This window comes from Rhinatrema bivittatum, chromosome 5 (assembly GCF_901001135.1).
Source record: "Rhinatrema bivittatum chromosome 5, aRhiBiv1.1, whole genome shotgun sequence".
Classification (NCBI taxonomy): Eukaryota; Metazoa; Chordata; class Amphibia; order Gymnophiona; family Rhinatrematidae; genus Rhinatrema; species Rhinatrema bivittatum.
Genome location: NC_042619.1, coordinates 321251440 through 321323528, shown reverse-complemented (window position 1 = coordinate 321323528; position 72089 = coordinate 321251440).

Below are 72089 nucleotides of genomic sequence, written 5' to 3'. Positions count from 1 at the left end.
CACTTGTACTGGTCACTGGTGTGGCACCAAACACTATTCACAGGCACTGTTCTTAGCTTCTCCAGTGCTTGTCTGGCAGACAGCATGCCAGAAACAAATGCAACTGTCTATTTTATAGGTAGTGATAGGGATTGTTTTTGCTCTTTAAAGTTTAACACTGTTTTGAGTCTTTGTGGGAAAAAGCGGTATATAAGAATAAATTATTCTTATTATATTTACTATTGCATGCACCTTGTGGAATGACTATAGTGTGGTTACTAGAGATGTGAATCGTGTGATCGATCGTCTTAACGATCGATTTCGGCTGGGAGGGGGAGGGAATCGGATCGTCGCAGTTTGGGTATTTTAAATATCGTGAATATCGTGTAAATCGTGTAAATCGAAAACCGGCACACTAAAACATCCCTAAAACCCACCCCGACCCTTTAAAATAAATCCCCCACCCTCCCGAACCCCCCCCAAAATGCCTTAAATTACCTGGGGTCCAGTGGGGGGGGAGGGGAAGGGGGAGGGCGGGAAAACCGGCACACTAAAACAACCCTAAAACCCTCCCCGACCCTTTAAAATAAATCCCCCACCCTCCCGAACCCCCCCCCACCCTCCCGAACCCCCCCCCCAATGCCTTAAATTACCTGGGGTCCAGAGGAAGGGTCCCGGTGTGATCTTTTACTCTCGGACCTCCGGTGCGTTGTAGAAATGGTGCCGGCGCTACCTTTGCCTTGTCATATGACAGGTCAAAGGTAGCGCCAGCGCCATTTTGTTTTTTGTCCCCCGACGTCAGGAGCCTAGGAGATCGCTCCTGGACCCCCGCTGGACCCCCAGGGACTTTTGGCCAGCTTGGGGGGGCCTCCTGACCCCCACAAGACTTGCCAAAAGTCCAGCGGGGGTCCGGGAACGACTTCCTGCACACAAATCGTTTTTCCGTACGGAAAATCGATTCATGGTAGGAGATCGCCCCCGGACCCCCGCTGGACCTCCAGGGACTTTTGGCCAGCTTGGGGGGGCCTCCTGACCCCCACAAGACTTGCCAAAAGTCCAGCGGGGGTCCGGAACGACCTCCTGCAGTCAAATCGTGTTGCCGTACGGCCGGCGCCATTTTGCGTACGGAAAAACGATTCGCGGTAGGAGATCGCTCCCGGACCCCCGCTGGACCCCCAGGGACTTTTGGCCAGCTTGGGGGGGCCTCCTGACCCCCACAAGACTTGCCAAAAGTCCAGCGGGGGTCCGGAACGACCTCCTGCAGTCGAATCGTGTTGCCTTACGGCCGGCGCCATTTTTCCCGGACCCCCGTTGGACTTTTGGCAAGTCTTGTGGGGGTCAGGAGGCCCCCCAAAGCTGGCCAAAAGTCCCTGGGAGTCCAGCGGGGGTCCGGGAGCGATCTCCTAGGCTCCTGACGTCGGGGGACAAAAAACAAAATGGCGCCGGCGCTACCTTTGACCTGTCTTATGACAAGGCAAAGGTAGCGCCGGCGCCATTTCTACAACGCACCGGAGGTCCGAGAGTAAAAGATCACACCGGGACCCTTCCTCTGGACCCCAGGTAATTTAAGGCATTTGGGGGAGGGTTCGGGAGGGTGGAGGATTTATTTTAAAGGGTCAGGGTGGTTTTTAGGGTTGTTTTAGTGTGCCGGTTTTCCCGCCCTCCCCCTTCCCCTCCCCCTTCCCCCGATTTATGATTTTTTGACGATAAATCGGGGGAATTGTTATTGTATCGCGGCTCTAACGATTTTTGACAATTTAAAATATATCGGATGATATTTTAAATCGTCAAAAAACGATTCACATCCCTAGTGGTTACCATTGTCCTTTATTTCTACTATAATGACTAGAAGACTAGAAGAAACATATAGAAACATAGAAATGACGGCAGAAGAAGACCAAACGGTCCATTCAGTCTGCCCAGCAAGCTTTCACTTTTTTTTTTTATTCTTTTTTTTCCCCATACTTATCTGTTATTCTTGTCCCTTGTAAGTGACTTTTTGTTCTATTTCCCTTCCACCCACGCTATTGAACTATTTCCCTTCTACCCCCACCATCGATCTATTTCCCTTCCACCCCTGCCATTGATCTATTTCCCTTCCAACCCTGCCATCGATCTATTTCCCTTCTACCCCCTCCATCGATGTAGTTAGCAGTGCTGGAGCTGCATCTAAGTGAAGTATCTAGCTAATTGGTTAAGGATATCAGTGCTGGAGGTGCATCTAAGTGAAGTATCTAGCTAATTGTTTGGGGTAGTAACCGCCGACAAAGCAAGTTACTCCCACGCATGTTTATCCAGCCTGTGCAACTCAGTCCTTGTTGGTTGTTGTCCGAATATAAATCATCTTTTCATCATTCCCCGTGCCATTGAAGCAGAGATCTTTTCATCATTTCCCCTGCCGTTGAAGCAGAGAGCTATGCTGGATATCATTGAAAGTGAAGTATCAGGCTTATTTGGTTTGGGGTAGTAACCGCCGTATCAAGCAAGCTACTCCCCTGCTTTTTTGTGGATGCAAATCCTTTTTTTTCATATTTCCTCTTGCCGTTGAAGAATAGAGCAATGTTGAAGTCGCATTAATCGTGTATATGTTTATTGAATTAGGATATTAATCTCCAGGTAGTAGCCATCATTCCCTAAAGCCGCCCCCATGCCTCTTCACTTCATTCACATCCTCTAGAATTTATGGATCCACAGTGTTTATCCCATGCCTCTTTGAACTCCTTCACAGTTTTGGCGCCTCATTTTCCAAGCTAACAGCCGTTAACGCGATTTGCGAATGCAAATTAGTAATTTGGTATTCAGGGGGCGGAGTATATGTAAAATGGGAACCAGTTTTTCGTGTGCGGCGAAACAGCCGCAGTGGTAGCACGGCTGATTTGCGTTACGGGCCAATAAAGGGTTATCGTGGTGAGAGAGAGAGAGAGAGAGAGAAACCTTACTATAGTGCCTATGCCCTAGACAGGTATTTGAATCCCTATGGGAGGGCCACCTACTACTAACTCGGGGTGGGGATTAGGTAAGAGCGTCGGGGGTTGGGGGCCACTTTTGCATTCCACATGAGACGTACGGAAAGAACAGTGGTCCCTAGTGAAGATTTGCTGGCCGTCGGAGTGAGGACGCTCACTCCAAGAAGAGGTTTGGGCAATGTTTCACTCATTGCCCATCTATGTTTCACTCATTGCCCAAACCTCTTCTTGGAGTGAGCGTCCTCACTCCGACGCTCTTACCTAATCCCCACCCCGAGTTAGTAGGTGGCCCTCCCATAGGGATTCAAATACCTGTCTAGGGCATAGGCACTATAGTAAGGTTCTCTCTCTCTCTCTCTCTCTCTCTCTCTCTCTCTCTCTCTCTCTCCTGCACTGCAATAACCCTCTCTCAGCTACTGACAACTATCGTGTGCTGCAATGATTCTTCGGGTGTTTCCTCACGCACCAGGAAAACATCGTGAATGGTGCTAATGTTTTCGCAAACGGCGAAAACATCACCGCACGCGATGTTTCCCCGCTGCACGAAAGAAGCCTCATTTGCATTGGAAACGCCCCTTAATGCGATATTGGAAAATGAGGCCCTTGGTCTTCACCACTTCCTCCGGAAGGGCGTTCCAGGCATCCACCACCCTCTCCGTGAAGAAATACTTCCTGACATTGGCTCTGAGTCTTCCTCCCTGGTTTTAAATCGTGACCCCTGGTTCTGCTGATTTTTTTGCAATGGAAAAGGTTTGTTGTTGTTTTTAATTACTTTAAATTGTTTTTAATTACTCTGCTCTGTATCTTCTCCCATCCTCCATCTCCCAATCTAACCAACTCTTCTCCTTTCCTTTATAGGTCAATCTTCCTCCTCTTTCACTTTGCTACTGGCTTTTGTCCTTTTCTACTTCCACCCTCTGCAGTTTTTCCCCCTCCCTTCAGTCTGTTTCTTTATTCCTTCACTTTGCCTAGCTTCCCTATTTCTCTCTTCCTTATCTCTATCCTGTGGTATTTTCTCTTTCCCTCCTCCCTGCAGGTTCTTCTTCCTTCTTCCCTTCCTCCCTCCCTCTAATCGCTCCTCCTTGCTTCCTTTCCACAATCTTTTCCTCCAAATAATCTATAGTTTTCTTCTTTATTGCACTTTTTCTACCTCACTTTTATTTATTTATATATATATATATATATATATATATATATATATATATATATATATATTTCTTTATTAAATTTTAGAGTTTTCAAAACACAATTAAAAAAGAAATTGGAACATTGTTATGACAGGTAGACCAAAACTTTCATTTAGCCAATAGCGTAAATATAACCTGCCCAACTCAACCAACCTACCCTCCCTCCCACCCACCCCCAGTTCAAGCAGAAGCTGTTTGTCATGATGTCTGGTTTCATATCATAGTGGTCGGGATGCGTGAATGTACTTGGTCTCCACTAATCTCTTGATGGAGTCTCTGGTGGCAGGGGGTAGCTGCTGCCAATATTGCTGCCAAAGCATCTTACAGTAATTTTGTGCCTGTTCCGATTTGCCAGCCGCCGTCATAAATTCAAAATGAAGTAACATAGTCAATCGGTTCTTCCAATGTGCAACTTGCGGCTTATCAGCCGAAATCCACCCGGCCATTATGGTCTGTATGCCGGTCAGCAACGCCTTGTCCAGGAACTGTTGTTGTTGTTCCGGCGTGGAAGCCAGCTCCTTACCTCACTTTTACTAATAATATGTCCTAAACTGCCCCTTTAGGATGTCTTTCAGTTTTGCAATAGCTGGTACTTCTATACCTGTATCTTTAGAAAAGAAGTTTGCAAGGGTAAAAAATTTGTTTTATTTTTCGGTATGTTTTGGGGAGGTTCCTGTACAAATTTCATTTTGTTTAATGTTTAACTAATTTCTTTTCTTTAAAAAAACAAATCAAACATTAAAAAAAAAAGAGATACAGTAAAGAAAGGAAATGGGCCCTCTCAAGGCCTCCATCCCCACAAGAATCTTCCCCCCGCCCCCACTTAACTGGTCTGTTGGGGATCTGCTGGTGAAGCCTAGGCCCAGGCCAAAATCTCAGTCTTGCGTAGGCATAAGCTGTGGTAGGTTACTGCGACCTCAGCCTAGAATCTACACAAGGCCGAAGCTTGAAAGTCTGGTCCCAACACCTTGGCCTAGCTCCAATACCTGGGCCTAGGTAAGACCTCGAGGCCTCGGCCTCAGCCAGATACCAACTCCTGGGACTCAGCCTAGGCCAGAACCTGGGCCCCAGCCCGACGCCAGATCTTTAGCCCAGTGTCAAGACCATGCCCAGAAGTCAGAGCCCAGGCCTTATAGAAGACATCTTTTTTTGCTTCCTTCTTCAAATGATGCATCTACTGGGGACACACTGTAGTAAATCAACTCCGGCGCATGCTCCTCAGTGAAGGGCACCATTTTGCAGTATGGCAATAAATTGAAATTGAAAGAAGATGTCTTCTACAAGGCCTGGGCTCTGATGTCTGGGCATGAGCCTGACCCTGGACTAAGGCCCCAGCATCAGGTCCTGGCTTCTAGGCATAGCCCCAATATTGGGCCGGGGCTGAGGCTCAATAGTCAGGACCTGATGCTGGGCCAGGTCGCAGCATTGAGCCCAGGTCGCAGCATTGAGCCCAGGCTTCAGGATCCTGGTATGGCCGAGGTTCAGGTGTCGGGACCCAGTCTCCAGGCCAGGCTCTGGCATCGGGCCTGGGTTCCGGCATCAGGCCTGGGCCCAGGTTCTATTCTAGGCTAAGGTCCAGGTGCGGGACCCAGCCTATGGGCCAGGGCTCAGCATCAGGCCTAGGCTGAGGCTCAGGAGTCGGGACCTGGTCCTGGTGTGAGGCCTGGGCCTGGGCCTTCATCTGGGCTGACGCCCAGGCGTTGGGACCTGGCCTGGCCTCGGGGTCAGATCCCCAATGGATCAGATAAGTAAAAGAGTTGTGAAAATTTTTCAGGAAGGCTTGGGTCTTTGCTCAGCTCTCAGCTGAGACCCTGGTGTTGAGCCTGGGCCAAGACCCTGGCATCATGCTTGGGCATAGGCCACAGCCCAATGCAGCCATGGCCTATGCCTAGGCAAAGCGCCAGCCTAGATGAGATGCTGGCATCTAGCCTAGGCCTAGGCTGAGGCCGAGGCACCAGCCTCGTGCTCAAGCCTAGGGCGCGGTCCCTGCTTTGGGTCTTGGCCTATTCCCTAGGTGAGGCCCTGTCTTTGGACTTATGCATAGGCCTGAGGGGAGATTCTTTTTAACTAAATGCAATGAATAAGATTCTTTTAATTTGGTAGGGCCTCTCAATTTTTTTTCAGTGCCCCCTGAAAAAATCAGATTGGCCTTTATTTGTTGCATATTTCAAATTTAGTTAAAATGAATGCACATCCCTAGCTTTAGACACCCTCAAGGCATGTAGGAAAATGCAAATTAGAGGAGGTGAGTTTATTCCGGTTTGTGCAGGAAGAAAAAGCGCCGATGTTTGAGGGTGCAATTGCCTAGCAGTGAGTCTTTTGTATAATGTATATCGATAGTATGGTGCAGAGATCGTTATTATCAATATCTCTAGCATTTACTGAAGGGCTAAGATATACCAGCTAACACATTTCCACAGTGTAACCATATTTGGCAGAAGTGTCCAAGAACAAGAATTATGTGTCTACAAACCTTATGAAAATTACCGATTAAGCACCTCAGTAGCCCCTGAGGCAGCTCTATGTACAGAGTGAAACTCGGCCAGAGACGGGCGGATTACATTCAGGCACTAGGTATTATCCTATCCTCAGAGGCTTTATAACTAGATTATAAATATGAAGCACAAGTACCTGAAGAGCCACAGTATTATGATTCTTCTTAAATTATGTTTAAAAGTTTTTATTACAAATGTGTGCACAAACTACACAAAACATTGGACGTGATTCTTCTTTAAATTAGATGTTGTACTTTTATTCTCATAGGTCCTTTCCATTTTGTGTCTATGGGAAGAATGCTTAGTACCAAGGTCCCATATTATTTCTGCTTACTTACCTACATACAGATGCAAAAATTATCTGTTTTCTCTACAAAACAATATTAAATCTAAGCAAGCAAACCACCAAAATGGAATGCATTGTGTCTTACTTCTGCATCAGCAGATTTGCTCCTCGGGGTAGGGAGGAAAGGTCTACAGTTCATTAGTGATGTTATAATATTTTGGAAATTTAAAACATGATTTGATAACCAAGCTGGGGTAGGCATGGAAAAGGAGATAATACGTGGGAAGTCTTCATTGTAATGCTTGGTGATTACATTTTTCAAGGTTTGGTGAATCTGAACTGCTGTTGAGAGTTTTGGGGTTTTTTTGCTCATGTACTTTCTGTCTGCCAGTTTCTCCAGGTACTCTCCAAGCTCTGTAACCATTTAAAGTGCTGCACTGGCCCATTTTAACCAGATGATGGCACTATAGCACCAGTCAGCATTTAAGTACACAATGTTCCAGGTGCCTGAGAACAACCATTATTAGAAATTTACTTTTTTACTTTCAAACTCCTGCAGTATGACTACAATCAACTCCATTCATTGAGGTAACATAAATATTTAAAAAATAGCAATATTCAGAGTTTTACATTAAGAAAGTCACACTTTTGATGTTATTTAAAAAAAAAAAGATATTCCTTTTGAGGCCGATATTCAACACCATTTAGCCAGATAAGTTCTAAATTATTCAGCTAAATGGCACAGTTTAAATATTCTCCCATAGTCAGCAACCATCATAGCTGGATAAATACTTATAAATACTTATCCATTTATCCGGCTAAATGGTACAAGGAGAATGGGCATAATGGGGAGGATTTCAGTTAGTTGGATAAGCTTTTGCAAAAGCTAAGTGCAAGGATTCTGCAAAAGCATTATCAAGAGATTTATACTGTCACTACTCATATTTTTTAGTTAGTTGGGACTTTATACTTTGAGTACAGCTTAAAAAATGATCTTCTGTGGCATGCTATATGATTAAATAATATTATGACTGTTTTAATAGTCATCAAAGCACTTTGACTATGATACTTTGCCTTAACCATCAAAACGTTTTGAGGTTGTTTCTGGATGGACTCTTATAAAATAGGATCTTCATGCATTATGGTGTTTTAGATCTCATATAAAGTGAAGTTGGCTCCTTTATTCATTTTTCAAAAAATATATAGATGACAGCAAAATTGGGACATAAACAGGGACTGATGGTAATATACTCAAGAAAAAGAGGCTTGTACAAAAAAGTTCAAAGAAAAAATATGGTGCAAAGCAAAATATTTTGCAGTGTTCATTTAGAGGAAAACTTTAAAACATGTGTGAGCAAACCTATTTATGCAACTATATGGACACGCACGCACATGTATTTTATATTGTGTGCACAAATGCACACACACACTACATAAAATATGCGTAAACATATCCAGCATGTTAGCATATCTAAAGATATAGGGGCAGATTTGAAATGTTAGGCGCTTGGGGTACATTTGTGCACCTTGCACGCGCCGAGCCCAAGGGGAGCCCGATGGCTTTCCCTGTTCCATCCAAGGCCGCTCCAAAATCAGAGCGGCCTTGGAGGGAACTTTTTTTTTCGATTCCCCCCCACCTTTCCCTCCCTTCCCCTATCTAACCCAACCCCAGCCCTAAATAAATCCCCCCCTTACATTTTTTTTCAGGAGTTACGCCTGCCTGAGGCCAGCTGCTGGCGCACCATGCCCCGGCATAGGCTGCTGTGCCGGAGCACTCGGGACCGCCCCCGGACCACCCCCGGACCATTGCCCCGCCCCCAGCCCCACCTCCGGATTGCCCCCAGACCGCTGCCACGCCCCGGCCCCGCACCCGAACCGCCCATTTCGGAAAGTCCCAGAACATACGCGCATCCCAGGGCTTGCGCGCACTGCTGAGCCTATGCAAAATAGGCTCAGCATGCGCAGAGGTAGGTTTTCGGGGGTTACGCGCGTAACCCTTTGAAAATGTACCCCTCAGTGCATATATTTTCAACATAGCCGGATATATTTCAACTTATCTGGCTAAGGGTGGCAAAAGAAAAAAATGTCTCAAAAAACACTACTTATCTGGCTAGGTCATGCTGTTTTAAGACTTATCCAGTTAAGTAAGATAGCTGGATAACTAGCATTTGAAGACTTATTCAGCTACCTTATTTATCCAGCTAAGTCTAAATTTATCCGCATAAGTGGCGCACATCTGACTATGCGTGCGTATTTCTGCTCTTAATTTTAATCATCTACATAAGGAAATTTAACACGCCTATTTTCCTTAGCACTTGCTGGCTTTATGTGTGTAAATTATCACATTTTATAACATGCGTGCATGAAGGAAATTATCAGTTTTACCAATTAGTCCAGCAGTTTGCCCAGTCTAGCTCTAGGTCATCAAAACTCCCCTGGTTTTTCACCCAGAACGCTGCCCAGTTTACCCATTCCCCTCATTCAGTCAGCATTTGGCTATAAAGAATTTTATTCTGACTTATGATAAATAGCAGGTGTAAATATGTGCAGGTCACAACGTGTCGTTTTCGCAAGTTATAAAATAGCACATGTAAATGTTGTTCCCGCCCTGGAACGTCCCTGGCCCACCCCTTTTTTTCTATGAGCAAATCTTTTTGCGCACCATTACGTGCACGTGTATGTTTGAGGTTTGTAAAATAGCACTTGTTCGAATATGCACTATCGGGCGGATTTTAAAAGCCCTGCTCGCGTAAATCTGCCCGGATTTACGTGAGCAGGGCCTTGCGCGCCGGCGCGCCTATTTTGCATAGGCCGCCAGCGCGCGCAGAGCCCCGAGACGCGCGTAGGTCCCGGGGGTTTTTTGAAGGGGGCGTGTCCGGGGCGTGTCGGGGGCGGGATCGGATGACGCGGCGTTTCTGGGGTGGGACGCGGCGTTTCGGGGGCAGAACCGGGGGCGTGGCGCCGGCCCGGGGGCGTGGTCCAGGCCTCCGGACCAGCCCCCAGGTCGGAAGACAGTGCGCCAGCAGTCCGCTTCTCGCAGGCGTAAATCTAGGGACAAAGGTAAGGGGGGGGGGTTTAGATAGGGCCGGGGGGGGGTGGGTTAGGTAGGGGAAGGGAGGGGAAGGGAGGGGAAGGTGAGGGGAGGGCGAAAGAAAGTTCCCTCCGAGGCTGCTCTGATTTCGGAGCGACCTCGGAGGGAACAAAGGCAGGCTGCACGGCTCGGCGTGTGCAGGCTGCCCAAAATCGGCAGCCTTGCGCGCGCCGATCCAGGATTTTAGAGGATACACGCGGCTATGCACGTATCTTATAAAATCCAGCGTACTTTTGTTTGCGCCTGCTGCGCAAACAAAAGTACGTGATCGCGCTTTTTAAAAAAAATCTACCCCTATTTGTGCACACGTGCTCATTTTTATGCTTACAACTCTTAAAATTCACCTTTAAGAAAGTGAATTATAAAATAATCAATGCACACAAAGAATGATAAGTTCTCCAGTTCTAAATAGTAATTCTTTAATAAAGCAGCATCCTTAATTCACAGAATATGGATTTTAGGGATGTAAAATTAGTTTTCTAACACAACGAAAAATGTAATGAAAAAAATTGTTTCATTTCGTTAAAAGAAAAATGAAAAACAAAAACTTGAAATTCGAAGTTTTTTCCATTTCTGTTCATTTCTGAAATGAAAAAAATCTATGCCACTTGTATTTAAATATTGTCCTTCACCTCTACCTCAGCATTCCCCGGCTACTCTGGATATCTTTTACCCTATCCATAGGGTTCCAGTAATCCAAATCATGCAAAAGCAATCCCTGTTTTCAGAGTGACACCAAATGCCCCTGTGACAGATGCCATTTTGTCTTATGTCCGTATAGCATATAAAGGGTGCTCAAACCGGTCAGGGTTTCAGGATATCCCTAATGAATATGCATGAGGTTTATTTGCATACTTTCTGTGTATGCAAAATATTTCTCATGCATATTCATTAGGGATGAGCACCCCTGAGCTATACAACAAAATGGTGCTGGCCTCAGAGCCAGCTGGTGCCATTTTGAAAAACAGACAATACAGGAGTGACTGGGCATTATTTTTGCCCGATTTGATCTACTGCAACCCTGTGGATGGGGTAGGGACCTGTTCCAATCTAAAATCTTTGGAGGGGCAGGCAGTTCCATCCGGAAAAAAATGAAATTTAAAGATGATGCATCTCCACCACCTGTTTCTGACCCTGGAATTTTGGAGGTGAGGGAAGGGGAGGCTGAGTCATGCAAGACAAAATGGCAACATCCAAAAGCAGCAGTGTGAGAGCAGACTCGACTTAGCATTGAAAATGTAGCGCAGGCACAGTTTGCTTCTGATTCCAATGAAGACTCATCTTGTGTGGGATTCTCATCATCAGAAATGGAAGAAGTAATAGCTGAAGAAGGTTTAGGAGGATTAGTTATTCCTGTCTTAGTCTCCACGTCAGTGCTGCAGGGGAGAGATGAAACTGATGATGAGGAGGAGGAAGAGCAGTCAGCGCAGGCACAGTGTGACTGATGCCCCTGGCATTGCTTCTCAGGGTGCACCCACTACTTCAGCTCCAGTGCCAGCATCCACCCCGAAGGCTATAGAGAAGGGATCCTGAAAGAAATCTGCGATCTGGAGCCACTTTAAAGTGACGCAGGACCCTCGTTTTGCTCAGTGTAATTACTGTGCCAAGGCTATTAGCAGAAGCAAGCAAATGGGACATCTAACTAATTTTGGCATGATGCATCATATGCAGATGCAACACCCACAGTACTGACATCTGGGGATGGTGGCAGTACCAGTCAGGGGACCCCTTTTTCCAGGCAGCGTAAAGTGGTTGAAAAGGAGCAGAGTCAACCCACGCCCTCAGCCCCTTCTAGAAGTCAGGTGGCAGGCCAGCAGCCCCCTACCATGTGGCAGAAGTGACAACCTGCCATGGAGGAAATGAGGTGGTGTTCAGTAACGCTATCCCAGGGTAGGAGGCAGGCAGCCTCAAAAGTTGTATCCAGGAGCATTGGGGTAATGATTGCCCTTGAAGACCAGCCCTTGCAGATAGTGGAGAATGTGGGTTTCAAGCATTTGCTGAAGGTCTTAGTTCCAGATTACAAAGTCCCCTCCAGAACCACATTTAGCAGAAAGGTCATCCCCAGCCTGTACAACCAGTTTCGCAGTCGCATTCAAGCGCTGCTAGCTAAGGCAGAGGGGAGTGTGAATTTTACCTGCGATATTTGGACTGCCATGAATACTGCACACTCTTACCTTTCCCTGACAGCACACTGGTGGGACCTGGCTGAGGCAGGAGCAGGCAGCAGCTCTATTAATGAACAAGTATCAGGGTGGAGGTGGGCTTTACTGCACACCCACCTGACGGACAAGGCCCATACCTCAGCCAATATTCTAGCATGCATCAGACAGATGCTGGCGGGCTGGCAGCTATACCAATGAGTCAGAAATCTTCAGGCCCCTAGAGTAGTCAGGTGCTCTACCTGGGTGTAGTCAACCCGGGTGTAGTCAACCTTTCTCTTAGCACCCTCTGACCCATGTTGCACCGCTGTTCACATGGAAACCTCCTCCACGTTGACTCGCCATGCTTTGAATGCTTGTGCTCCACTCTAGGGGCCAACAACCCATTCTAGGGAGCCCTTTCCTGCGCAAAGGAAAGGGAACTCTCCCCTGGTATAGCCAGCCCATCTCTTAACACCCGCTGACCCATGTTGAACCGCTTCACATGGAAACTTCCTCCGCTTCGGCCTTGAAAATTCTTGTTTGTATATCTATTATGTCCACCAGATTTTACAAGACCAGCGAGAGCTCACTAGACACCAACGGAAACACCCCACTCTAGGGGAGAACCCTTTCTAGGGAGCCCTTTCCTGCACAAAGGAAAGGGAACTCTCCCTGGGGCCAGCCAGTCTTGCCCCTATCAAAACCACAGAGACCTGACTTCCTCCGCTCTGTCAGCCTGTCTTGCCCCTATCAACTTTCTGCCACTCTGCCTTGCTGCCATACACCAGATGACTGAAACTACTCCTTGTGGTGTTCTTGCCACTATCATGGTTCCTCAGTATGTTGGTGCTAGTCTATCTTTGTCCCTTTATCGGCACCTTGTGGTTTTTTCTGACACTCTTTCTGCTTGCTATGTTCCCCCTTCATTGTGCTGTAGGATGTTGATGCCACTTGTCTTGCCACTTTGCCTGTCATGCTACCTTCGAGGGTTCATGCAACTGTTATTGGTGCTTTCTTTTGAAGCTGTGGTGTGTTTTTGACACTCTCGCTGCTGCTTTGCACCTCCTATAAAGCACCCTTGCCACTCCTGGTACCCCTTTGCCCCTTTACAGTGCATTAGGCTATTCATGCCACTTGGTGCCACTTTGCCACAGTCTAAGTACCTTGGAGCTCTTTTCTCATTCTGATGATTGCTCCCCAGAAGTTTCATCAGAATTGATAAGAAAACCCCAATTCTGCAGCCAAAAATAGGCTGTAAATACTTCCCCCTTGACTTTAATGGGAAAATGGACAACGAATAAAACTAATCAACAAATTGGTTCCCCCCCCCCCCCCCCCTATGAAACTAATGCAATGAATTTGGGTCCCGGTGAAACGAAAACCGAATCAAAACGAATGATTTCCTTCTACACATCCCCACTGTGTATAAATAGTCAATGAGTTTCTTAGCTCTTGAGAAACCCTTGTGCATTTCATCCAAGGCTGCACTGGCTTTGGTGGTTACTGATGTATGGGGAAAGGAAAAGAACTGTCAAAAGAGCTGTAAGCAAAAGTAGCCGAGTAAGAGGAAACTGGACATGACTTATAACACTCACCAAACTAAATTTTTTTATGAAACTTAGTTACAGTAAATTAACGGCTCCTGTTTAAGAGTTTAGAATTCCAGATACTATATTCAACACAGTTTTTGTGCCCTATTGTAAACCGTTGTGATGGCATCCGCTTAACGACGGTATAGAAAAGACTTTAAATAAATAAATAAAATAAACTTTATAAATCAGGAAAAAGATGTAAAAAGATATCCAAAAATTTGAAAATGCCAATCAGTACTGTTCAAACTCTGATCAAGAAGTGGAAAATTATGGGTTTGGTTAATACCAAGCCAGATGAAGCCAGATTTCAGACACAACTGCCAGAAAAATTTGTTGGGATGCAAATAAAAACCCACAAGCAGCTTCTACTGAAATATAGGCTTCTCTGAAACAAAGTGGTGTATGTTTTTCAGCATGCAGAACAAGGAGATACTTGAACAAAAATGGGCTGCAGGTAGAGTTGCCAGGAAAAAAAATGCCAGTGCCACAAAAAATGCACCAATACTACCAAACAGCACCTAGAGAAGCCTCAAAACTTCTGCAACAAAATAATGAGCTTTATGGTCACCGCTATAAACGCTATGAAGAGAAGCACACCATCCCTACCGTGAAGCATGGAGGTGGATCTCTGATGTTTTGGGGTGTGAGCTACAGCAGCACAGGGAATTTAGTCAAAATTAATAACAGGGTTGATGCAGCATCTTATCAGAAAATATTGGAGAAGAATTTGCATTCATCAGCCAAGAACCTGCACATGGAGCGCACTTGCTTTCCAACATGACAATGATCTGAAACATAAGGCCAAGTCGACCCTTCAGTGGCTGCAGCAGAGAAGGTGAAAGTTCTGGAGTGGCCATCACAGGCTCCTGACCTCAACATCAATGAGCCACTTTGGTAAGAAAAACATGCAGTTCATTATAGACAACCATAGAATTTACAGAATCTGGAGGCTTTTTGCCAAAAGGAATGGGCAGTTTTACCACATGAGAAAATAAAGGACCTCATTCACAACTATCACAAAAGACTGCAAAAGGGGGCCATAAACAATATTAAGAAATAAGGGTATGCAAACTTTTGAACAGGATAATTTTATTTCCCTTATTACTATGATTTGTTTAATGATTGTGCTGTACTGTGATGCATAATAGTTTAATCTGAAACATTAAAAATAACAGACGTGTTTTGTCTGATCACTCATGCTTTCTTAAAATGCTACACATCTTACAAATTCTGACAGAGGTATGTAAACGTATGAGCACAACTGCATATAACTGCATAAATATAAAAAACTACATAATAATATGAAACAGTTTATATAGAAATTTGTACATGCTGGAAATATAACAAAAATAAAACTTTAATTTACATAAAATAATTAAACATTATTTATATTCTGCAAAAAGACGTGCAATGTAATCTCAAAAGTTATTTGTCTTTGCCATATAACACTAACTTTTAAACACCCATTTGGGCGCATATGTACGTACATATGCCAGCTCACATGAATGGACATGGCCATTTTAGAACATACGCACGTATATGCGTGCGATGTATAAAATCAACTGTATGGCATACATGCGTTTTTAATTTTAATATTTACATGTCGTCCATAGCAGAAATAAAGTTACATGGTAGGAAACCCCAGTGCACACTTGTGTGCGTAAATAAATGCTCATTTCAAGGCAACTTTCCAGCATGCCCTTGACTTGCCTAGGCCATGCCCACGCCTCGCCCCATTTAAAACGTTTTGATTTGTATGCATACTGGGAGATACATGCATACTTGCGTGCTTTTCTAAATCCGTGCAGCGCACGCCAGCCCGAGACACACGCATATCTCCCGACTTTGACATGCATAAGGCTTTTCAAATTCGTCTTTAATTGTATATACATTCCTCCAAATTCCATAAAATCACGGTCTACATGCCTTTAGAGTTTATTTCTTTAAAGTTACTCTTCCTAAACTCTTCATGCTATCAGATTTGCCACAAGCAGATATTTAGTTCAAACTATTGGTTTTCTTGGCCTTTTCCTAAAACCTATGGATACATTGCAATTGATCTAGGGAAAAGGAGTTAATTATTCAACATGATTTATTAGGTTTCTGGATGCTTTATCTCAGTACAATATCTTTAGTATAAAATTTTACCTAGCTAGTATGTGACTTCTCAGAAACATAAATATTTTAATTTAATCATTTCAACTCAGTTTTGGCAGTCAGTTTTGACTATTATCTATGACTTTTATCTGTTCAATGTCAATATTGTTCTGCATGAAATGATGGTTCCTTTTGCACATGTTGCAGTCACCTGAACTGTTGATTCCTGTATCTCATTGGCCTAGGATAATCCTGTTCAAGGCCCACAGATTGGTTCTGCATGAATGACACATGAAGGGTTCTCCAGTATTTATGGACTGGATATATACTTTCTTACAGCAAATTTTGAAAGACTTAATACAGACAATAAGATGTCATTGTAAGTTTGTTTATTTCTGGTTGATACATCTTGATCAGCTCATTCTCCTGGGAAGTGATTCATTGTTCATTTGATTTTCCACATTAACTTCATTTAATCTTCCCCTGATTATTGTTTCTTCTTAATCCCTAGATGATCTGTCGTATTGGAAATTAGATGTTCATAAAGAAATGTTTTCCAATCAACACAAAGTTAATAAAAAAGGAATCAGATGTTATGTTTATGTGGCCTGAACCTGACTCCTTATATTTGTTTTTTTCTTTCTTGCTGTGTAGCTATTTTCCAATTGATGAATTTAACATTCATATCAATTAGAAAACAGAACATTAATGTCAACCAATGTCCAAATTCAATGGGCATTTACTGAGAGCAGAAGCTCTGTTATACAGTGGGTTGTAAAAAAACTAATTACAATATGCAAACTATTTATTTTACAATTTTTTAAAATTCCATTTTCTAACAATAATAGCACTCTTGGCGGTAGGCATTATCATTGCATAATTGCCCTTACCATATCCTTCCACTCAGGATGTCTAACTACTGACATTATCAATTATTTCATGATAATCTCTGCTGTTGTGTTTTTTTGTTCCCTATCTTTTTATACATATATTCCTTTGTATCAGTTCTACAGCTGATACAAACTCTAGCCCTCTATTTCTTCTATTATCTTTGAATTGCTTTAATCAACTCTAAATGAATAAAAAACCAATGTCAAAATGGTTAATTGGCAAGTCACACAAAAAGTACACCTTTGTTTAGACAATTAGAGCTCTTTGTAGACTGGAACAGGGCCATGACGATATGTGGAGCTTAAGAGACTCAACATGAAAATGACAATAGAACCTTTGGAGGTCATAACACAGGGAAGCGAGACATGGACCTTCCCCCTCCAATAAAACAGTAAACATTATTTGGAGTATGTAAACAGGCCACAGTTTATTGTATTAACCCGAGCCCTATAACATATCACAACTGTTAACTTTAACAATTCAACAAAATAAGCCCCCCCCCCCATAGTTCCTCCCCCCCATCGCCCCTTCCCTGTACCTCTACCACCTCGATCCAGAGGTAAAGCAATCCTTCCCCCTCCCTATTTGCTCACCTGCCTAACCCAGGCGAGGGCAAGATTTGGCCTAGAGCATTAGTCCCCCCCCAGCTCTTTGACCCTCTCGTGCAGCAGCCCCCCAACTACACAAGACCCCCCCCCCCCACTCCAAGTAACTTTACATCTTCCCCCATCACAGCTTGGGCTCAGGTTTCCACTACAAACAAGAATGTTTATCCCATCCTTGTTCTCCCACTGCAGTCTTTTACAAACGAACAATTTCCCTCTCAAGGCCTTCCTGCAGTGCATTATTGAAGAGGTCCATGCCGACCTCCGATAAATGAACCCCGTCACCGCTAAACAACCCAGCCTCCACCCCCCAGGACCATTCATGCTTTACACTAAAACCCCCTTCCCACCGCATCCACTTCCCCATCTGCTTGTTTAAATTTTTTGACCCCTCTTTTCCACAAGGCAAGGTCTTTGCATTGCAACTGGACTATGATATCTCACCAGCCTATATGCTCGGCCACTTAATCATTAATTGTGCCAAGTCTTTTTTCATGCAAGTCAGTAAATCCCTCCATGACTTGTGCCCGAATATCGTTACCGCCTAGATGAATTAATAAAATCCTTGGCACCCTCCACAACGCTATCCACTCCTGCAGGAAGGGTAACAATTTGTCCCACCCCATGCCCCTTCTGCTAAACCAGGTGAGCATCCAGTGCCATTTCTCCAAGTCCAAATGTTCTCAGTATGGCCTCCACATCGCCCGGCGTTGCGCTCGATGTATGAACAAGTGGCCCACAATCCAGGAGCGGGAATGACCCCATCGCTCTGCAAAATAAGAAACTGTCGTTAATGCCCCGATCCCCTGCCCTCCTCCTCTAGTGCCGTCCCTTCCTACATCATCTATGCTATACTTACTTCCGCACATAAGACCGGAATGCCGGAGACTTCCATCTCCCAATCCCTTGTATCCCCTCCGCCACTATGCCCCATTCAGCAGCCAAAGTGGCTGCTCCTATCCTAAAGGAATGCAAACTGTAATCCTTTTCCTCCCACCCGATCCTTTGAACCACCATGCATAAAACACGGCTAAATTGAAATCTGGTTAACTGAGTCCCATCTTCGTGCACTAAGAAAGATCCAGGTACCGCCGGTCTCCTGAGCCAATACTCGTGCAATGTCCTTACCGGGCATACCCACAGACTCGTGGCCGGGAGGAGCGTAATGTACTGTCCCCTCCCTTTCTGATCCATCTTAGACTTATGCAAAAATATAGTGACCGTTCCCATATTCACCCGAATGTGCTTCACCTGCAACCCCCGCTCCCCCTCCAAAGTCCTAAATTTGGCCACTGACCCTCATAGCCCCAAAAAACGCTAAAAAAAATGCCACCCGAAATAACACAACCTCATAACTGGACCAACATACTTTCTCCAATTGAGCAGTCATAGCAAGCAAATGCTCATATCAGATTGGCCTTCGAGTAACCCCCAAATTTCTCGTTCGCCTCTGCCACCCTTCCCCCCCACCAAATCCCTCTTCACCAAAAAGCTAGTTAAAGGGTTCCCCCATCCCCGTAACTTCTGAAAAAAGGAAAACCTCGCCACCTGAGCCCTAACCCCCGTCACAGAACACCCCTTATGTTTTGCCCACAAAATAAACTGTACTACCAGCTGATCTGCCTCATACCCTCCCCGCCATCCCGCCTCAAGCAGGAACCTGACTACAGCTTTATGTCCCGTAGTGTTAGCTGCCTACGTGGCCAGCGCCACCGACTGCCGGATCAATCGCCATTCTTCCTCCTCCCTAGGTTCCATAAGTACTCCAGGAAAACTTCTGCTGCAGGCTTCATATGTGGTGCCACCTCGCGGAAAACCTTCCATTGAAAATGAGAGAGAGTGTCAGCTATCACGTTTTGTACATGCTTTGCCCGTATGCTCACATTCCTTCCTAAGCACAAAACTACCAATTCCCGTAACAACCCCGAGACCTTTGGACAGTGGGCAGACAACCGATTAATTTCCTGCACTACACCCAAATTGTTGCACCAAAAATCTACTCTCTTATTCTGCAGCTGCCTCCCCAAAATTGTCATGGCCACCACCATGGGGAATAACTCCAAGAAGGTAATATTTCGCATTAAACCACTCTCTACCCAGTCCACCAGCCAAGGCTCTGCACACCATTGCCCGCTGAAATATACACCGAAACCAAAGGAACCCTCTGCATCCAAGAAGAGCTCGAGATCATGGTTCGAAGTCTCCTCTTCCGGTATCATCACTATCCCGTTAAAAGATTCCAAGAATACCTTCCACACCCTTAATCCTTCGGGTTCCCTGAATACGATGATGGCCTGCCCAAACCCCCCCATTGGGATCATCCTGCAAGCGAAATTTAGAGATCCAATGAGCGACTACATCTTGCGCAGGGTCACTTTGCTCGCCTGTCCTACCTCCTGTACTAACGCCCTCAATTTGCTAACTTTATTCTGTGGTAACCGCAATACCATATCCACCGAATCCAGTTCTATGCCTAAAAATGTTAGCTGGGTGGAAGGGCCTTCCGTCTTACCCACCACAATAAGTACCCCCAACTGTCTGGGTACCTCCAAAAACCATCCAACCGCACCTGACACCGGTTGGTGTCTTGTGCGCCCACAAATAAAAAATCATCTAAGTTATGCAGCATCAGACTGCAACCAGTGTACCGCTTGGTCACCCATTGCAAGAAAGAACTAAACGCTAGGGGTGTGCATTTGTTTTTGACGGATTGGCAATCGACAACATATATGTCCCTATTCGTTGTATTTGTAGGGTCACGAAACATATGGCAAACCCCCACAAATACAACATATCTAACGAATAAACCCCCACCCTCCTGACCCCCCCCCCAAGACTTGCCAAAAGTCCCTGGTGGTCCAGCAGGGGTCTTGGAGTGATCTCCTGCACTTGGGCTGTCAGCTGCCGGTATTCAAAATGGCACCGATAGCCTTTGCCCTTACTATGTCACAGGGGCTACCGGTGCCATTGGTCAGCCCCTGTCACATGGTAGGAGCAATGGACGGCTGGCACAATCTTGTGCTCCTACCATGTGACAGGGGCCGACCAATGGCACCAGTAGCCCCTGTGACATAGTAAGGGCAAAGGCTATCGGTGCCATTTTGTATACTGGCAGCCAATGGCTCGAGTGCAGGATATTGCTCCACAACCCCCACTGGACAACCAGAGACTTTTGGCAAGTCTTGGGGGGGGGGGGGTCAGGAGTCCCCCCTTGACTCCCCTTCCGGGTGGGGGTTCACCATATGTTTTGTGACCCCCACGAATACAACGAATAGGGTCATATACGTTGCGGATTACCAATACGTCGAAAACGAATGCACACCTCTAGGGACTTTTGGCAAGTCTTGGGGGCGGGGGGGGAGGGGGGTCAGGAGTTTATTTTCTTTTTCATTTTTAAACAGAATTCTGATTTTTGTTTTACACTGGATCGATCCAAATATTTTCCAAACATTTTTCAAACATTTTCCACACTTTTTGCCAAACATTTCCAAACACTTTTTGGTTTAATTTTTTAGCTCAAAAATATGTGTTCATTGTTTGTCTTCTGTCTTTTGTCTTTTGTGTTATGTGTATGTCCTGACACCTGAAGAATGCTGTGAGTGAAATATATGTTTTTATGTAAATGTCTGGACACTTAAGTTGTTTGTAGTTCTTACTATCTAATAGGGATGTGAATCGTTTTTTGATGATTTAAAAAAATTGTCAGATATTTTTTAAATCGTCAAAAATCATTAAGAGTTGCGATACAATAGAAATTCCCACGATTTATCGTGAAAAATCGTAAATCGAGGGGGGGGGAGGGCGGGAAAACAGACACACCAAAACAACCCCTAAACCCACCCCGACCCTATAAAACTAATCCCTTACCTTCCCCCACCCTCCCGAACCCCCCCCCAAAACTTTTTACGAGTACCTGGTGGTCCAGTGGGGGCGTAGGGACTGATCTCCCGCTCTTGGGCCATCGGCGCCATTTTGGCTGCCAATCGAAAATGGCGCCGATGGCCCGATAAAAAAAAACAACCCACCCGACCCTTTAAAAATGACCCCTTAGCTTCCCCCACCCTCCCGAGCCCCCCAAAACATTTTAAAATTACCTGGTGGTCTAGTGGTGGTCCAGGGAGCAATCTCCCATTCTCAGGCCGTTGGCTGCCACTCATAAAGATGGCACTGATGGCCCTTTGCCCTTACCATGTGACAGGGTATCCGTGCCATTGGCTGGCCCCTGTCACATGGTAGGAGCACTGGCTGGCTGGCGCCATCTTTAAAGATGGCCGGCGCCATCGTAAAGATGGGTGCCGCCATCTTTAAAGATGGCCACCGCCGAAGAAGAATATTTGGTAGAACTGAGGGAGACGAAGAAATTAATCAAGATGGCAAAAAGTCAAGCGGAAGAGAGGATTGCCAAGGAGATAAAGAATGGTGACAAAACATTTTTCAGATACATCAGTGAAAAGAGAAAAGTTCAAAGTGGTATAGTGAAATTGAAAGGTGGAAAGGATCAATTTGTGGAGAAAGACGAGGAAATGGCAGAAATATTAAACGATTACTTCAGTTCTGTGTTCACTAAAGAAGACCCTGGAGAAGGACCATCTCTACTTAACAAGAAACTGGAGGGGAGTGGAGTAGATGAAACTCCATTTACAGTAGAAAAGGTATGGGAAGAGCTGAAGAATCTGAAAGTGGACAAAGCCAATGGGCCTGATGAGGTTCATCCCAGGATACTTGGGATGTGAATCGTTTTTTGACGATTTAAAAAAATTGTCAGATATTTATTAAATTGTCAAAAATCATTAGAGTCGCGATACAATAGAAATTCCCCCGATTTATCGTGAAAAATCGTAAATCGGGGGAGGGGGGAGGGCGGGAAAACCGGCACAACAAAACAACCCCTAAACCCACCCGACCCTTTAAAATGAATCCCCAACCCTCCTGAACCCCCCCCCCAAAATGTTTTAAATTACCTGGTGGTCCAGTGGGGGGGTCCCGGCGTGATCTCCCACTCTCGGGCCATCGGCGCCATTTTGGCTGCCACTAAAAAAATGGCGCCGATGGCCCGATAAAAAAAAACCCCACCCGACCCTTTAAATTGACCCCCTTACCCTCCCCCACCCTCCCGACCCCCCCCCCCAAAAACCTTTTAAAATTACCTGGTGGTCCAGTGGGGGTGCAGGGAGCAATCTCCCACTCTCGGGCCATCGGCTGCCACTAATAAAAATGGCGCTGATGGCCCTTTGCCCTTACATTTGACAGGGTATCCGTGCCATTGGCCGGCCCCTGTCACATGGTAGGAACACTGGATGGCCGGCGCCATCTTTTGGGGGTTCGGGAGGGTGGGGGAGGGTTTTTTTTGTTATCGGATCGGGCACAGCCGATAACAAAAAAAAAATTGAGCTGGACGATAAAAATTTTAAGATTTTGAATCGGAACTGGAACCAATCAGATTCCAGTTCCGATTCACATCTCTACAGGATACTGAGGGAACTCAGAGATGTGCTGGTGGGTCCGCTGTGTGACCTGTTCAATACATCCCTAGAAATGGGAGTGGTGTCGAGTGATAGGAGAAGAGCGGTGGTGGTCCCGCTTCACAAGAGTGGGAACAGAGAAGAGGCTGGTAACTACAGACCAGTTAGCCTCACTTCGGTGGTGGGAAAAGTAATGGAGTCACTGTTGAAAGAGAGAATAGTGAACTATCTACAGTCGGGAGAATTAATGGACCAGAGGCAGCATGGATTCACCAGGGGAAGATCCTGTCAGACAAATCTGATTGACTTTTTTGACTGGGTAACCAAGGAATTGGATCAAGGAAGAGTGCTCGATGTCATCTACTTGGATTTCAGCAAAGCTTTTGATACATTTCCGCACAGGAGACTGGTGAATAAAATGAGTAGCTTAGGAGTGAGTGCCGAGGTGGTGGCCTGGATTGCAAACTGGTTGACGGACAGAAGACAATGTGTAAATGGAACTCTCTCTGAAGAGAGAGCGGTTTTAAGCGGTGTACCGCCAGGATCGGTGTTGGGACTGATCGTGTTCAATATCTTTGTGAGCGACATTGCAGATGGGATAGAAGGTAAAATTTGTCTTTTTGTGGACGACACTAAGATCTGCAATAGAGTGGACACGCCGGAAGGAGTGGAGAGAATGAGACGGGATTTAAGGAAGCTGGAAGAGTGGTCGAAGATATGGCAGCTGAGATTCAATGCCAAGAAGTGCAAAGTCATGCATATGGGAAGAGGAAATCCGAATGAACTGTATTCGATGGGGAAGGGGGGAAAGGCTGATGTGCACGGAGCAGAAGAGAGACTTTGGGGTGATGGTGTCTAATGATCTGAAGTCAGCGAAACAATGTGACAAGGCGATAGCAAAAGCCAGAAGAATGCTGGGCAGCATTGAGAGAGGAATATCAAGAAAGAAAAGGGAAGTGATTATCCTCTTGTACAGATCCTTGGTGAGGCCTCACCTGGAGTACTGTGTTCAGTTCTGGAGACCATATCTCCAAAGAGACAGAGACGAGATGGAAGCGGTCCAGAGAAGGGCGATCAGAAAGGTGGAGGGTCTTCATCGAATGACTTATGAGGAGAGATTGAAGTATCTAAATATGTTCACCCTGGAAGAAAGGAGGAGCAGGGGGTGATATGATTCAAACTTTCAGATTTGAAAGGTTTTAACGATCCAAAGACTATGACAAACCTTTTCCGTCGGAAAAAAATCAGCAGAACCAGGGGTCACAAGTTGAAGCTCCAAGGAGGAAGACTCAGAACCAATGTCAGGAAGTATTTCTTCACGGAGAGGGTGGTGGATGCCTAGAATGCCCTTCCGGAGGAAGTGGTGAAGACCAGAACTGTGAAGAACTGTGAAGGGGCGTCGGATAAACACTGTGGATCCATCAAGTCTAGAGGATGTGAATGAAGAGTGGGTGGCTCACGGGAATGACGGCTACTGCCTGGAGATTATACTCTTATTCAATAAACATACACACAGTTAATGCGACTCCAACATTGCTCTAGGCTTCAACAGCAAGAGGAAGTGTGGAAAAAAAGGATTTGCATTCACAAAAAGCGGGGAGTAGCTTGCTTGTTACGGTGGTTACTACCCCAAACTAAATAAGCCAGATACTTTACTTTCAATGCATATCCAGCATAGCTCTCTGCTTCAACGGCAGGGGAGAAGTCTGATACTTCAAGCAAATCCAACATAGCTCTCTGCTTCTATGGCAGGGAAGAAAGTCTGATACTTCACTTTCAAAGCATATCCAACACAGCTCTCTGCTTCTATTGCAGGGGAGGAAGTCTTATATTTCACGCACGCATATCCAACATAGCTCTCTGCTTCTATGGCAGGGGAGAAAGTCTGATACTTCACTTTCAACACACATCCAGCATAGCTCTCTGCTTCAACGGCAAGGGGAACGTAGAAAGGTGGATCTATATACAGACAATAACCAACAAGGACTGAGTTACATAGTCTGGGTAAACAAAGGCATGGATGTAGCTTGCTTATTGCGGTGGTTACTACCCTAACTGTGGTAGATATTCATTTGGATGCAGTTCCAACACTGCTCTGTACAGTAATGGTGTGGGTGGAAGGGAAATAGAACCAAAAGGTTACTAAGAGCCAAGAGTAACAGAAGTATGAGAGAAATTAAAAAAAAAAAAAGTGCATAGCTTGCTGGGCAGACTGGATGGGCCGTTTGGACTTCTTCTACCATCATTTCTATGTTTCTATGTTTCATTATTCCCCATTATTTAGATGACAATTCCAATTCTCTAAGAGTTCTAAATGCCAAGATAGAGCCGCTCTATCTTTTATGGTGGCAATATCCGCCACTGACTTTGCAATGGTAGTCTGAACTTGAATCAGTGCATTTTCTTGAGCTTGTATTTTTTAGTTCATTTGTAGAGAAAATGTGTCCAATTTAGCATTGCACTCCTGTACAGCCATTGTTAAACCTGCTGTTAGTTCCCACAGGGATTCAAAGGTAATGACTGCCGGTCTTACCAGTGCTTCAGGTCGAGCACCCGATGTTGAGGGGGGTCATTTCAGAGGTTGCTGGACTCGTTGAATCAGTGTGGGTTGAAACTTCTTCCCCCGCTGAATCTCCTCTGCTTCCTGGTAACTCTAGACACGTTAACGATCCTCCCTGCAGTCCCATGTCTCTGACCTCATCGATCTGCATCGTCTGCTGGGCGTTCAGAGTCTAGCGGCTGGCGGTCGAACGTCTGGGGGGCTGAGAGAAACCTTGGTCCCTGGCGAAATTGCCTCTCCTCCAGGTATTTCTGCAACAGGATTCACATCCCCGATATTAACAGCTCCCTGGGCTAGGAAGGTTGTAATAAGAGCCTGCTCTGAAAGCTGGGTAGGTATAGAGGGAAATACCCTCACCTTCCCCTTTCGTTTCGGCAGCATAATAGTGTATTAGGAAAAATTCTAGGTGAGGTAAGGAGCAGCTCTAGTCCATAAACCCAGTCAGGATACCATCTTGCCCCGACTAAACTTTACTCTTTTAATATTACTGCTACCTTAGATAAACTTGAGGCACTGTTTCATAAATGGATGCATTGTCCTTTGGCTTTAATGGCGAGATGTGCAGTTGTTAAAATGGTGGTCCTCCCAAAAAAATACTTCATTGCCTACAAAGGTTGCCAGTATGGGTAAAAGAGGCAGATATCTGAAGAATTAAATCAGTTATTTCCAGTTTAATATGGGGAAACAAACGGGCTAGAATAAGACTAGATATCTTCAGGGCAACCAAGGGGTGCAAGGAGGTCTGGTGTTACCAGACCTGTGCATTTATAATGTAGCTTGTTTAATGCATTGTATCCAAGAATGGGCTTGGGCCGTAATAAATATGATACCGATGTATTTACGGAAGAACGGATTAGACCGCATACATTGATTAATTGGCTTCTCTAATCTAGAAATGCCATGAGTGCATTGTATGTTACACATTTCTGGACTGTGGCCCTGAGGAAGACATGGAAGTGGTGGACAACTACACTTGCGCAGAAGTCTCAGCATCTCTCCCTTTTTGTGCTTAGTGGGGAATAAGGATTTTCCGAGTGATCTCTGTTTTGATGCTTCATAGTGGGAGCAAAAATGGACTGTTTTGTTGGGGGCATTTGATTGATTCACACTGCATTTATTCTTTTCAACAACTCCAGGAGAGTTGGTCTTTATCTACAAAACAATTCTATGGTTATCTGCAGGCGCATCATTACTGTTTGAGGGTAAATAATGGGGATCTCACTCAATCTGCTTTCTCTGACAAGGAAGAAACATTTATAGATTCCATACGTAAATTTAATAGGATTGGTATATGGGTTCCCTTTCTTAAGAAACAGCTTCCATTAGATCAGGGGTCAGGAACCTATGGCTTGGGAGCCAGATATGGCTCTTTTGATGGCTGCATCTGGCTCGCAGACAAATCTTTAATAAAAAAATAAAAATCTAACAAAATCCCCCACCCTCCAGACGCCCCTCAAGACCTCCAAAATTAATTTACTACAATCCCCACCCTCCTGACCCCCCCAAGACCTGCCAAAAGTCCCTGGTGGTCCAGCAGGGGTCCAGGAGCGGCCCGGGAGCGATCTCCTGGACTTGGGCTGTCGGCTGCCAGTAGTCAAAATGGCGCCGACGGCCCTTTGCCCTCACTATGTCACTGGGGTCGACCAAAGGCGGCGGTAGCCCCTGTGACATAGTAAGGGCAAAGGGCCGTCGGCTGCCAGTAATCAAAATGGCATTGACGGCCCTTTGCCCTTACTATGTCACAGGGGCTACCACCGCCATTGGTCGACCCCAGTGACATAGTGAGGGCAAAGGGCTTTCGGCGCCATTTTGACTACTGGCAGCCGACAGCCCAAGTCCAGGAGATCGCTCCCGGACCCCCGCTGGACCACCAGGGACTTTTGGCAGGTCTTGGGGGGGTCAGGAGGGTGGGGGTTGTAGTAAATTAATTTTGGAGGTCTTGGGGGGCGTCAGGAGGGTGGGGGGTTTTATTAGATTTTTACTTTTTTATTAAAGATTTGTCTGCGAGCCCTGGACCCCCGCTGGATCACCAGGGACTTTTGGTAGGTCTTGGGGGGGGGGGGGTTAGGAGGATGGGGGGTTGTAGTAAATTAATTTGGCAGATCTTGGGGGCGTCAGGAGAGTAGGGGGTTGTAGTAAATTAATTTGGTAGGTCTTGGGGGAGTCAGGAGGGTGGGGGGTTGTAGTTAGTACGGCTCTCACGGAATTACATTTTAAAATATGTGGCGTTCATGGCTCTCTCAGCCAAAAAGGTTCCCGACCCCTGCATTAGATCATTTAATAGAATTGGATGAGTCAGATATGACAAGAGAGGGTTATACAGACACTTGAAATCTGTCACCCTTAAAGAAATTCATTTCAAAGCACTACATTATATTTACGTTACATGGGCCAAGGGGGCACAGATGGGACTCTGGACTTCTGACTTATGCTTGACATATAAAAATCAAAGAAGTAATCTGCAATGTGTTTACAGAGTGTAATAGGATTCAATCCTTTTTTAGACAAGTTGTTAGATATCCATATAAATATTTCTGGTAAAATCATTATATCTGTATTTATTTGATGCAGATTTTACACTGCATAGTGGTGGGCAAAGATTCTTGACTGTAGCTTTTACTATAGCAAAGAAAGTAATTCTGTCTATGAGGAACATTGAGGAAATACCGTCATTTGGTAATTGGAAGAGTACAATGGCCATTCACGCCTCCTTGAAAATGCTGAGTAAAAACAATGAGAAATTTTCTGGGTCTTTTATGCGTCTTCATAAAGGATACTTTTTATTCTGGGAAAGGTTGCAATGCCTTGTATAACAGGTTAATAAGCATTCTTAATAATGTTCAACTTCTTGCATTGTGGCAAATAGAAGTGAGTGGTGTGCCCGGGTGGTGTGATTGCGAGTGAGATGGTGAGTTGTGGTTGAGGGTGATCAGGAGGGGGAATATTAAAAGAAAAGGTCTTATGATAAGATGCTACATATGTGATGAGTCAAGTGTCATGGAATCTTGTTTCATATTTGTACATGCAATATAACTTCCTGTTTGGATTTTGCCATTTCCTGTAATAAAGAGAATATTTAAAAAAAAAATTCCAAAACTGTATGCATAAGTCCAAACCCCACCTCAACCTCTCGCCCCCAGGAACACCTCTGCTCAGTCTGGGCAAACTTACATACAATCAAATGAGAGATAGGAATCTGTATACAACAAATGGTATGCAAAAGAATACTATCTATGAATTTTAATATCAATTACACATACACACAGAAATACTAAATATAAACATTTAAAATTGATTCTAAATGCAGGCATCAATAAATATATCATAACAACTCATACAATGTGAATATGCCTTTCAGAGCACACAGACAGTTTTTTAATTAATGTACCCCACAAGGCACATTAATTAAAAAAAAATGTTCAATTAAGGTTTTAGGTCTGGTCCAATTAGTTAAAGGTCCAATTCATAATGCTAGAAATACTGTCAATATAATGTTCCTTCCAGAGACTTATTTGGCTGATTTAAAAATACATGAACTGACCATAACCCCTGTTGTATACTCAGACCATTACTTGACTAATTTTAAATTCAGTGCACCAAGCCAAGTAAAAACAAAAAAGATCTCATTTAAAAAATATTTGTATAAAGCAAAACCTACACATGTGAAATATTTTAAATACTTTCTCTTGTCCTTTGTCTGAAATATATGGCAAACTTTGCAATTCTCTGGCCACATTGAGCTCTGTGGATACTTTTTACCCACTGTTATGATTCATGGGTTTCATAGACCCTTGGCTCAAGGTGGAGGTTGATGCGACCTGAGGGTAGGGTCCCACAGGTCCTCACCGTCGGGAGGCGAGGTCAGCTGCAGCAGGGACACGACTATAGTTCAGTAGAGTGAGCATGTCTTGCATCACTGCCACGTGATCGCAGGTACCTGCACTGAGATATACTGTGAGGCACCCCGAGGAGCAGGACGGAGAGGCACGGTTTGGAAGAGTCACTGTACTTAGGCAGGACTGGAGATACAATGTACCAAAGAAGGAACCTCTAAGGTAGAGGTCACTAGGCAGGCCCCGAGGAGCAGGGAGTGCCGACACAGGATCTTCTGAATGAGCAATGCAGAGACTGTCCCGAGAAGCAGGACAGTGCAGCAACAGAGTATCTGGTGTGATGACATAGGGGCTGCCCCAAGGAGCGGGGAAGCGCAGAGTCAAGTCTCTGATGTAGTGACGAAGGCTGCCTCGAGAAGCAGGGAAGCGATGAGTAAAGCCACTGGTGTAATGATGCAGAGACTGCCCTGAGGAGCGGGGAAGGGTAGAGTAAAAGTCTCTGATGAAGTGACGTAAAGGCTGCCCCAAGGAGTGGGGAAGCGTAGAGTCAAAGTCTCTGGTGAAGTGACGTAGAGACTGCCCCAAGGAGCGGGAAAGCGTAGAGTCAAAGTCTCCGGTGTGGTAAGGTACAGACTGCCCTGGGGAGCGGGGAAGCGTAGAGATGGGATCTCTGATAGGCAGTGTTGAGGCTACCCCGAGGAGTGGAGAAGCAAGACAGCAGGATCTCTGGTGAGAAGCGCAGGAGCTACCCCGAGGAGCAGGGAAGCCTGGAGACCAGGTCTCCCGAAGGAAGCGCAAGCAAGCCCCTGAGGAGTGTGTACCCGAGCCAGAGTCCAGATCAGCAGGTGGAAATCCAAGGAAGGAACCATGGGTCTGGAGAGACAGGAACAAGCACCAGTGAGGCGAAGGAACTCATTGCCAAGTCAGTTTGCATAGGCCAAAGGAGGTGCTTAAATATCCCAAGGTAATGATGTTATCAGTCGGGAATGGCCCAGGGATTCCAGCCATTGGCCCTTTAAATAGAGAACGGATGGTGCACGCGCCTAGGAAGGCCCGGAGTCAGAGCGCAGGCCGGCGGCATCCCAGCTGCCATGTGGAGCAAGGAGGACCAGGAACAGTGCGGCGACAATGGCTGGCCAGAACCGTGAGTTCCCCTGGAGAGGAGGGCCAGGCATGGTAGGATGTGAGTTGGGTTGGCTGCGGCCGCCCGCAGCCAATGGTCATAACACCCACAGGCTCTGTCAATTTTCAAAGAAAAATATTTGATGGAAGCAGCACATTTGCAGGGACAGTAGGATTTAAACCCATGGCTGTGGATGTTCTGGGGGGGGGGGGGGGGGGGGGATTTGACAACAGATCCACAGGGACTGAAACTGTAAGCCCCTCCTTGTAAAGTTAAAGAGAAGAAAAAACAGGGAGACTCTCCTATGGAGGCTCCTTATAGGACAAGCTGTAGGGGTGGCCCTAATAGACTGCAGTACATAAGGAAGTCCTGTCTACTACACCTTTGCTGGTCCAATGGCTCTGCTGGTACTTGCTATTAGTTCAGCTGGTGATACCTGGCCATCTTTGAGGTTTCTTGACTCTGGATCCTGCTGTGCCTGTTCCTACTTTCAGCCTCCTGCTTGTTCCTATTTCCAGTTCTGTACTCATCCTAGCCTGGTTCATGCTACCACCAGACGTCCTCCTGCCTGCCTGAACCCATGGGCTCAACCCGTGAGGAACGGCGGATGTCATAAGGTGAAGACATCCAGTGTGTCCAGGCCTTCAGAGCAGCATGGACCATGCACACATGTAAACATCTCATGTATATTCATTGTGGAAATCCTGGAAACCAGAACTGCTTGTGGCTCTTCAGGACTGGCGTTTCCTACCCTGTGTCTAAATTATATTAGTTTGGCTAATGGATTATAGGCCACCTTGCATTTTGTGCAATCTCTTTAAAATATAATTTCTGATTATTGATCAATATATACAAATCAGTCGGTCTGGGCACTTTTGTAAAGAACATTAATCTATGAATACCAAGTCAGTATAAAATTGGCAGTCTTTAAATACCATTCATATTGGGGTAGATTTTCAAAGGGTTGCGCGCATAAGATACGCGTGCAACCACCGAAAACCTACCCCTGCCTCCCCCTGCACGCGCTGAGCCTATCTTGCATAGGCTCGGCGGCGTGCACAAGCCCCGGGACGCACGTATATCCCGGGGCTTGCAAAAAGGGGCAGGGCGGGGGCAGTCCAGGGCGGGGAGGGGCATGGCCTGAGCTTCCGGAGGGGAAGGGAGGGGAAGGTGCGGGAGTGGGGGGGTGGAAGGAAAGTTCCTTCCAAGGCCGCTCTGATTTCGGAGCAGCCTCGGAGGCAGGCTGCGCGGCTCGGCGCGCAAGTTGCACAATTGTATACCCCCTTGCGTGCGTCGACCCTGGATTTTATAACATGCACGCGGCTGCGTGCGCATGTTATAAAATTGGGCATAGATTTGTTCGCGCCGGATTGCGCGAACAAATCTGCACCCACGCGCAGGTTTTAAAATCTGCCCCATTAGGTATGTCAGTAAAGGCAAACCAGATTGTCAGTGCAATTAAAGAATAAAAATATAACTGTAAAATCAATGTTTATCATGCAGCTGGGGACAAATGACCTTGATAGAAACAGCATTCAAGAGGAACAAAGAGATTTCCAGATTCTGGGGAAGCAGCTTGGGCACATGGTGAAGTCCATTGTCCTTTCAGAATTGTTACCTATTCACAGAAAGGGAGTGGAAAGGCATAGCATCATAGACAATGTTAATATATAACTCAAAATATGGTGTTGTGAACCTGCCCGCGCTCCTCATGGGCAGGTCCCCTACCTTGCCATGGCCACTCGGGCTGCGGGTGCTGCTGTCTTTGCGGCTGGCATGCTGCCATCGCCGGACTCCTTCCCGGCTGCCTCGGGTCCTGCGCGGCAGGGTCGGGCCGATGAGGGCTCCCCCTCGTGGCCGGGACTACCGCTGCCGCTCCTGCTCTCCCCGATGAGCTACAGCTGCTCCTGGGGTCTTCAGCCGTCCCTGCCGGTGCCTGCAGCTCCCTGCTCGTCCTGCTACCAGCCTTTCTCTGCCTGACTTCTTCACGGCTGGAAGCCGCTTCTACGACCTGCCTTGCTTCCTCAGGCCTTCCACGTGGCTGGGAACACCACCAGGGTGTCTTGCTTCTCTTCTCCGGCTTCCTTAAGCGCGGGCGCACGCCTCTCTCCTGCCTTTCAAGGGCCAGCCAGGTGTGGCCCTCTGCTGACCCCTCCTTGGGCGTTGTCCTCTTCAACCCTACAAAAGAGCTCAGCGTCCATTCCAGCTTTGCCTTCACAAGGAGTTGACACTCCTAGGATCCTGCTGTCCTTCGCTCCTGGAGTCATCCTTGTTCCAGCAGTTCTTCAAGGTCCTGTGTTTCCTGTTCTTCGTTGGAGCTCCTAGTCTTGTCCTGATGTCCATGTTCCAGTCCAGATGTCTGCCTGATGTTCGTAATCCAAGTCTAAGGTCTGTCTCCTGATCCAGTAATCTGTGTTACAGTCCAGATGTTTGCTCTCCTGATCCTGATGTCCGTGATCCTATCCTTATATCCCTGATCCCCTGGTTCTTTGTGCCTCTCTTCCTGGCATGCCATGTCGTGGTCCGCGACCAGCCCCATGGGAGGGCTGTGTAGGGCGCTTCATGGTGCAATGCCTTGTACCTCACCAGAGTCTTCTGAATACCTTGATTCTTGCCTGAGTCTACGTCTTCAGTACCTTGTTCCTGATTCTTCAGTTCCTCGTACCCTTCCTGCACTGGTCCTGCTCCCACGGATGTAGGACAGGGTGGTCCATTACCAGACCAGTGGTACTGGCTGTGTAGGGCACCCTGAGGGATCATGCCAATGTCCGTATACCCAAGTCTACGTCCAAGTACCTCGTTCCTGAGTCTTCGTCTGTGTATCCAAGTAGCTCGTTCCTGAGTCTTCGCCTGTGCATTCCTCGTTCCTGAGTCTTCGTCTGAATCTCCATGTTCCGGTCTTCGCTGCCCTGGCCTCCATCCGGCCTGCCGCTTCTTGCTGTACCCTGTGGCAGGTATGAAAGGGCTTGGAACGGTCGGAGGACTGTTCATAAGACCACCATTGCATTGCTGGTCTTCCGAAGTGTGCAGGTCCGGAGGAGGGTCAGTGTCTCCAGTCTTCTGTCTTCAGTCCAGCCTCGCCCTTGTCCAGCCCATGCTCGGGCATGCCTCACCTGCAGCGTCACCTCTTCGGAGTTCCTCTGGGGTCGAGCCGTGGTCCAAGAACACACATCCCCTGGTAAGCGGAACCGCTCTCCTAGCGCACCACAACAGATTGCGAAGGCCATGTGTTCAGCGTTCATTTCCTTGTGAAGGGCTCATGCTAAGTTCTGGAGTTTCCTTGCCAAGAAATTTTTTTTTATGAAAAAAATTTTGTTCCAATTTGTTGCTGACAATCTACTGACCTGCTGGAGGCTCCAGCTTGCTTGAATTTTTTTTTTTCCACATCGCTAGAGGCTTTAGCAGCTGTTTCCACCAAGTGACTTCTTGAGACTTTGTTTGGCCTAGGTACACTTGCTGTACGACCTGCAGGAGGCGCCTGCGCCCAGGTTCACCATCATCTTCCAAGCTGCAGCATCTGGTTCCTGTTCTGCACGACCATCTTGTCCAGAATTTTTTATTTTTTCCTCTGAGCACTCTTGTTCTACTCTCAGGACTCACCTGCTCCGTACAGCTTATCTTGCTGGAGTCCTGCGCATTTCGTCCATCAAGTTCACCATCCTGCAAGAGATGTCTTCAACTCTCCAGCCTGTGGAACTTCTCTCCAAACGACCTGCAAGAGGCCCTTGCACCCCATCTGTTGTCATCTGTCCAATGGGGCCTGGAGCATCAGTCATCTCTTCGCGTTGAACCAGCAAAACTCCTTCGCTCTTCCCGCTCAGTTTCTTCAGTACATCCAGTTACCACATGTTTGCCTCGCTCACCACCCCGAGCTCAAGACCAGCCACCTCCAGAATGAGCTAGCAGCGAGAGAACTGCTGGACGATCTCAATGCCGTTATAGAATTGGCCAACCGAGTGGATCGCCGAATGAGGTTTCACCTTCCGGTAGTTAAGGTGGCGAGAAGGTCCTCACCTCCGCCCAAAGGTGCATCTGAAGCCCTTCAGGCACCTGCCGAGGAACCCATGGAAGTGTGACGTGGGAAGTTGTCCTCCCGCGAACGCCATCAGCGAATAAAGAAGGACCTCTCTTTTTATTGCGGCGCAGCGGGCCACCGGATAGCCGCATGCCCTGCGCGATCGGAAAACTCCCATGCCTAGGACCAGGAGAAGACCTCTTCTTAGGCTCAACTTCATCTGCACCTCCATTAACTGTTCCAGTGGCACTAACGTCACTCGCGGGTGAGTTTCATACATTAGGCGCCGGCAGCAATTTCATAATGCAGAATTGGTGGAGCACCTGGAAATTCCTCTGGCCCGCATCCCTGCTCCTTTGGTCATCTCTTGCATCCAAGGAAGACCCCTCCCAGGTCGCGTGACCCACATGACAGAACCTACCCAGTTAAGGGTCGGGCTCCTTCATCGCGAAGAGATGACGTTCCACATCCTGGAGCACTCGATGCACCCGGTAATCCTGGGCCTTCCGTGGCTCCAAGAACACGGTCCCCAGTTTGACTGGAAGTCTTTACAGCTGACCTGTTGGGGTCCAAGCTGTCATTTATTTATTTAATTTATTTATTTAAAAGTTTTTATATACCGCTCAATGGATAGATATATATCCGTCTAGGCGGTTTACACATAGATAAAAACATACACAAATTAAAATACAGACAATTGTTAAAAGGATAGTTGGGGATCATGAATTTATACAAATTATTGTAGCTGAAAAGCTGTCATGATAAATGTCTTCAATCCGTAGTCCCAGTCTCCTGCTCCATGGCATCCACCAGTCTTCCAGGCCTGCTGGCCCCCTATGCGTTATTCGTGGATGTGTTCTCGAAACAAAAGGCCGAGATTCTCCCGCCTCATCGATCCTTCGATTGCGCCATCAATCTTCTCCCTGGCACTGAGCCTCCTTGAGGATGCACCTACACCTTCTCTCCTGCAGAGACGCAGGCCATGAATGAGTATATCAGAGAAAACCTGGAGAGGGGCTTCATTCGGAAGTCAAAATCCCCCGCAGAGGCTGGATTCTTCTTCGTCGGGAAGAAGGATGAAACACTCCGTCCCTGCATTGACTACCGGGGCTTGAATGCTATAACAATCAAGGACCGTTATCCCTTGCCTCTCATCTCTGAACTCTTTGACCGGCTACAGGGTGCGAGGATCTTTTCCAAGTTGGACCTCCGAGGGGCTTACAACCTCATTCGAATTAAGGAAGGAGATGAATGGAAGACGGCCTTCAATACCCGTGACGGCCACTATGAGTACTTAGTGATGCCGTTCAGGCTTTGTAATGCCCCCGCAGTATTCCAGAATACTATGAATGAGATACTCCGCGACCTCCTATACCAATGCGTGGTGGTATATTTGGACGACATCTTGATTTTCTCTGATACCTTGGCCGCTCACCGGCAGCACATCGTTCAAGTCTTACAACTCCTCAGGGAACATAAGCTGTATGCGAAGCTCGAAGAGTGCCTGTTTGAGCAGGAGTCTCTTCCCTTCCTGGGATATATAGTCTCCAGTCAGGGATTCCGCATGGATCCGCAAAAGCTAAGTGCCATTCAGGAATGGCCACAGCCGTCCGGGCTCAAGGCACTCCAAAGGTTTCTGGGCTTCACAAACTATTACCGCTCTTTTATCCCTCACTATGCATCCATTGTTGCCCTGATGACAGCCTTGACCCAGAAAGGCGCGGATCCCAAAAAGTGGCCTCCGGTAGCAGAGGCCGCCTTTCGTCGTCTCAAGGAGGCATTCATGCAGCAACCATGCCTTCGGCATCCGGATCCGCAACGTCCCTTCTTTATCGAGGTGGACGCATCTTTGAAGGGAGTAGGGGCCGTCCTGAGCCAGGCCTCTGAGGGCCATAAGCTACGTCCGTGTGCCTTCCTCTCCCGCCAGTTCTCGCCTGCAGAGTGGAACTATTTATTTTATTTATTTATTTGGAGTTTTTATATACCGATAGCCGTTTGCACATCGTATCGGTTTACATACAACTAATAACTTGTGGGCATCGCCCTTACAGAGAACAATAGACAAAATATGAAAACAAATATACATGAGGTATACGTATAATTAATAGATCTAAGCAACAAAACCATGGGTATAGATGTATATAAGAACAGGGAGTATAAACAGGGTATTTTAGAAACTAAATTAATAAAAAATATCTTAGAGCAATTATGATGGGGGGGGGTCATAATGCTAGCACAACAATAAACCTTAAACTATACAACGTTGTCAAGAGAGAGGGTAAACAGCCGTGTGGAGCTGAGTAAGTCAGAGATCCTAAAAAAGATGGGTCAGAGAAGGTAACAGCATAATGGAAGTATAAGAGGGTGTAGGAGAGAGAAACAAAGGAGGGCATACAAGGGGATGGGAGGGGGGGTGGGTCATGAGCTACAAGGAGGTGGCTATAGGGATTGAGGGAGAAGCAGAAATCAGTAAGGGAGGTGAGAGTCAGATGCAGGGGGTTATCCTATCGCTATCCTGTTGTAGGGTCTTCTTCATTGGGAGGGGGAGCATGTGGGTAGGCCTGTATGAACAACCAGGTTTTTAGTTTTTTTTTAATTTAGGTGTCGAGGTCTCAGTGCGTATATCAGGGGGTAGTGAGTTCCATAAGGTAGGGCCAGCAAGGGAGAATGCTCTGTTCATGGTAGAGTTAAGCTTGATGGTTTTGATTGTCGGGGTGCGGAGGGTTCCTTGGAGGGCGGGGCGGGAGGGTCTGATGGAGGTGCGTGGATGTAGGGGGGGGATGATCCAGTTGAGGTTTTCATTAGTCAGGCTTTTATGTATGAGTGAGAGGGCGTTGTACAATATACGTGATTGTATAGGGAGCCAGTGAAGTTCAATAAGTATTGGTGTGATGTGGTCCCTTTTTGTGGAGTTGGTGAGGATACGTGCAGCGGCGTTTTGTAAGAGTTGTAAAGGTTTGGTATGTGTTGAGGGGAGGCCAAGGAGGAGGGCATTACAGTAGGCTATTTTAGAAAAGATAGTAGACTGGAGAACTGTTCGAAAGTCAGAGAAGTGTAGTAGTGGTCTGAGTTTTTTAATCGTTTGTAATTTGAAATAGCAGTCTCGGATGATAGAGTTGATGAAGGGCTTGAAAGAGAGTTGGTTATCAATGATGACACCAAGGTTGTGAGTGTGAGATGAGAAAGATGTTGATGCGTGTGAGAGGGGGATTGCTTGTTGGAAATGATAAGGAGCTCAGTTTTTTGGGGGTCTATGCCATCGGCGACAAGGAGCTCTTGGCCATCAAGGTGGCCTTAGAAGAGTGGCGCCAATGGCTGGAAGGGGCACAACACCAGTTTACGGTCTTCACAGACCATAAGAATTTAGAATACTTGCATCAGGCACAACGGCTCAACCCATGACAAGCCCGATGGGCCCTGTTCTTCACCTGTTTCAATTTTATTCTCCGATACAGACCGGCTGGGAAGAATATTAAGGCCGACACCCTTTCATGGTTATTTGATTCAACGGAAGGTTCTGAGGAACCACAGTACATCATTAAGCCATCCCCTATCCTCCTGTCGGCTACCACAACCATTCCGCCTGGGAAAACTCTGGTCCCGCCACATTTGCAGAAACAAGTACTGGCATGGGCCCACAATTCCCGCTGTTCCGGCCACCCAGGGCAATCCTGCACGTTGCAGACCCTGTGCCGGTACTACTGGTGGCCAAAGGTACATAAGGATGTCCGGGCATATGTGGAGTCCTGCCAGACCTGTGCTCGCCACAAGAGGATCTCCGGTTCGACCCCAGGGTTACTTCAACCATTACCTGCACCTTCTGAACAGTGGACCTATGTGGCAACTGACTTTGTGGTGGACCTGCCACTATCCAATGGCAACATAGTAATATGGGTGGTAGTCAATCGCTTTAGCAAGATGGCGTACTTCGTTCCTTTGACAGGATTGCCGTCTGCACCTCAGCTGGCCCAGCTGTTCGTCCAGCATATCTTCAGGCTTCATGGCCTACCTAAAGGCATCCTGTCTGATCGAGGGCCTCAATTTACCACCAAATTCTGGAGGGCTCTTTGCCAGAAGTTCGACGTCACCCTAGATTACACGTCCGCTTACCATCCACAAACCAACGGTCTCGCAGAGAGAACAAACCAGACCTTGAAGCAATTCCTTCGTCTGTATGTTAATGAGAAACATGATGACTAGGCTAGCCTGCTACCCTGGGCCGAATTTGCACTAAATTCCCATACCTCTGCAGCTACGGGATCCTCCCTGTTTCAGATAGTGTATGGGAAGCAGCCACGCCCGCCACTGCCTGTTCTCATCATGGTTGCGTCTCCGACAGCTCAACTCTCTGCTGATGAGTTGCATCATCTGTGGATATCCACGCAATGCGCCCTGATCAGGGCCGGCCAGGCAGCTAAGAGATATGCTGACCAGCACAGAAGGCCGTACCCGCCTCTCAAGCCGGGCCAGAAGGTTTGGTTGAGCACGCAGTTCATCCGCTTGAAACTGCCATCATTGCGACTGGCCCCGTGATTCATCGGACCATTTTCCATCATCCGGCGGGTAGGTGCTGTCTCGTATCAACTTCATCTCCCTCCGTCTCTCAAGATTCACAACACCTTCCAAGTCTCCCTAATGAAGCCTCTGGTATTATCATGGCCTTCCAGCACGCCTCCAACCCTGCAACCTGTTGCCTCTGAAGATGACCTCACCTATCAAGTCCGAGAGGTCCTACATGTGAGGAAACACAGGAAGAAATGGGAGTACCTGATAGCATGGGAAGGCTTCGGCCCTGAGGAAAACTCCTGGGAACCACTGGCTAATATCCTGGACCGGAATTTGCTGGAGCAGTTCCACAAGGACCATCCAGCTAAACCCAGGCCTCTGGGGAGATGCCCTAAAGAGGGGGGTACTGTTGTGTTCCGCGGCCGTGGCATACCACGACCCCGGCCCCCTACCTTGTCCATGGCGTTCCCTCTCCGCGGGAGCCCCGGGGGAGGGCTCTGATTCAGGCTGTCGCTCCCGCACGGCCTCCAGTGCTGCTCACTGCAGGGGGAGCCATCCTGCTCCGCCCTCGCGGCATCCAGCGGCATCTCTCCTCTGCGGGGGAAAATCCAAGATGGCCGCCGCCATCCTTATGCGCGAGGCCGCGCCTCCTCTACAGATTTAAAGGGACCTAATCCCTTTAACTGGCTTCACCTGTTCCTAATCAGCCTAGGCAGGGGAAGTATAAAGGGAAGCTTCCTCTGCTCCTTCAGTGACTTGGCAACGTCCTCCAGCGCTATCTAGTCTGCTTGTTTCGGTGAGTTCCTTGAGCTTTGGATCCTGTTCCTGTTTCGTCTTGGTGTTCCCGGTTCCTGGCTTCGGATTGGCTTACGGTGATTCTCTGGTGTACGACTTCAGATTGGCAAGCGGTGATTCTCTGGTGTGTGACTTCAGACTGGCAAGTGGTGATCCTTTGGTGTGAGACCTCGGACTGGTGAGCGACGACCCTCTGGCACTCGATCTAGGACTCCTTCTAGACTACCGTCTCCAAGGGCCCGCCTAAGTCCCAGCGGCCCGGGTCCCTACGGGCTCCTCCCAGGGGGACCGCAGGCTTCCAGGGCAAAGCTCCAGTCAGCCCTTGCAAAGGTCCACCTAAGTCCCAGCGGTCTGGGTCCCTACGGGCTCCTCCTGGGGGGACCACAGACCTCCAGTGGTGAAGATGCAGCTCCTCTTCTCGTCTCTTCATCCGCCTCCGCAGTCACCTCAGTCTCCAGTGCCAAGGGTCAGCTGGTCCCATCTTCTGCTCTGCCTCGCCACCCGACGAGAGAACCTACGGATCCTCCGAAAGGTATACCATCCTCCCGTCGGCCAAGGGTTCACAAGCCTGAGCATAACAACAGGGGCTGAGGGCATTAAATTGTAGTGGGGTAAAAGTTAGTGGGGGCTGAGGGAATTAAAGTAAATTGAAGTGATAGGTAGAGGGGGCTGAAGGAGATTATAGAAAAGAGAGTCACTGATTAAGGCAGGGGGTAATTACAGTAAACTTCCAGGAAAGTATTTACAGGATATTTACAGAATAGTGAGGTTGGCAGGAGAGAAAAAGTATCTGATATAGGTTGAAAGTCAATAATTAGCTCGCATGGGTCAGAGGTTCACTTATCGCAAGGAGAGTCGACTTAAGCTTGTCCTGGAGAGGGGGAAAGGAAGGGTTTATGTATTGTTTCTGTAAGTTTGTATGAACAGCCATGTTTTGAGTCTTTGTTTGAACTTTTTTGGGTATACTTCTTGTCATAGATCAGGTGGCATGGAATTCCATAAGGTGGGTCCAGCAATAGATATAGAGCGTTCTTTGGTTCTCATAAAGTGAGTGAGTTTGGGTGATTGAGTTTGAAGTGTTGCTAAGTATTGTGATCTCGTGGGTCTGTTGTTCGGGCGGAATAGGAGTGAGTCATTAAACCAAAGCATGTCAGGGTTGTGAAGTGCTTTGTGAATGAGGGAGAGGGTCTTGTATTTAATTCTGGCGGAAATCGGGAGCCAGTGAAGTTGTTTGAGGATGGGGATGATATGCTCTTTTTTGTGGGTCCCTGTCAGGATGCATGCCGTAGCATTCTGGAGCATTTGTAAAAAGGCAAGGGTGGTTTTTGGGGATGCCCAGGAGGATGCTGTTGGAGTAATCAATTTTGGAGAGTACGATGGATTGAAGAACAGAGCGGAAGTCGTTAGGGTGCAATAGGGGTTTGAACTTTTTTAGAGTGTTCATCAGTCTTTAAAGGTGGAATTGATGAATTTGTTCAGATTGAGATGGGTGTCAAGGCTGGCTCCTAGATCACATAAGTGAGGGGAGAAGTTGAGTGCGGGCAGGCGATTGTTGGTGGGGGTGGTGATAATAGGGTTGTGTTGGGGGGTGATGATTATAAGTTCCGTCTTGTTAGTGTTGAGGGCAAGATGGAGCTTGGTAAGGAGGTTGTTGATGGCAGATAGGGCAGAATCCCACATCTTGAGGGCATTGTGTATGGAATCTTTGATGGGGATGACTATTTGCACATCATTAGCGTATACAAAGAATGGAAGGGAGAGCTCTGAAAGGAGGCGACACAGGGGCAGTAGGTAAATGTTGAAGAGGGTAGAGGAGAGGGAGGAACCTTGAGGTACACCTCGAGTTATGTTAATTGTTTTAGATTCGCTGGTGCCTATTTTGACTTTGTAGTTCCTGTTGCTTAGGAAGGATTTAAACCATAGCAATGGGATTCCAGAGATGCTTTATTCAGGTAGCCATTCGATTAGCAGGGTATGGCTAATGGTATTGAAGGCTGAGGAAATGATGAGCATGGCCAGTATGTAAAAATGTCCCTTGTCTAGGCCTGTCAGTAAGGGTAGTTAGTAGTGTCTCTGTGCCAAGATGTTTGCGAAATTCATGTTGAGCTGTGGAGAGGAGGTGGTGTTGTTCTAGGTAATCTGTTAATTGATGGTTAACAATTTTCTCAAGGACTTTTGTTAAGAATGGGAGGTTGGATATAGGGCAGTAGTTAGCCAGGTTCGTCGAGTTGAGTTTGGGTTTTTTAAGTATTGGTTTGACAATGGCTTGTTTGAGGGGAGGAAGGTACAGTTCCAAGGGTGATGGAACTGTTGATAATACTGGCTAGGGGTTTGGCAATTATATTAGGGATGGAAAGGAGGGATTTAGAGGGGATTATGTCTAATGGGTGTGTGGATGGTCTCATTTTTTTTTAAATTGCTTCTATTTCAGTGGAGACAGTAGTCTCAAAGGTGTTTAGTTCAGCATTATGGGTTTTGTGGGAGGTTTGATGGGGGATGTGTCTGTGGGGAATCGTGTTGTGAGATTTGATATTTTATTGTCGAAGTATTGTGCCATTCTTCGTATTTGGTTTTGGCTTCGTCATTAGGGATGGAGGTTGTTGAGGTTTTGGTGAGGTCAGCCACAAATGAGAAGAGGGCTTTGGGATTAAATTGTAGGTCGTGGATTCTTAGCGCATAGAAATCTCTTTTGGTTTTGAGAATATTTTCACGGTAGGAATGTAGGAGAGATTTGTATTTTGATAATTGGGTGGGAGAGGGTTCCCTGCGCCATTTCTTTTCTTGTGTTCTCAGGTTGTGTTTCTGTGATTTTAGTTCTGTGGTGTACCAGGGCTTTCTGGTGTGTGTAGGATTTATTTCTTTTGTTCTTAAGGGGCATATATTGGCAATATCGCTGGTGAAGTGATTCCAGGATGAAAGGGCAGTTTCTGTGTTAGTTAAGTCAAGTTTTTTGAGCTGGTCAGTGAGAGCGTCTGTAAGCTCATCTTTCGTGCAAGTTTTTCTAAACTGGATGGAGGTTTTTGTGATAGATCTGGGTGAATTATTCTTTATAGAGCAGGTGGTGCGGATGAGAAAGTGATCGGACCAGGGGATGAGGGTGTAGGATGGGAGCTTGGGCAGGATTAAGGAGTTAGTAAAGATAAGGTCAAGGGAGTGACCTGCTTTGTGCATGGGTCTAGTTATGATCTGTTGGAATCCCATGGCTTGGAGAGAGGTCAAGATTGTTTCACAGGTGTGTGGTAGGGGTATGGCGTCTACATGTAGATTAAAATCTCCAAGGATAGCTGTTGAATGAAATGCTGGAAGCTACGGGGCAGATTTTCAAAGGAGTATGCGCATAAGATACGCACGTACCCCCCCCCCCCCCCGAAAACCTGCCCCAAGTTCCCCCTGCGTGCACCGAGCCTATGTTGAATAGGCTCGGCGGTGCGCATAAGCCCCAGGATGTGCATAAGTCCCGTGGCCTTCCTGGGGGGCGTGCTGGGGGCATGTCGGGGGCGTGTTGCGGCAGCGTGTCAACTGGGGGCAGGGCTGCGGGTGTGGTTCTGGCCTGGGGGCATTTCTGGGGCATTTCAGGGGCATGGCCAAGGCCTCTGAAATTGCTCCCGGGCCGGGGAATCGTGCAGCCGGCGCGCGAGAGTTACGCCTGCCTCGGGCAGGTGTAAAACAAAGGTAGGGGGGTTTAGATAGGGCTGGGGGGGGGGGGTGGGTTAGGTAGGAGAAGGGAGGGGAAGGTGCAGGGGGTGGAAGGAAATTTCCCTCTGAGGCCGCTCCGATTTCGGAGCGGCCTCAGAGGGAACGGAGGCAGGCCGCGCGGCTCGGTGCGCACAGGCTGCCGATTTTGCATAGCCTTGCGCACGCCGACCCCGTATTTTAAAGGATACGTGCATATCTATTAAAATCCGGCATACTCTTGTTCGCGCCTGGTGCGTGCGGGCGTACTTTATTAAAATCTACCCCTATGAGTTTGATGATGGGAGATGGGTCTCTAGTATACCTGGGGGTATGCCCCTTTGTCGCTCGACATCGGCGAGTGACGCCTCCGGCCTGGGCGCTGTTTTTGTCCCCCTTTTATTGGCGCTTTTCTCACATTGGGGACGTCAGCAGCATCAGTCAAGGGGGCGGGGCGCGGCTCTTCCGGGTTTGGAGGCAGAGGTAGTTTGGCGTCTGAAAAAAAGAAAATTGGGACAAAGAAAGCAGAGAGAGGTTAGTTTTGGCCTCGGTTGTCTATTCCTAATGAATATGCATGAGGTATATTTGCATGCACACTGCTCATCTATCTCATGCATGTTCATCAGGGATGTCCTGAAAACCTGCGGCCCTCTAGAACTGGAAGTGAATAACACTACATTACACAGTTTCCCAGAACTGCCTAGCCGAAAATTACTTTCTGAGCAAGAGTTTAATGTTCTTACAAGGTTTGTGACAGCTATAGCAAATAGTGATACAGTGATTAGGCTGCAGGTTTAGAACAAATGCATTAAAATGGAACATCATTTACTAATTACTTACAGTATGTCACATATAGTCCAGTATCATTAAACAATGAAGTAGAGAGGAAGAAAAATGTTCATCACCTTGGGAACTTAGAAAATGTAATCTGTTTAAAGGAATGTGTTGATGTGAAACAAATTAAGATTACAGTGTTCACTTATTTAAAGATTTAGCCAAATTTCAGATATCTACATGTGTAGGGGCCCCACTGGGATCCCTATAAGGAGTTTGTTCCAAAGGTTAGTCTGGGCAGCATAGAGTAGAGGAACATCCTATCTTCCCCACAGCACCCTCTCTGGTTTGCTGCAATGGGTTTATTCCTGTTTGCATATTTGCCAGTGACTACTACCATCTGTGTGGCTTTTTGAATTTGGAGGGAAGAGGGCAGGAACTATTTTTTTCCTAAGTTTGTATAATATAGGTGTAAACCGAGTTGATTTGATTTGTATCAAGAAAGTCGGTATATAAAAGCCTTTAATAATAATAATTAATAATAATAATAATAGTCAATAAAGAAATTTAGTCCAACTCACATTCAGTGGTTGATAATTTATCTTTTCTTTTTGAATTGTTTTCTTATTAAGTGATTTTTGTTGGGAGGAATGAAGAATTGAGGGATTTTTATTTTCAAATCATCCTCAGTCCAAGGGATTCCTTGCCAATCACACAATAATTAGGTGGAGAGAGGAAGAAAAAGTGCCACCACACTTAGAGCCAACATCTACAAAGGTGCCCAGTACAAAAGAATGAAAGAGGAGAGAATTAACCAATTCTGAGCATGCAGTGCATCCCAAGTATTTCAAGGGAATTCCCTACCTACAGGGATAGATTCGTTTCCCTACCTACAGGGATAGATTCCCTACCTACAGGGATAGATTCGTTTCCAGTTTGCCCATCCTTTCTGTGTCCCCTGAGGGACACAGAAAGGGGTAGATTTTTTTTTAAAATGTGCATGCGTTCATGTGCACGCGCATGTTCTAAAATCGCAGGCGGCACATTCAAAGGGGGCAGATATACGCAAAAATCACGTGGTGACGCATCGTCCAGCTTCCCCAGTTCCCTCCCAGTCCATTCCAATTAAGGAGCAGACTGGGAGGGAACTTTCCTACCCCCTACCCTAACCTTCCTTTCCCTTCTCCTATCCTTCCCAGCCCCTATCCCTACCCTAGGTACCCCTATTTTTTTATTACCTTTTGCTCCTCCAAAGAAACTGTAGCAAGTTGCACGCGCAGCACCCTGGCAAATGGCCGCTGTACCGGGTGCCTCTAGCCCCGCTCCTCCCTGCCCCCAGACCGCTCCTCTGCTGAGGCCCGGCTCTTGTGCACATAACAGGGGTTACACTCGTGGCCGGGCCCCTTTTAAAATGCGCACGGTGCGCACAAGGCCCAGCCTCGCGCGTAACCCCTGTTTTTTGCACGCGCAGGCCATTAAAAATTGGGCCTTAAGGGACCAAAGACACAGATTTACTACTTTCAGTTGTATTAAGGATATTATTTGATTGACTTGTACCAACCACCAATTTCTTTATGCTGAACCATTGCTTTAGTAAAGTTTTATGTTGGAACACCATTGCAGCATCCAGTTTCTTTATTGGTTGCTAAAGAAGATAACACACTTAGTGCTAGAGTCTTATGAGGTTTATTCTTCCCCCCCTAACAGAGGACCTATATTTGGGGCTGCAGAATGAATCCAGGACCTAGCTTAGCTATGTATGTGCCCTTACATCTTAAGCAGAACCCCTGTCAAGGATACACATGTCACACTAATTTGCAGTTTCATTAACAATCAAGCATCTTTTTCTTCTATGAAAAGAGTAAACATATATTTTAGAAGAGTGATTTTCAACTGTGTCCTGGAGGCCTACCTAACTGGTCAGGATGTCCATAATGTATTTGCATGGGATACAGTCATATATATTGGAAGCCCAATGTTTACAAATCATTCTCATACTATTCACAATGGCTTATATAATAAACCAAACTGGCTAGACATGGCTCCAGGAGGCATTTGAGAAAGGTTGCTTTAGAATTACAGCCCTTCACGTACGGTTAGTCTCCCATGCAAAGTAAGACCATGAGTTCTGAAATGGCTGCTCACAAACTTGCTGCCTGGCACCCAGCAGGTAGGTCACAGGAAAAGCACTTAACATTTCTCCCAAATTTGGCAGAATCAAGTCCAAATGAACTGAGGCATAGAGAAAGAAAGTCACATGAATACTCAGTATGAATTTCTGTACTGCTTACTGTGTCAGATGTTCTCTTGAAAACAATTAATGTGATTTAACTACTTGACCATGACACTAAACATAACTGGTCTATATTATACACTTTTGCTGTAAAATATGTTGCTGGGAGAAGGTTAGGGCAAACAGGCCCTCCTGTCCCAGGCATAAAATATAAGGGCATCATTAGAGTCATCCATCTCATTGGCAGGGTTTGGAGGAATCACTTGGTATGTGATAGTGTTCTGCTTCTGACTCATGGCCACATGCAGCTGTCAGAAGTTTGAGCCACTCGCTCATATTCCTGGTCTGCTCTTGTGATGAACACCGGGAAGCATGGATGTACAGGCATGACAAGGCTCAAAGTGACCAAGAGCCACATGGAGCCACGCGTTGGTAAGAACTTTGAAGATCGTGAACAGTGAGGGCTAGGGAGGTATGAGAGTGAGCAATGGGGCTGGTGAAGTGGGTGAGAGAATAAGCAATGTGAGGTGGGAATGGGGAGCGTGAGGTTTGGGGAATAAGAAGGAGAAAATGACAGAACAGACATGATATGCGGGCAGCACTTTCATCTTTTTAGGCCCCGCACTCTATCACATTAAACGTAAGTGATCTTTTTATTAATCATATTTTTAATACTATGTTTAAAAATGGTTTACAAATATCATCTCTGTATAATTTTAGTTATTACTTGATGAAGTGGTTTAAGCTAGCAGGTAATGCCCTTCATTTTCTTATTTCAAATTTCTTTTAGGCTGCTGATACAGAATCTTAAGCAGCATACAGAATATACACACAGAGACTCTTAAAAACACATCTGGTCAAAAAATGTGGCACGACCAGTGCCTAATCCAAAATTGGCCTATACTGCCTAGCCATGACACAGACCCAAAGGCCAGCCCAAAAAAATTCTTTTTCAGGAGATTTATTTTATGAAAATTCATCAGAAATTATTATGGCTTGGGTCAAGGGGACCGGGACAGTAACTTTTAAATTGGCACGCGGGCACACATGTGCACACATTCATCAGCCCACACCCAGGGACGCAATCATTTTATGACATACGCACGCATATGCGTGCATATTATAAAATAGCCTGGTCACGTGAACATATGTGCGCAATTTTAAGTGGATGCACATCTCTGCACACAAATACCATTTTGACCACATAAGTGGGAGGATTTTAAAAGCCATGAGCACCAACGCCATTGGCCGTTTTCCCAGTTCATTCCCAATTTGCTCAGTGAAGGGCCAGGACTTCCAAACCCCCCTAGTTTAATAGCCTGCCTTCTCTCCTGTTAGCCCCAACCTTTAAAACCCCACTGATCCACCTAGAATTTTTTGTTTTACAGCTTACATGTCATCCATAGCAGAAGTAAAGTTACATGGCAGGGGACCCCAGCGTGCACCAGTGCGCGTACACATTTACATGCCAATTTAATGGTAAAATCCCAGAATGCCCATTTCCCGCTCCCCTTTTGGAAACTTTTTATTTGTGCATGCGGTGGTATGTACGCGTATAACCTGGTCGCTTTTAGAATTTGCTCAGCTAGTGCCAGCCCAACATATTTGTGCATCCCCTAATTTCAGCACACATCCGGCTTTTCAAATTCACCTTTATGTGTTTTTTTCCCACTGGATCCAAGGAAGAAAATGTTTTCTTCCACTCGGTTTTGAAAAGAAAGCTTGAAAACCAGTACTGTAGTCTATCCCCCAGGCACAGGAGCAGAAGTGCTGTTAATTTAATTATTGCTGTAAACTTTCCCTGAGCAATTATTTGTAAATGTAGAGGCAGTTTTAAATAAAAGTTGATGATGATGATGTTGATGTTGATGCTGTTTGCCTGACAGCCAGATGTGTGCAAGATTTCACTGCTGAAGGAGGGTGGAGGAAGACATGCTGTGCTGGAGTGCAGGGAACAGAGAGAGAAAAAGAGAGAGAGAAAGGGATGCTGCTGGGCGAGGGAGGAGAGAGAAACAGAGGGAGTTAGATGCAGCTGGGTGAGGGGGGAGAGTGAGTAATGGTTTGTATGCACTATGCAGCTAGTTAGGGGATAGCACAGGGCCGGTGCATCCCAATAGGTGAACTAGACTGTCACCTAGGGCGCCAGCCATTAGGAGGCAGCAAAAAGCAGCCATATGGGGCTGTGAGCAGAGCCAATCCCTCTCTCAGCCGAGAGGAGTAGACTCGGTGTGCCGTGAGCGGCAGAGACTTGGCGGGCCGCAAGCAGCACTCATCCTGCTCGCGGCCATGAGAAGCAGAGTCTCGGCAGGCCCTGAGTGGTGCCTCTGTGTGTGTGTGTGTGTGACTGACAGGGATTGTGTGTGTGTATGAGAGAGCAATGGTGTTAGTGAGAGAGAGGAGGGAGCCTGTGTAAGGGTACGTGTGTGAATGAGACAAGGAACCTAAGTGTGTGTGAGAGAGGGGGTCTGTCTAAGTGAATGAGGTTGGGGCTGGAGCCGAGGCTTCAAATGGTGGGGTGGGGAGGCGCAAGGTAGAAGGTTCGCCTAGGGCACCTAATACCCTTGCACCAGCCCTGGGATAGCAGAATTAGAAAAGGTACAGAGAAGGGTGACCAAAATGATGAAGGGGATGGAACAATTCTCCTTTAGGAAAGGCTGAAGAGATTAGGGCTCTTCAGCTTAGAGAAGAGATGACTGAGGGGGAGATAAGATAGAAATCTATAAAGTAATGAGTGGAGTGGAACAGGTAAACGCAAATCGATTCTTTACTCATACAAAAAGTACAAAGACTAGGGAACACACAATGAAGTTACTAGGTATTAGATAATACATTTAAAACAAAGAAGATATCTTTTTACTCAACGTATAATTAAGATCTGGAAATCATTGTCGGAGGATGTGGTAAAAGCTGTTAGTTTAGCTGGGTTTAAAAAATGTTTGTAAGTTCCTGGAAGAAAAGTCCATAAACCTTTATTAAAGAGGACTGGGGGGAAATCCACTGCTTTTCCCTGGAATAAGCAGCATGGATTCTATCGACCTTTTGAGATCCTGCCAGGTACTTGTGACCTGAAAAGGCCACTGTTGAAAACAGGATCCTGGGCTTGATGGACCTTTGGCCTGACTCAATATGGAAAATCTTACATTCTTGTGTTCTTACTCAAAAGTCCTTCTTCCAGCTCTCTCAGTAGTTCTTCTCCAGAACATGTCAGTCTTCTTCTCTGAGAGTCAGGTTATTGGAACCTGATTTTTGGGTGGATACGTTTTTCATGCCACTGGCTTTGCTATCAAAGCAATGCTGGATGCGCCAGAGCTGGTTGTGAATTGTGAGCTCCCAGTCACTGTAAGGGGTCTGGCTAGGGTGTGGGGGTTAGGGTGGGGTTGACAGGGGTGGCTATATGTTATGCTTTAACTTTGGAGGGAGAGAGGGGAAGTGATATTTTTCAGTCCTATATTTGATATATATTTGGCAGGGCTAGGGGGAAGAGATTATTGGCCAGCAAGGCAGGTATTCATTTCACTAGTAGGGGATGGTGGATTGGGCCAGCAGACCCACTCGGGAAATTTTTTGTATTATTCCGGTGCTTCTTAACTGTCTATATTATTTTAACATAGTCAGTTAAGTTAAAGATATTCAGGGACACATTCCCAAATAACTTTAACCCTGCTCCTGTGCTCGTCTACAGATAGCCAAATAAGTTATTTGGTTATCTCAACTTTGCCCCAGATAAATGGCCCCATGTTCAAAACTTGGCATATATCCAGGTAAGTTTTGTTATGCACATAAATATCTTTGAATCTCGACTTCTTCGTACATTGTCTATTAAGGGCAGTTTTGTCATGCATACAAAATTTTCTAATGCAAATTTTAGTGCATAGGCCCCTCTGTGTAGAGAAGTTTTTATACTGGGGGATCTAGCTGGCTAATTCCTTAGGGGACGATGCAATACAGTGTGCTCAGCAAATGCATGTGAATGAAGCTATTACTCATTCATTCCAAATGCAAAAAAATAAATGTGAATCTGAGACGCACATTTATCGCTCAGCTATTAACATCTGCCTGGAGCAGGTGTTAAGAGCCTAGCACATTGAAAAAAAGTACAGAAAAGCAGAAAAAAATGCTTTTCTGTACTTTTTTAAAAGTTAAAAAACGAAAAAAAAAAACCTTTGCCGGCCACTTTGAAGACCGACGCCGATATGCTCGGTGTTGGTGTTCATAACCAGCAGACCGCCAGTAACCACGGGGTCGCGTTAGCAAGGAGGTGCTAAGGTCGCACAAGCGCGACCCCCTAATTTGTTTATTGCATGGCGCCCCCTTGCATTTAATGTTGCATCGGCCCCTTAGCAGGCTAGATCTCTTTGCAAATTGCGATCATGTCCTTAGAATCTTAAATTGTACTCTGATAAGCTTATGAGTAAATACGAATTGCTGTACAAAGACTTCTCTTTATACTTTAATATTTACTTTCTTTCACAGAGATATCTAGAAGGAGGTCTCAGTTCTCCCATGGCTTCTCTATTTTCTACTTATCGCATGGCCCATTACTTCTTCCCTGAGGGGCGGATTTTAAAAGGCTCGCGAATAGCCTACTTTTGTTTGTGCTCCAGGCGCAAACAAAAGTACGCTGGATTTTAGTAGATACGCGCGGAGCCGCGCGTATCTGCTAAAAACCTGGATCGGCGCGCGCAAGGCTATCGATTTTGTATAGCTGGCGTGCGCCGAGCCGCGCAGCCTACCCCCGTTCCCTCCAAGGCCGCTCCGAAATCGGAGCGGCCTTGGAGGGAATCTTCTAACGCCCTCCCCTCACCTTCCCCTCCCTTCCTCTACCTAACCCACCCCCCCGGCCCTGTCTACACCCCCCCCTTACCTTTCTCCGGGGATTTACGCCTCCCGGAGGGAGAAGTAAATCCCCGCGCGCGAGCGGGCCTCCTGCGCGCCGGGCCGCGACCTGGGGGCGGGTACGGAGGGCGTGGCCACGCCCCCGGACCGCCCCGGCCGTAGCCACGCCCCCGTACCCGCCCCCCAAACGCTGCCGACACGCCCCCGAAACGCTGCGACGACTGGGCCCGCCCCCCAACACGCCCCCGACACGCCCCCCTCGGAGAACCCCGGGACTTACGCGAGTCCCGGGGCTCTGCGCGCGCCGGGAGGCCTATGTAAAATAGGCTTCCCGGCGCGCAGGGCCCTGCTCGCTTAAATCCGCCCGGTTTTGGGCGGATTTACGCGAGCAGGGCTCTGAAAATCCGCCCCACAAGAAATAATTGTTTTATCAATTTTAGTATTACCCTATAGTCTTCCTTGTTACAGTTATTGGTCAATAGTATCAAAGGTGGTTAAAAGACATAACATGAATATTTATTTGCTTTGTATGTCACCCTAAATTAACTGTATTATTTCATCCTTCTGCCATCAGAGAATGGCTATTTTTTCATAGACTTACATTTAACATTGCAAAAACCAAAATAAGATTCTGAATCAGTTTCCTTTACATGATTCACCCACTATGTTTACATATGAGGGTCATACTATTTATTAGCTTAGCATTACAGGGGCTATCTTGGACAGAAACCTCTTAATGCACTCTCATATACAATCTGTGATTTGACAGCATTTTATAAATTACGCATTTTGAGGAGAATGAGACCACTTTTTTATCCTCATGATTTTTGTATGGTTTTGCAAGCGCTTTTTCTTATGCATTTGCATTATTGTAATTTGGTTTTCCTTGGTCTACCTATATCTGCTCTCTGTGAGCATCAAATAGTTCAGAATTCTGTTGAGTAAATTCTAGCTCATGAACCGCTCCGTGCACATATTACACCAGTACATAGCTCACTCCACTGATTACCAATTCAGCGGAAAATCAAATATAAGATAGCGTTGTTGATTCGCAGATTTCTAGGTTTGAATACATCTTTTAGGGTTAATGCCTTGCTCTGTGTTTATAAACCCTCTCAAGCATTCAGCGTTGCCTACTTGAAATTCCATCAACTCATTCTGTATATCTAGCTGAGACTAGAGATAAGGCCTGTATAGCAGGAACTATTTTTTGGAATAACTGGTGCAAGCTGGACACCCAGGGTTTCCCCCTCCCCCATCCTTCTAACCGAACCATAACCACAATACATAATCAAAGAATAGTCACTGCAACAATAACAACACAAATGCCAATAACACATTAAATGATGATTTTGGGATGCAAATGGCCACAGCCCCTTTATTAGATACCCTAACAGTGAAATCTAATTGGTTGCCGAGTCCTGTGCACCTATCTATGCATTCCCACAGGGGCAGGTGCCACCAGAGCGTTCTTGCACATCCGCCCTAACGGAATGTTCCATAGCCTCGCTCCTAAAAGCCTTAATGGGTGTAGTAGGAGTGAACATCCCAGAAGAGCCCCGAGTATGCTGCTACACAGCAGGCTTACCAAGAGCCCCACCCCTACCCCTCTGTCACATTCAAGGCTATGAATGCATCACGGTCCACTCCCCTCTAGTTTTTTGTTAACTAGTGATGGTCCTTCTCCTGGGTTCACTAAAGAGGACCCAGGAGAAGGACCGTCGCTCCTCAAGGGCCCATGTTCCTGGACACTCTGAAGATTCTCTACTGCTTGGAAGCTATCACTGCTACAAACAATTGTGAGTTACCATCGCTCTCTCAGAGCTTTCCCTGGAACCAGGTACTCGCTCCTCGAGGGCCTAAACCTTTCCAGCTCCTGAGCTTCCTTGAGACCTTATGTGAGTTTTTGTCATCTAGTTCTGTTCATGAACTCTGCCTACTCTGCCTACTCACTTTCTACAGTTTCTCAACAGCTCAGCCATCCTGGATCGCTGTTCCAATACCTGAGGGACTACAGCCCTGCCGGGCATATCAGCTCACTACTGCCACCTCTGGTGGTTTCAAAAACCTGTTTAATAAAAGAACTAATGTGTGTCTGTCTCCATACTCAAGCCTAGCCGGTGGTCCCTCTCGGGATATCCTCCCGGGGGCGTGGTCGCCTGCCACTGGCCCAGGGATCCACCCACAACTATATCATATTCATTACAGATTGCTACTCCTTAGCAAGACGATATCTGAGACATTACAAGATTTCTGACTCCTCCTTTAGGAGCCAATAATAACAGATTGCTCATTCCACAGACTAACTAACAGCAGATTTACATCAGATTGTTAACTCCTCATGGAGAATACATCAGACTGCTAACTCCTCACGGAGAACACTACAGATTGCTAACTCCTATCTGATTGCTCCTCCCAACAGATAGCGGAATACTACAGGAGAATAAAATGAGAAGCTTAGGAGTGAGTGCCAAGGTGGTGGCCTGGATTGCAAACTGGTTGATGGACAGACGACAATGTGTGATGATAAATGGAACTTACTCTGAAGAGAGAGCGGTGTTAAGCAGAGTGCGGCAAGGATCGGAGTTGGGACCGGTCCTGTTCAATATCTATGTGAGCGACATAGCGGACGAGATAGAAGGTAAGGTTTGTCTGTTTGCGGATGACACTAAGACCTGCAACAGAGTGAACACGCCGGAAGGAGTGGAGAGAATGAGACGGGATTTAAGGAAGCTGGAAGAGTGGTCAAAGATATGGCAGCTGAGATTCAATGCCAAGAAGTGTAGAGTCATGCATATGGGGTGTGGAAATCCGAAAGAACAGTATTTGATGGGGGGAAGAAGGGCTGATTTGCACGGAGCAGGAGAGAGACCTTGGGGTGATAGTGTCTAACGATCTAAAGTCGGCGAAACACTGTGACAAGGTGATAGCTAAAGCCAGAAGAATGCTGGGCTGCATAGAGAGAGGAATATCGAGTAAGAAAAGGGAAGTGATTATCCCCTTGTACAGGTCCTTGGTGAGGCCTCACCTGGAGTACTGTGCTCAGTTCTGGAGACCATATCTCAGAAGGGACAGAGACAGGATGGAGGCGGTCCAGAGAAGGGTGACCAAAAAGGTGGCTGGTCATCGAATGACTTATGAGGAGAGATTGAAGAATCTAAATATGTACACCCTGGAGGAAAGGAGGAGCAGAGGTGATATGATACAGATTTTCAGATACTTGAAAGGGTTTAATGATCTAAAGATAACGACAAACCTTTTCCGTTGGAAAAAAATCATCAGAACCAGGGGTCACAATTTAGAACTCCAGGGAGGAAGACTCAGAACCAATGTCAGGAAGTATTTCTTCACGGAGAGGGTGGTGGATGCCTGAAAAGCCCTTCCGGAGGAAGTGGTGAAGACCAGAACTGTGAAGGACTTCAAAGGGACGTGGGATAAACACTGTGGATCCATAAAGTCTAGAGGATGTGAATGAAGAGTGGGTGGCTCGCAGGAATGACGGCTACTACCTGGAGATAGTACCCTTATTCAATAAACATACACATGGTTAAAGCGTCTCCAACATTGCTCTAAGCTTCAACAGCAAGAGGAAATGTGGAAAAAAGGATTTGCATTCACAAAAAAGCGGGGAGTAACTTGCTTTATGGCAAGCTACTCCAAACCAAATACTACCCCAAACCAAATAAGCCTGATACGTCACTTTCAATGCATATCCAGCATAGCTCTCTGCTTCAATGGCATACAAAAGACTAAATGCTCAGTAGAATCTATATGGGTAGAAATCCCATGTTTGGGTAAGAGTATAGTGATAGGCGTATACTACTGTCCACCTGGACAAAATGGTCAGACAGATGATGAAATGCTAAGAGAAATCAGGGAAGCTAACCAATTTGGCAGTGCAATAATAGGAGATTTCAATTACCCCAATATTGACTGGGTAAATGTAACATCAGGACTTGCTAGAGACATAAAGTTCCTGGATGTAATAAATGACTGCTTCATGGAGCAATTGGTTCAGGAACCAACAAGAGAGTAAGCTATTTTAGATTTAATTCTTAGTGGAACGCAGGATTTGGTGAGAGAGGTAACGGTGATGGGGCCACTTGGCAACAGTGATCATAACATGATCAAATTTAAACTAATAACTGGAAGGGGGACAATAAGTAAATCTGAAGCTCTAACACTAAAATTTCAAAAGGAAAACTTTGATAAAATGAGGAAAATAGAAAAAAACTGAAAGGTGCAGCTGCAAAGGTTAAAAGTGTTCAACAGGCATGGACGTGGTTTAAAAATACAATCCTAGAGGTGCATTCCATATGTATTCCACACATTAAGAAAGGTGGAAGGCAGGCAAAACGATTACCGTCATAGTTAAAAGGTGAGGTGAAGGAGGCTATTTTAGCCAAAAAGAAATCCTTCAAAAATTGGAAGAAGGATCCATTTGAAGAAAATAGGATAAAACATAAGCATTGCCAAGTTAAGTGTAAAACATTGATAAGACAGGCGAAGAGAGAATTTGAAATGAAATTGGCCATAGAGGCAAAAATGCATAATAAAAACTTTTTAAAATATATCCAAAGCAAGAAACCTGTGAGGGTTGGACCATTAGATGACCAAGGGATTAAAGGGGCTCTTACAAAAGATAAGGCCATTGCAGAAAGACTAAATGAATTCTTTGCTTCCGTGTTTACTAATGAAGATGTTGGGGAGATACCAGTTCCGGAGATGGTTTTCATGGGCAATGAGTCAGATGAATTGAACGAAATCACTGTGAACCTGGAAGATGTAGTAGGCCAGATTGACAAACTAAAGAGAGGCAAATCACCTGGACCAGATGGTATGCATCCTAGGGTACTGAAGGAACTAAAAAAAGAAATTTCTGATCTATTAGTTAAAATTTGTAACCTATCATTAAAATCATCCATTGTACCTAAAGACTGGAGGGTGGCCAATGTAACTCCAATATTTAAAAAAGGTACCATGGGCGATCCGGGTAACTATAGACCAGTGAGCCTGACTTCAGTGCCGGGAAAAATAGTGGAAACTATTCTCAAGATCAAAATCGTAGAGCATATAGAAAGACATGGTTTAATGGAAAACAGTCAACATGGATTTACCCAAGGGAAGTCTTGCCTAACAAATCTGCTTCATTTTTTTGAAGGGGTTAATAAACATATGGATAAAGGTGAACCGGTAGATGTAGTATATTTGGGTTTTCAGAAGGCGTTTGACAAAGTCCCTCATGAGAGGCTTCTAAGAAGACTAAAAAGTCATGGGATAGGAGGTGATGTCCTTTCGTGGATAACAAACTGGTTAAAAGGCAGGAAACAGAGAGTAGGATTAAATGGTCAATTTTCTCAGTGGAAAAGGGTAAACAGTGGAGTGCCTCAGGGATCTGTACTTGGACCAGTGCTTTTCAATATATATATATATAAATGATCTGGAAAGGAATACGACGAGTGAGGTTATCAAATTTGTGGATGATACAAAATTATTCAGAGTAGTTAAATCACAAGCAGATTGTGATACATTACAGGAGGACCTTGCAAGACTGGAAGATTGGGCATCCAAATGGCAGATGAAATTTAATGTGGACAAGTGCAAGGTGTTGCATATAGGGAAAAATAACCCTTGCTGTAGTTACACGATGTTATGTTCCATATTAGGAACTACCACCCAGGAAAAAGATCTAGGCATCATAGTGGATCATACTTTAAAATCGTCGGCTCAGTGTGCTGCAGCAGTCAAAAAAGCAAACAGAATGTTAGGAAATATTAGGAAGGGAATGGTTAATAAAACGGAAAATGTCATAATGCCTCTATATCGCTCCATGGTGAGACCGCACCTTGAGTACTGTGTACAATTCTGGTCGCCGCATCTCAAAAAAGATATAGTTGTGATGGAGAAGGTACAGAGAAGGGCAACCAAAATGATAAAGGGGATGGAACAGCTCCCCTATGAGGAAAGGCTGAAGAGGTTAGGGCTGCAGCTTGGAGAAGAGATGTCTGAGGGGGGAATATGATAGAGGTCTTTAAGATCATGAGAGGTCTTGAACGAGTAGATGTGAATCGGTTATTTACTTTCGAATAATAGAAGGATTAGGGGGCATTCCTTGAAGTTAGCAAGTAACACATTTAAGACTAATCTGAGAAATTTCTTTTTCACTCAACTCACAATAAAGCTCTGAAATTTGTTGCCAGAGGATGTGGTTAGTGCAGTTAGTGTAGCTGGGTTCAAAAAAGGTTTGGATAAGTTCTTGGAGGAGAAGTCCATTAACGGCTATTAATCAAGTTTACTTAGGGAATAGCCACTCTATTAATTGCATCAGTAGCATGGGATCTTCTTAGTGTTTGGGTAATTGCCAGGTTCTTGAGGCCTGGTTTGGCCTCTGTTGGAAACAGGATGCTGGGCTTGATGGACCCTTGGTCTGACCCAACATGGCAATTTCTTATGTTTTTACTATGTCTGATGTGGCTGGGAGGAAACAGGCAGTCTCTGCCAGCCGGTGGGATTTAAATCTCCCGCCGGCCAGCCCCCAAGTTGATGTCATCATGCAGCCCTCTTGATCAATTAGCTGGCCTGGTGCTGAGTTGTGTCCCGATTTGCTCATTGCATATAATGCTGGGCCAATTGGGCAAAGCCACAACAATTTAATGCAACAGTTAGGTATTAGGACAGAGCACAAGCATCAGGAGACAGCTAGTTGAGCAAGCCTATTCCTGTTTTAATGCTATCTCATCTTACTGTAAGGATGATTAGATAATTCTTAGCAGTCAATGGAATATGACAGTATGTCTTTGTCCAGCCAGAGAGTGCAAGATTCCAAGACAAAGGGGGAACTTATTCAGTGCCATTTCCTAGACCAAAAATACCATAACAAAAGACTCACAAATATTTACTCCATCTTACTATGGACAATACATCATGCATCATTTCTGGATCCTGCCAAATTAAAACTTGACACTTTTTACCCATGATTTACAATTACATAGTCACACATGAATTTTCACAGACTTTCCTGACAATTACATAAAAGCTACAGGCTTTATTAATAAATGTCACAGACAATATGACCGCAAAAATATCTAAGATTAGGCCTTCTTGTGAAATGCAGTCCCTTGAAGCCAAGTACTTTTCTGTTTTATAATATATGGAATTATAAAGGTCAAAATCCAATTAAGATACAAAGTCCAGTATACTTTCATGCAGTATGCCACCCAGAGAATCATGTAATGGGATTGACAATATCTTTTATTTTTCCTAAGAGTTCTGATTTACAGCTTTCTACCAAAAAATTAATTCTGAAAGCATTTGTTAATGAGCTGATTAGTAGTGCCTGAGTTACACTAAGGGAAACATTAAATTCTGAGTGCTCTGTTCCATAGAATATTAATGTAATTTAATATTTATTTTGATGGGTATATAATATAACAAATTCAAAATTGGCCTAATTAATTTTAACTGCCACAACTCATTATAGTGTTCAATATAATTCATAGATAACATAACAAGGAAAATTGCCATGAATTCAGACTGTGATCTATGAGGGTTGTGGCAGGCATTGGCAACATAACTATGGAATCAAATAATTTTTTCCTCAGTGTCAAGATTTTATGGAACTTTTTGCTCTACAATCCAGCTAACATGGAGAGTCATTTTGTTCAGTTGTGGTAAAACCAAATAAATATGCTGGAGAGTCTTCCTGCCCAGTCCGTGAAGTAATGCCCAGCCCCTGGTGCTTTAACAAAAAACTGGCTTGCCAGGCCAAGCAGGGCCGGATTAAGGTGACATGTGCCCATAGGCATTTGGGGGGGGGGAGAGGATGTTATCCCCTCCCTCCGCCCTGCAGGGTGTAGGAGTGGGTTGGGATGAGGAGAATCCCTCCTGCTAAACTCCCTTCCCCCTTCCTCCTCACTTCCGCCGTGGTGCCTAAGGATGAAGTAAAAGCAGCCTGGAGCTGTCAGTAGCCCTTGCCTATCGATGGACTCTGCATGGGTTTCCATGATAACGGGAAATCTGCAGGAGGAGAAGGCAGCAGGACACCACAGGATATGTCAGGATGCACGGGCTGCTGAAGGTCCCGAGCTGCTTTCACCGATAGAGGACAGAAATAGTGCAGCGGCTGCAGGCTCCTATTTAGGCATAGCGAAGGTGGCGAAGCTCCAGCGCCTATAAGAAGTTGCCTATACCTACATCCAGGCCTGAGGTCGAGGGTTACTCCTTCTGGGGAAGGGGGGGGGGGGGGCAGAAGTAAATTAGGGATGTGAATCGTGTGCCATATCGTCTTAACGATAGAAATCGTCTGGCAGGAGAAGAAAATCGTGTTAGGCACGATTTTTTAGTTAAAAAATCGTTAAAAATCGTTTTTTCCGATTAATGCACACTAACGGGAGTTAGTGCGCACTAACAGAAAATGATACAATTTGACACTTTTCAGGTCAGTTAAGGTCAGTTTAGGAATGAATATGTATTCCTATTGGCTGCCCTCTTATTTATTCATGTTACCAAGGTTCCCACTGACAATATATGGGGGATGGGAAATGGAAACAGTTGGTAGCTTGACAAAAAAAGTAATGTGATCAGTCAATGTGACTAGAACTTGTGCCCTAACCCTGATACCAGGGGTGTTGTGATCTTCCTGCACACAGTGCCCTAACCCTGGCACCAGGGGTGTTGTGATCTTCATGTACACAGTGCCCTATCCCTATTAATACCAGGAGTGTTGTGATCTTCCTGCACACAGTGCCCTAACCCTGATACCAGGGATGTTGTGATCTTCCTGCACACAGTGCCCTAACCCTGATACCAGGGATGTTGTGATCTTCCTGCACACAGTGCCCTAACCCTGGCACCAGGGGTGTTGTGATCTTCATGTACACAGTGACCTATCCCTATTAATACCAGGAGTGTTGTGATCTTCCTGCACCCAGTGCCCTAACCCTGACACCAGGGGTGTTGTGATCTTCCTGCACACAGTGCCCTATCCCTATTAATACCAGGAGTGTTGTGATCTTCCTGCACAGTGCCCTAACCCTGACACCAGGGGTGTTGTGATCTTCCTGCACACAGTGCCCTATCCCTATTAATACTAGGAGTGTTGTGATCTTCTTGCACACAGTGCCCTAACCCTGGCACCAGGGGTGTTGTGATCTTCATGTACACAGTGCCCTATCCCTATATACCAGGAGTGTTGTGATCTTCCTGCACAGAGTGCCCTATCCCTAATACCAGGGGTGTTGTGATCTTCCTGCACACAGTGCCCTATTCCTGATACCGGGGGTGTTGTGATCTTCTTGCACACAGTGCCCTATTCCTGATACCGGGGGTGTTGTGATCTTCTTGCACACATCCCGGTATCAGGAATAGGGCACTGTGTGCAGGAAGATCACAACACCCCTGGTATTAGGGATAGGGCACTGTGTGCAGGAAGATCACAACACTCCTGGTATTAATAGGGATAGGGCACTGCATGCAGGAAGATCACAACACCCCTGGTATCAGGGATAGGGCAATGTGTGCAGGAAGATCACAACACCCCGGAGGAGTGAGGGTCAGGCAGCTCCCCCCTGTCTGTGAAGCCAGCCTCTCACTAGTAATGCAGGGAAGGAGCTGTTTCAGCCTCACCATGCTCCCCCCCTCACCCACACACCATTCACTGGCTGGGACATGGGGGAGGGGAGGAGTGAGGGTCAGGCAGCTCCCCCCCTGTCTGTGAAGCCAGCCTCTCACTAGTAATGCAGGGAAGGAGCTGTTTCAGCCTCACCATGCTCCCCCCCCCCCTCACCCACACACCATTCACTGGCTGGGACATGGGGGAGGGGAGGAGTGAGGGTCAGGCAGCTCCCCCCTGTCTGTGAAGCCAGCCTCTCACTAGTAATGCAGGGAGGGAGCTGTCTCAGACTTCACCATCCTCCCCCCCTCACCCACACACCATTCACTGGCTGGGACATGGGGGAAGTCAGGAGTGAGGGTCAGGCAGCTCCCCCCCTGTCTGTGAAGCCAGCCTCTCACTAGTAATGCAGGGAGGGAGCTGTCTCAGACTTCACCATCCTCCCCTCCCCCCTCACCCACACACCATTCACTGGCTGGGACATGGGGGAAGTCAGGAGTGAGGGTCAGGCAGCTCCCCCCTGTCTGTGAAGCCAGCCTCTCACTAGTAATGCAGGCGGGATAGGGCACTGCATGCAGGAAGATCACAACACCCCTGGTATCAGGGTTAGGACACTGTGTGCAGGAAGATCACAACACCCCTGGTGTCAGGGTTAGGGCACTGTGTGCAGGAAGATCACAACACCCCTGGTATCAGGAATAGGGCACAAGTTCTAGTCATATTGACTGATCACATACCAACAGTTTCCATTTCCCATCCCCCCAACCATCACCTCAGTTGGAACCTTGGTAACATCAATAGATAAGAGGGCAGCCAGCCAATAGGAATACATATTCATTCCTAACTGACCTTTACTGACCTGGAAAGTGTCAATAATTTGTATCATTTTCTGTTAGTGTTCCTGAGTTTCCATTTCCATTTCCCATCCCCCCAACCATCACCTCAGTGGGAACCTTGGTAACATCAATAGATAAGAGGGCAGCCAGCCAATAGGAATACATATTCATTCCTAACTGACCTTTACTGACCTGTAAAGTGTCAATTTGTATCATTTTCTGTTAGTGCGCACTAACGGGAGTTAGTGCGCACTAACACGATTTAACGATTTTTAACGATAAATCGTTAGAATTTCTATTGTATTGTGTTCTATAACGATTTAAGACGATATTAAAATTATCGGACGATAATTTTAATCGTTGAAAAACGATTCACATCCCTAAAATAAATTCATATCCAGAAACTGCCAGTAGACTAAAGAGACCCTATTTACTAAGCTGTGCAAACATGATAGAGTGGGAAATAGCCTGCAGTATTCAAACACTGTGCGCTATTTTTCCATTTAATGTGTGATGGTTGACAATCACATTACCTCGAGTTAAAACACACGTTAAGTCAACAGTGCAGAATTTTATGATAATGAGGGAAGACAGCAGGAAGGAGGCAGGAAGCATATTTAAAATTAATGTGTGGAAAAATGACATGTGTTAATGCTAGGGCAGCTTTGTGGTGTAGAATTTTAACTACATCCCCAGAAGGGTAGTTAACTGATTCTCGGCACTTTCACTTGTTCCCACATTTTAGCCCAGCCAAAGGCAGAGGCAGAGTGGAAACTGGAGCTGAGATGGCGCAGGCGTTTCAACAGGTGCAGCAGCAGGAGCAGGTGCTGGTGTCCTACCAAGTTTGTCCTCGCGAAGGGATGGCCATGGCTTTCGTCTGTTCCTTCTCCCCTCCCCCTCAAATCCCAGAATATTCAAGTAGTACTCCCACGATTTGAGGCATTTGTCTCCATTTTTTTAATACAGTTCACCTAATAATTGTGTTTATTTGTGCTTCTAGGTGCAAATTCCTTCAGCTGCCTTAATATTCCTAAAAGGTGTCAGGCATTAGTCTTTCGGGTGAGAAGGGCCTAAGCAGCACGTGTGCTCTGCACAGGTTCTTGAACCTATAATGAGACATGTATTTAGATATGGGGTTGTGGAGGAAGGACAGCAACAAGCAGGACAAGTGTTTCCACATTATTTGCTTATGCACGGAAGTATAAGTGCAAATAATAGCCCCATGTACTGGAATTCTTCTGACACTTTTGCCTTTCTAATGACTTAAAAGAGAAGGGCATAGAGCATTCTCAGATGCATGATGTAATTCCACAGCCACCATGCCTTATGGCAATACACATGGCCAGCAGTTAACCAAAACTGCATGTAGAATAGCTGCATATATAGGCAGCAAGGGGGTTGAGTTTACTCTGCCCTGTATGGACTCCGGAAGGAAGCTGCACACCTCCTTCAGCAGCAGAATAACTGTGAGCCAGAGGTCAGTGCAAATCTAAGTAGTTTGCACAATTCAAGCTGTGGAAATGTTTTCTGAAGTATACACAAAACACAAGGAGAAAGGAACCCAGCTGTCAGTGATAGGATCAATCTTATGTCTTTTTTAGCTAGAGTACAGTGAATAAATTAATGCTTAAGAACTGGTATCTGTCATGGTTTTCACCACTAAGTGTTCAGACCAGCAGAGGAGGTAAATTATATAAACAGTTTACTTATCCTACTGGTAGTCCATGTCTAAATTTGCTTGTGCCCTGTTTTCTGCTCAGGGCACAAGCATATGATAAAGGATTTGTCAGTAAATATATGAGAGTGTGATTTTCCTGGATTTATCCCACTCCCACAGAAACATAATACATAATTATTACAAAATTAAATAAAAGATGTAGAAATAGAACCGCAAATGAAGCTAGTCTTTCTCATGTTTATCCACTTCTGTTTACACCAGATTCTAAAATACCACTATACCTCCTATTAGGAAAACAGAACAAGTCAGGCTGCTATAGATTCCTCCACAGAAAGTACATGCTTAGCAGAATACCTCACCTCGGTCACACATTTATTTATCTAAAAGTTATTTCTATCCTGTGCCCTCCAAGGTTCTGGGCAGCTTACAGAGCAAACACACACAGTTTAGATAAAAAAACAAACATTTAATGTTCAGAGGACACTCATGTTTGGAAAGCCTGAGTAAAGAAATAGCTCTTTAAAGCTTTCTTGAATTGTAAGGGGTTCATTGTAGAGCATATTTCTAATGGGATAGAGTTTGAGATATTTGGTCTTGCAATGGAAAAGTCTCTTTTGCATGCAACTGTGAATCTGGTGTGCTTTGCAGCTGGAATGTGGAGGAGAATTTGGTTAGCAGACCTGTGGTTTCTAGTGGTACACAAGTGTAAAATCGAACTCATACATGGGCTAGAAACATTGTACAGCAGATTGTGGACTATTACCAATATTGGCTACACAATGCAGAACACAGACAAATCTTCACCAAATACAGAATAAAGTAAATAGAAATGTGCAGACAAAAACTGAACTGGAAACAGCAACAAGCCAAAGTCAGACTCTGAACATAATGTAACAATGGAAAAACAATTTATCACCATTCTTCATAAAACAATACAATCACAAAATAAAAAAACATTAATCATAATCGTAAAACCTTACAAAAAAAGAATACATTCTCCAAAATAGCTGATGAATAGAATAACATCCTATAATTAAATATTTCAAAATAGCACATACATCAACCACCACCTAATAATTAAAACTAGTAAGGATAAAAATACAATAGCTGTCACCTGACAATAGCTGTCACCTGACAAACCCTTACCAAAGACAGAATAAGGGACAAAAAATAACATCATACAATATACATCAATCATAATATTTATTATTTATTTATTTATTAATTTCTATACCAGCTTTCACGACCAGAGGTTGCATCAAGTCGGTTTACATTTAACAAGTCGTGTAATAAACATAGAACTAGGGTAATTGAACTGGTGCAGAAAATAATAGTTACAATGAACAAGGAAATTACCAACTGGGATAGGAGGAAAAAAGAGAAAAGGGACAGGAATATTTACATAGTAAAACGCATTTACAGTGAATATTTACATAGTATGCAATAAAGGATCTGTGTCTAGAGGATGTCGAGGGCTAAATGATAATAATAATAATAATAATAATAGTAAAGCCATACTAATAACAAGAATAAATATTTCAAAGCAACTGATGAACAGAACACCCAATAATTAAAACCTCATAAAAATGTTTATAAATTTCCCAAAACAATAATTTAATATTTCAAAACAGCAGACACATCACCCATCCAATAATGAAATTAATAAAGATTTAAAAATCTCCCGCTCTTTATACCTTAGATATTCAGGCATCCTCGTTGTGGATTGGGGTGGGGCACCACACAAATTTTACCCTTTCTCTCTCTCTTTCACACACACACACACACACACACACACCCACCCAGATAGGTTCCCATTCATTCTCTCACACACACACACACCCCAGGAAGGTTCTCATTCATTCTCACACACACCACCACCATCAGGCAGGCTCTAATTCATTTTCATCCCCCGCCCCACCACCACCCCCCCCCCACACACACACTCGTAGGCTCTGTTTCGTTCACAAACACCCCCAAGGCAAGCTCCCATTTATTCATACACCCTCAAGCAATCACATACACACATTTATTCATACACCCTCAATTCAATCACATACACACAACCAGGCAGGCTCCCATTCATTCATACACACCCAAGGCAGTCTCCTCTAGAGATGTGCAGGCAAAAAGTTTTCGTTGCATACGCGATACGTATTCGTGGGGGGTCAATTCCGTTCTATGCGAACGTATGGCGAATTCAATAAGTTGTCGATCTGTAAATACGTTACTACTAAATTAACTACAACCCCCCCCTCCTGACCCCCCCCCCCCAAGACTTACCAAAACTCCCTGGTGGTCCAGCGGAGAGTCAGGAAGCCATCCCTGCACTCGTTTGTGGTTTCCTCACAGCGCTGATAGCCTGTGTCACAGGGGCTGCCGGTGCCATTGGTCAGCCCCTGTCACATGGTCACCGGCGCCATCTTGTGCTCCTACCACGTGACAGGTCATGTGGCAGGAGGTCGCTCCGGGACCCTCGTTGGACCCAACCAGAACTTTTGGCCAGCTTGGGGGGCCTCCTGACCCCCACAAGACTTTCCAAAAGTCCAGCGGGGGTCCGGGAGCGACCTCCTTTCACGCCGTCCGTCCGATCCCAATACTCAAAATGGCGATCGGCGCCATTTTGAGTATTGGCGGGACGGCGATTTTGAGTCTCAAAATGGCGGCGATCGGCGCCATTTTGAGTATTGAGATCGGTCGGACGGCATGAAAGGAGGTCGCTCCCGGACCCCCGCTGGACTTTTGGCAAGTCTTGTGGGGGCCAGGAGGCCCCCCCAAGCTGGCCAAAAGTTCCGGTTGGGTCCAGCGAGGGTCCCGGAGCGACCTCCTGCCACATATCCTACCTATCACGTGGTAGGAGCACAAGATGGCGCCGGTGACCATGTGACAGGGGCTGACCAATGGCACCGGCAGCCCCTGTGACACAGGCTATCGGCGCCGTGAGGAAACCGCAAACGAGTGCAGGGATGACTTCCTGACTCCCCGCTGGGCCACCAGGGAGTTTTGGTAAGTCTTGGTGGGGTCACGAGGGTGGGGGGTTTAAATGTTTATTTAGGAGGCCGAATACAATGGATATCTGTTGAATACGTGGGGAGTCGCGATGCGTTTCGTCTCCCCACGTATTTTTCAGATTGCAAAAAATAAGTTGCGGATTACAAATACGTGGAAAACGGATGCACACCCCTAGTCTCCTCTCTCTCTCTTTGGCAGGCAGGCAAGTCACTCTTTTGCCAGTAGCCTCAGATCCTCTCTCACGCCTTCGCTGCTGCTGCCATCACCACATGCCTATTGGAGAGTACTGTAGCCCATTTTGCTGCTCATCCTTTGTGCCAGCCATGCAGTATTCATAATTCAAGGGGCTAGCACTTGCTCGATGCTGATCTTATGCTTTGAGAGATCAGCATAGAGGAAGTACCAGCCCCACAGGTTTTGAATACCATGGAGCTGGCACAGAAGGAGCAGCAGAATGGGCTCTCTCATCTTCTGCTCCTGGACTGGGCCTGGCCTTTTCTTTTTCCTCGAATGATGGGATGGGGTACACTGGCAGTCGCACAGGCCTCTTCTTTTCTTCGCCAATTGTGGGATGTGGTATACCGGCGACCACAGGGTTTCTTCTTTTCTTCGCCGACGGTGGGATGAAGTCTACCAGTGGTTGCATAGGCCTCTCTTCTTTTATCGGCTGCCAGTGGGATGGGGTCGTGGCCGCTTGGGCCTCCCCCTAGAAACAACTATGTTAGCTGTCAGAGCTCCCCTACAGGCTGGAACTCAGGGGCACTGGGTCCCTCTCCTCGGTACGCCATTGAACAGTTATTTTAGTTACAGCACTGAATCTGATAGCACACAAATATTAGAGGGGCGGCCATGGCAAAGGCTTATGAGGCAGTATATTTTTTTCTCTGTGTGCTGCCAGTCAGATATTTGCCAACCTAGGCATAGCCCTCCCGGCTAATCAATATTTATATGCTCCCACTGTGTAAATTGCTGGCGGATTTAGGAATTTCTTTCTTCTTGAATGCTGATGACATACAATTTATATCCCATTCTCTAAATCATGCAAACATACAGTATCGACACTATCAACCGACAAGAAAGCAATACAGCAAGAACTATCTCAGCGTAAACTAACATTAAACCTAATAAGACTGAAATCATTTGGTTAAGCAGAAATTCTTCTGTTAAACCTCGGGTTCTAGACTTGGGTGCTTTCCAAATTACTCCCTCAAATCAAATATGGGATTAAGGTATTCAGCTAGATGAAAACATTACTATGAAAAAGTACTTCAATAAATTAGTTAATACAGGTTACACAAAGTTGCATATATTACATCAGTTGAAATCTTTATTAACTTTCAAGGACTTCTGTATTGTATTGTATTGCAAACTCTTATTTTCTCAGACTACTGTAACTCTCTATTACTTGGTCTTCCTGCATGTCTCTTAAAACCATTACAATTATTACAAAATGCCTCAGACTTTTATTACAAACTAGGAAATCTGATTACATTACACCCTTGCTGATTTCACTGCACTGACTGCCAGTACAATCCCGAATCTATTACAAAGTATTAACGTTAATATTCAAAATCATTCATTCCAGTAATACTGGTCTGATCGGCATGACTTTACAACCATACACACCTCAGTGAACACTAAGATCTCAAAATAAAAGACTACTGACTGTTCCTACAATACAGACTCAAGTGCACATCTGACTCAAGTAAGAGAGCGTGTGTTTTCTATAGCGGGTCCAAAGCTTTGGCATTCCCTATCTGAGATGTTACGTTTGATTCCAGATAGAAAGAGATTTAAAAGTGAGCTAAAAACATGACTATTCAAAAATGCATAAAAACTAACTTAAAACATCAGAATGTAAGAGAACCACAGAAGCATGAGGAATAAAATGTAATGAGAGAATGTAGGAATCTCAATACAATGTACTGATCATTATATGATAGTTGTTATATTATTTTCCTGTAATATTTGCCATACGTCTTATCTTTAGTATGCAGTTTTAATATGTGTTGGAGCATCTCGTTTGATATATGTTAATTTCTGTTTATGAATGCTACCCCCTGTAAACCATTGATATTTGTTGAATTATAGTTATGAATGTTACTTCTGTAAACTGTTATAATCTGGATATGGAATGACAGTATATTTATTATTTATATACCGACATTCGATCGAGATATCACATAAAATGTCTAAATAAATCCAGGCCTGGAGGTGAGCATTTGCAATCTAACTTGGATGAAAGTATGGGATGGGGAGATCTTTAGAATGCTCGGGTGTTCTTATATTTTTTAATTTTCTTCGGGGGTGTGAGAGTGGCCATGCCACTATTTTTAAATTCTCTTGGGGGGTTAGAGCAGGGTTGCATGGCCCATAATAACTACTATATATAGATTATCTTAGGAGGCAAGGGGAAGGTATAGGCCACAGCTCATCTGCCAGATGTTAACCGGAAAATATTAGGACAGCAGTTTTCCCAACCTCAATTGCGCAATTCCCAACCTCAATTGCGCAGACATTCAATGCTAGCCAGATAAATTATGGTCATGCCCCTGGAATGCCCCCTGCCATATCTCTTGCTATCTAGCTCAGCTTTATCTAGGTAATGACTTAGTTTAAATTTTGCTGACCAACGGGACAGGAAATTTAAAATTTTGAGTTTTTCTGGTTAACTCCCAAAATTAGCTAGACAAATCCTGGTGAATATTGATCTGAGAATTCATATTCAATTGATATAATTAAATAAAATGTTAAACCTTTAGCCTCAAAAACTCACTAATGATCTGTGAGTTTAAGTACCATATTCAAGGTTCTGGTTAACATGAATTTCAATGAACATAAGCAGTTGTCCTTGGATGAAAATCTTCTTTCAGTAGTGTCTGAATCAAAACTATTTTTACATCCACATTACAAGAAAGTGAAAATCACAGTTTGGCACAGAAATACTCACTTAACCTTGTCAAACTTAATCATTGAGTTTTTCCAAATACAACAGCCTCATTTGAAACAGCAAATGTATCATCTTGCAATACATGTCTTATTTATGAGAATCAGTTTACCAGCAGTCTACTGGGAAAGCTGATAATGATACTTAATCCAATGCTATTGATCCCATGGCAATGAGAATTTCTCATTTTACTAAAAAATTAAAGATTGCCAGCAGGCATACCAGATTAGCATAGAGAACTAAATGTGCTTAAGAAGAAGCATACATTTCTCTACAGCAGCAGAGGAAATAATTATATTAATTAGCCAGTAATTGCAAATGTTCTGATTTTTAATACATTAACTTGCTGGATGTAGTTGATAAAAATGAATGAACACTGGCTCTTGTATGGAATATGGAATGGGGAATGGAGTGTGGAATCACTTGCTTTGTGTAAAAGGAAAATCTTAATTATTGTATGAACATTCTGGGGGTCAATTTTCAAAGGAATTACAAGTGAAGGCATTTATGAAGGTATTTGACAAAGTCCCGCATGAGAGGCTTCTAAGGAAACTAAGAAGTCATGGGATAGGAGGCGATGTCCTTTTATGGATTGCAAGTTGGTTAAAAGACAGGATATAGAGAGTAGAATTAAATGGATCGGTGCGTTTCAATATATTTTTAAATGATCTGGAAAGGGGTACTATGAGTGAGGTGATCACATTTGTGGACGACACAAAATTATGCAGAGTAGTTTACTCTCAAGCGGATTGTGATGAATTGCAGGAGACCTTGTGAGACTGGAAGATTGGGCTTCCAAATGGCAGATGAAGTTTAATGTGGACAAGAGCAAAGTGATGCATATAGGGAAAAATAATCCATGCTGTAGTTACACAATGTTAGGTTCTATCGTAGGAGTCACCACCCAGGAAAGAGATCTAGGCGCGAAAGTGGATAATACATTGAAATTGTCAGTCCAGTGTGCTGTTGCATAAAAAAAAAAAAAAGCAAACAGAATGTTAGTGTTGCGGTCCCGGTCGCTGGGTTCGCGACCGGGTCCTTACCTACATTGCACCCAGGGAGCTGGTGACGGGGCCCGGCGTCTTTCAGGCCTACTCGGCCTCTCCTTGGCGGCGTCCCCACGAGGGAGACGCCACCGAGCTGCAATTCCTGGCTCTGCTCCTCATAGGCGCGCACGAGGGGGCCATTTAAAGGGACTTTGGCGCGAAATCTCGGCCAGTCCCCGGAGATGACATCAGATGCCGGCAAGGATTTAAACCCGGCATCTGACTGAAGAACTTTGCCTTGCAACGAGGTTCACTCCCTGTGAGTAGCTAGTTGCCGTTCCTGCTTCACTTGATCCTGCCTTCGTTCCTGCTCCAGTCTTGTTCCAGCTCCCGCTCCAGATCCAGCTTCTGTTCCTGATCCAGTCTCTGGTCCTGCTCCTGCTTTGATCCAGCTTCCGTTCCTGATCCAGCTTCCGTTCCTGCTCCTGTCTCCATTCCTGCTCCTACACTTCAGTTCCAGTCTCATCTTTGGATTGTCTTCCTGGTTCTTGACCCCGATTCGTCTGTTGGTACTCCTTGATCGCCACCTGCCCAGTACTTGGATCATCTTCACGCAGCTATCCTGTCATCCCGGGAGACCCCTCCTAAGTCCCAGTGGTCCGGTTCCTCACGGGCTCCTCCCGGGGGGATCTCGGGCTTCCAGGGTGAAGTCTCTGCTTGGTCTCCTGGCTCCGTGCCGCTTCCCAGCCTTTCCTTCCCTGCGGAGTCCACCTAACATTCTTCTATCCCTCCGCACGGCCAGCCCAAGGGTCCACCACTCTGGTCATAACAGTTTGCAAGGCCATGGACCCGGCGGACATCTCAGGTCTTCAAGCCATTCCTGGAATGGCCCAATGATTTCAGCAGCAGCAGCAGCACTACCTTGATGTCCTAGCCACCACTGTCGAACGGTTGGTGAACCGTTTGGATTCCACGCCTCCAGAGCCGCCCCTCGTGCAACCCTCCGCTCCTGTTGTGAGTGTGACTGCATCGACTCAGCTGCCCGCTCCTTCTCGCTACTCGAGAAGGAGCGCCAAGAGCTGCCGGAGGTTTTTGAACCAATGCTACATAAGGTTCTCACTCCTACTGAGCCAGTTCTCCTCGGACTCCCTAAAGGTAACTTACATTCTGTCTTTACTGGATGGGAAGGCGCTGAGCTGGGCCTCGCCCATGTGGGAGTGCAATGATCTGCTACTAAATAATTTACAGCAATTTGTAATTAACTTCAAGCAAGCCTTCGATGAACCCGCATGCTTTTCCACAGCAACGTCAGAACCTCTGCAGTTACGAAAGGGGCCCCGGTCTTTGGCAGACTATGCGATCGAGTTCTGCACTCTCGCCCTGGAGGTAGGATGGCAAGATGACAGTCTGCGGGGAGTCTTCCTGGAGGATCTATCAGCTCGTATCAAGGACGAGTTGGCCACCAGGGACATTCCTGATTATCTCAATGGGGTAATAGACTTGGCTGGGTGAATTGACCATCAACTTCAGCAAAGGGTGAAGGAGGGATGACTGCCTCACCGAACAATACCATTGGCTCCTGTTTTCTCCAGACCTATAACGTCATCGTCAGGCCAAGGAGCAGTGCATCCAGAGTTATCAACAGAGGAACCCATGCAGTTAGGATGAACGCCTTTGACTGCAAAGGAGTGGCGACGACGCTGGGCATTGGGTCTATGCCTATACTGTGGCAGCAAGGGCCACATTTTAGCCCAATGTAAGGAGTGCCCGGAAAACGCCAAAGCCTAGGCAGTACTGGGAAGCTACTCCTAGGCTGTGTTAATTCTGCTCCTCAATGTACAGTGCCTGTCACTAGAGGTGTGCATCCGTTTTCCACGTATTTGT